This window comes from Osmia lignaria, chromosome 1, assembly GCF_051020975.1.
Source record: "Osmia lignaria lignaria isolate PbOS001 chromosome 1, iyOsmLign1, whole genome shotgun sequence".
NCBI lineage: Eukaryota > Metazoa > Arthropoda > Insecta > Hymenoptera > Megachilidae > Osmia > Osmia lignaria.
The window spans coordinates 8936912-9007930 of NC_135032.1; the positions used below are offsets into that span (position 1 = coordinate 8936912).

At 41.4% G+C, this 71019-nt stretch overlaps 1 protein-coding gene, 2 long non-coding RNA genes, 1 other non-coding gene and 2 pseudogenes across 6 annotated transcripts; 1 reads left to right on the top strand and 5 right to left on the bottom strand.

Moving 5' to 3' along the window:
- The first annotated feature begins 46818 nt into the window (after positions 1–46818).
- On the top strand, positions 46819–49493 carry LOC117611284 (uncharacterized). Its single transcript, XM_076688456.1, has 2 exons — positions 46819–49108; positions 49279–49493. Exons 1-2 carry the CDS (start codon positions 46819–46821, stop codon positions 49491–49493), a joined length of 2505 nt encoding a protein of 834 aa, XP_076544571.1.
- Positions 49366–50511, bottom strand: LOC143305260 (uncharacterized). 3 transcript variants are annotated; one of them, XR_013062130.1, is made up of 4 exons: positions 50198–50511; positions 49880–50040; positions 49668–49807; positions 49366–49557 (listed from the first exon to the last, which is right to left on the bottom strand). It is a non-coding gene; the product is annotated as an uncharacterized LOC143305260 (long non-coding RNA). The 3 variants fall into 3 exon arrangements; XR_013062129.1 differs by having other exon boundaries at positions 49366–49578; XR_013062127.1 differs by having other exon boundaries at positions 49366–49527; positions 49613–49807.
- Positions 50512–50706: 195 nt separating this feature from the next.
- LOC143305297 (uncharacterized) lies at positions 50707–51837 on the bottom strand. The gene is made up of 4 exons (XR_013062162.1): positions 51540–51837; positions 51252–51471; positions 50949–51176; positions 50707–50843 (listed from the first exon to the last, which is right to left on the bottom strand). It is a non-coding gene; the product is annotated as an uncharacterized LOC143305297 (long non-coding RNA).
- Positions 51838–52801: 964 nt separating this feature from the next.
- Positions 52802–52994, bottom strand: LOC143305378 (U2 spliceosomal RNA). Its single transcript, XR_013062255.1, has one exon. It is a non-coding gene; the product is annotated as a U2 spliceosomal RNA (small nuclear RNA).
- A 6876-nt stretch (positions 52995–59870) lies between these two features.
- On the bottom strand, positions 59871–60048 carry LOC117606377 (U2 spliceosomal RNA; annotated as a pseudogene).
- Positions 60049–66955: 6907 nt separating this feature from the next.
- LOC117606378 (U2 spliceosomal RNA) lies at positions 66956–67130 on the bottom strand (annotated as a pseudogene).
- Positions 67131–71019: the final 3889 nt, after the last annotated feature.

The window sequence follows — 71019 nt, forward strand, 5'->3', positions numbered from 1 at the left end:
GTTATTAAATGTACGTTACATGTCGAATGTAGATATGGCACCAATGATATTGTTATTAAATGTGCATTGATCTGTGGGAAGGAATCAGTTTATTACATAACATCTAATGTAGATATGGTAATAATAATATTGTTTTTAAATGTACATTACATATCCAAGGTAGATATAGTACTACTGATATTGTTATTAAATGTACATTGATCCGTGGGAATGGATCTGTATATTACACTATATCTATTGTAGATATGGTAATATTGATATTGTTTTTAAATGCACATTACATATCTACTGTAGATATAGTACTACTGATATTGTTATTAAATGTACATTGATCCGTGGGAATGGATCTGTATATTACATTATATCTAATGTAGATATAGTACCAGTGATATTGTTATTAAATGTACATTGATCTGTGGGAAGGAATCAGTATATTACACTATATCTAATGTAGATATGGTAATAACGATATTGTTATTAAATGTACATTGATCTGTGGGAATGAATCAATATATTACATTATATCGAATGTAGATATAGTAGTAATGATGTTATTATTAAATGTACATTGATCTGTGGGAGGGAATCAGAATATTACATTATATCTAATGTAGATATGGTAATAATGATATTATTATTAAATGTACATTGATCTGTGGGAATGGATCTGTATGTTACATTATATCTAATGTAGGTATAGTACCACTGATATTCTTATTAAGTGTACATTGATCTGTGGGAAGGAATCAGTATATTACATTATATCTATTGTAGATATGGTAATATTGATATTGTTATTAAATGTACATTGATCTCTGGGAAGGAGTCAGGGTATTACATTATATCTAATGTAGATATGGTAATAATGATATTGTTATTAAATGTACATTGATCTGTGGGAATAAATCCGTATATTACATGATATCGAATGTGGATATGGTAATAATGATATTGTTATTAAATGTACATTGATCTGTGGGAAGGAATCAGTGTATTACATTATATCTATTGTAGATATGGTAATATTGATATTGTTTTTTAATATACATTACATATCTAATGTAGATATAGTACTAATGATATTGTTATTAAATGTACATTGATCTGTGGGTATTAATCAGTATATTATATTATACATAATGAAGATATGGTAATAATGATATTGTTATTAAATGTACATTACATATCGAATGTAGATATAGTACCAATGATATTGTTAAATGTGCATTGATCTGTGGGAAGGAATCAGTTTATTACATTATATCTAATGGAGATATGGTAATAATGATATTGTTTTTAAATGTACATTACATATCTAATGTAGATATAGTACTAATGATATTGATATTAAATGTACATTGATCTGTGGGAAGGAATCAGTATATTACATTATATCTAATGTATACATGGTGATACTTATATTGTTATTAATTGTACATTACATATCGAATTTAGACATAGTACTCATGATATTATTATTAAATGTACATTTATCTGCGGCAAGGAATCCGTATATTACATTATATCGAATGTAGATATGGTAATAATGATATTGTTATTAAATGTACATTGATCTGTGGGAAGGCATCAGTATATTACATTATATCTATTGTAGATATGGTAATATTGATATTGTTTTTAAATGTACATTACATATCTAATGTAGATATAGTACTAATGATATTGTTATTAAATGTTCATTGATCTGTGGGAAGGAATCAGTATATTACATTATATCTAATGTAGATATGGTAATAATGATACTGTTTTTAAATGTACATTGATCTGTGGGTATTAATCACTATATTATTTATATCTAATGTAGATATGGTAATAATGATATTGTTATTAAATGTACATTACATATCGAATGTAGATATAGTACCAATGATATTGTTACTAAATGTACATTGATCTGTGGGAATGGATCTGTATATTACATTATATCTATTGTAGATATGGTAATATTGATATTGTTTTTAAATCTACATTACATATCTACTGTAGATATAGTACAAATGATATTGTTATTAAATGTACATTGATCTCTGGGAAGGAGTCAGGGTATTACATTATATCTAATGTAGATATGGTAATAATGATACTGGTTTTAAATGTACATTGATCTGTGGGTATTAATCAGTATATTATATTATATCTAGTGTAGATATGGTAATAATGATATTGTTATCAAATGTACATTACATATCGAATGTAGATATAGTACCAATGATATTGTTATTAAATGTACATTGATCTGTGGGAATGGATCTGTATATTACATTATATCTATTGTAGATATGGTAATATTGATATTGTTTTTAAATGTACATTACATATCTACTGTAGATATAGTACTAATGATATTGTTATTAAATGTGCATTGATCTGTGGGAAGGAATCAGTTTATTACTTGATATCTAATGTAACTATGGTAATAATGATATTGTTTTTAAATGTACATTACATATCCAGTGTAGATATAGTACAAATGATATTGTTATTAAATGTACATTGATCTCTGGGAAGGAGTCAGGGTATTACATTATATCTAATGTAGATATGGTAATAATGATATTGATATTAAATGTACATTGATCTGTGGGAAGGAATCAGTGTATTACATTATATCTATTGTAGATATGGTAATATTGATATTGTTTTTAAATGTACATTACATATCTAATGTAGATATAGTACTAATGATATTGTTGTTAAATGTACATTGTTCTGTGGGAAGGAATCAGTATATTACATTATATCTAATGTAGATATGGTAATAATGATATTGTTTTCAAATGTACATTACATATCTAATGTAGATGTAGTTCTCATGGTATTGTTATTAAATGTACATTGATCTGTGGGAAGGGGTCAGGGTATTACATTGTATCTACTGCAGATATGGTAATAATGATGTTGTTATTAAATGTACATTGTTCTGTGGGAATGACTCAATATAGTACATTATATCGAATGTAGATATGGTAATAATAATATTGTTCTTAATTGTACATTACATATCTAATGTAGATATAGTACTAATGATATTGGTATTCAATCTACATTGATCTGTGGGAATGGATCTGTATATTACATTATATCTATTGTAGATATGGTAATATTGATATTGTTTGTAAATGTACATTACATATCTACTATAGATATAGTACTAATGATATTGTTATTAAATGTACATTGATCTGTGGGAAGGAGTCAGGGTATTACATTATATCTAATGTAGATATGGTAATAATGATATTGTTATTAAATGTACATTGATCTGTGGGAATTAATCCGTATACTACATTATATCGAATATAGATATGGTAATAATGATATTGTTATTAAATGTAGATTGATCTGTTGGAAGGAATCAGTATATTACATTATATCTATTGTAGATATGGTAATATTGATATTGTTTTTAAATGTATATTACATATCTAATGTAGATATAGTAATAATGATATTGTTTTTAAATGTACAGTGATCTGTGGTTATTAACCAGTATATTATATTATATCTAATGTAGATATGGTAATAATGATATTGTTATTAAATGTACGTTACATGTCGAATGTAGATATGGCACCAATGATATTGTTATTAAATGTGCATTGATCTGTGGGAAGGAATCAGTTTATTACATAACATCTAATGTAGATATGGTAATAATAATATTGTTTTTAAATGTACATTACATATCCAAGGTAGATATAGTACTACTGATATTGTTATTAAATGTACATTGATCCGTGGGAATGGATCTGTATATTACACTATATCTATTGTAGATATGGTAATATTGATATTGTTTTTAAATGCACATTACATATCTACTGTAGATATAGTACTACTGATATTGTTATTAAATGTACATTGATCCGTGGGAATGGATCTGTATATTACATTATATCTAATGTAGATATAGTACCAGTGATATTGTTATTAAATGTACATTGATCTGTGGGAAGGAATCAGTATATTACACTATATCTAATGTAGATATGGTAATAACGATATTGTTATTAAATGTACATTGATCTGTGGGAATGAATCAATATATTACATTATATCGAATGTAGATATAGTAGTAATGATGTTATTATTAAATGTACATTGATCTGTGGGAGGGAATCAGAATATTACATTATATCTAATGTAGATATGGTAATAATGATATTATTATTAAATGTACATTGATCTGTGGGAATGGATCTGTATGTTACATTATATCTAATGTAGGTATAGTACCACTGATATTCTTATTAAGTGTACATTGATCTGTGGGAAGGAATCAGTATATTACATTATATCTATTGTAGATATGGTAATATTGATATTGTTATTAAATGTACATTGATCTCTGGGAAGGAGTCAGGGTATTACATTATATCTAATGTAGATATGGTAATAATGATATTGTTATTAAATGTACATTGATCTGTGGGAATAAATCCGTATATTACATGATATCGAATGTGGATATGGTAATAATGATATTGTTATTAAATGTACATTGATCTGTGGGAAGGAATCAGTGTATTACATTATATCTATTGTAGATATGGTAATATTGATATTGTTTTTTAATATACATTACATATCTAATGTAGATATAGTACTAATGATATTGTTATTAAATGTACATTGATCTGTGGGTATTAATCAGTATATTATATTATACATAATGAAGATATGGTAATAATGATATTGTTATTAAATGTACATTACATATCGAATGTAGATATAGTACCAATGATATTGTTAAATGTGCATTGATCTGTGGGAAGGAATCAGTTTATTACATTATATCTAATGGAGATATGGTAATAATGATATTGTTTTTAAATGTACATTACATATCTAATGTAGATATAGTACTAATGATATTGATATTAAATGTACATTGATCTGTGGGAAGGAATCAGTATATTACATTATATCTAATGTATACATGGTGATACTTATATTGTTATTAATTGTACATTACATATCGAATTTAGACATAGTACTCATGATATTATTATTAAATGTACATTTATCTGCGGCAAGGAATCCGTATATTACATTATATCGAATGTAGATATGGTAATAATGATATTGTTATTAAATGTACATTGATCTGTGGGAAGGCATCAGTATATTACATTATATCTATTGTAGATATGGTAATATTGATATTGTTTTTAAATGTACATTACATATCTAATGTAGATATAGTACTAATGATATTGGTATTCAATGTACATTGATCTGTGGGAATGGATCTGTATATTACATTATATCTATTGTAGATATGGTAATATTGATATTGTTTTTAAATGTACGTTACATATCTACTGTAGATATAGTACTAATGATATTGTTATTAAATGTGCATTGATCTGTGGGAAGGAATCAGTTTATTACTTGATATCTAATGTAACTATGGTAATAATGATATTGTTTTTAAATGTACATTACATATCCAGTGTAGATATAGTACTAATGATATTGTTATTAAATGTACATTGATCTGTGGGAATGGATCTGTATATTACATTATATCTTTTGTAGATATGGTAATATTGATATTGTTTTTAAATGTACATTACATATCTACTGTAGATATAGTACTAATGATATTGTTATTAAATGTACATTGATCTGTGGGAAGGAGTCAGGGTAATACATTATATCTAATGTAGATATGGTAATAATGATATTGTTATTAAATGTACATTGATCTGTGGGAATTAATCCGTATACTACATTATATCGAATATAGATATGGTAATAATGATATTGTTATTAAATGTAGATTGATCTGTTGGAAGGAATCAGTATATTACATTATATCTATTGTAGATATGGTAATATTGATATTGTTTTTAAATGTATATTACATATCTAATGTAGATATAGTAATAATGATATTGTTTTTAAATGTACAGTGAGCTGTGGGTATTAACCAGTATATTATATTATATCTAATGTAGATATGGTAATAATGATATTGTTATTAAATGTACGTTACATGTCGAATGTAGATATGGTACCAATGATATTGTTATTAAATGTGCATTGATCTGTGGGAAGGAATCAGTTTATTACATAACATCTAATGTAGATATGGTAATAATAATATTGTTTTTAAATGTACATTACATATCCAAGGTAGATATAGTACTACTGATATTGTTATTAAATGTACATTGATCCGTGGGAATGGATCTGTATATTACATTATATCTAATGTAGATATAGTACCAGTGATATTGTTATTAAATGTACATTGATCTGTGGGAAGGAATCAGTATATTACATTATATCTAATGTATATATGGTAATAACGATATTGTTATTAAATGTACATTGATCTGTGGGAATGAATCAATATATTACATTATATCGAATGTAGATATAGTAGTAATGATGTTGTTATTAAATGTACATTGATCTGTGGGAAGGAATCAGAATAATAGATTATATCTAATGTAGATATGGTAATAATGATATTGTTATTAAATGTACATTGATCTGTGGGAATGGATCTGTGTATTACATTATATCTAATGTAGATATAGTACCACTGATATTCTTATTAAGTGTACATTGATCTGTGGGAAGGAATCAGTATATTATATTATATCTAATGTAGATATGGTAATAATGATATTGTTTTTAAATGTACATTACATATCTAATGTAGATGTAGTTCTCATGGTATTGTTACTAAATGTACGTTGATCTGTGGGAAGGAGTCAGGGTATTACATTGTATCTACTGCAGATATGGTAATAATGATATTGTTATTAAATATACACTGATCTGTGGGAATGACTCAATATAGTACATTATATCGAATGTAGATATGGTAATAATAATATTGTTCTTAATTGTACATTACATATCTAATGTAGATATAGTACTAATGGTATTGGTATTCAATGTACATTGATCTGTGGGAATGGATCTGTATATTACATTATATGTAATGTAGATATAGTACCAGTGATATTGTTATTAAATGTACATTGATCTGTGGGAAGGAAACAGTATATTACATTATATCTAATGTAGATATGGTAATAATGATATTGTTTTTAAATATACATTACATATCTACTGTAGATGTAGTTCTCATGATATTGTTATGAAATGTACATTGATCTGTGGGAATGACTCAATATATTACATTATATCGAATCTAGATATAGTACTAATGATATTGTTAATAAATGTACATTGATCTGTGGGAAGGAATCAGCATATTACGTTATACCTAATGTAGATACGGTAATAATGTTATTGTTTTTAAATGTACATTACATATCTAATACAGATATAGTACCAATGATATTGTTATTAAATGTTCATTGATCTGTGGGAATGAATCAGTATATTACATTATATCGAATGTAGTTATAGTACCAATGATATTGTTATTAAATGTACATTGATCTGTGGGAAGGAATCAGTATATTACATTATATCTAATGTAGATATGGTAATAATAATATTGTTATTAATTGTTCATTACATATCGAATGTAGATATAGTACTAATGATATTATTATTAAATGTACATTGATCTGTGGGAATGAATCTGTATATCACATTATATCGAATATAGATATAGTACCAATGATATTGTTATTAAATGTACATTACATATCTAATGTAGATATAGTACCAACGATATTGTTATTAACTGTACATCGATCTGTGGGAATGTATCAGTATATTACATTATATCTAATGTAGATATAGTAATAATAATATTGTTACTAATTGTTCATTACATATCGAATGTAGATATAGTACTAATGATATTATTATTAAATGTACATTGATCTGTGGGAATGAATCTGTATATCACATTATATCGAATGTAGATATAGTACCAATGATATTGTTATTAAATGTACATTGATCTGTGGGAAGGAATCTCTATATTACATTATATCTACTGTAGATATGGTAATAATGATATTGTTATTAAATGTACATTGATCTGTGGGAAGGAATCAGAATAATAGATTATATCTAATGTAGATATGGTAATAATGATATTGTTATTAAATGTACATTGATCTGTGGGAATGGATCTGTATATTACATTATATCTAATGTAGATATAGTACCACTGATATTCTTATTAAGTGTACATTGATCTGTGGGAAGGAATCAGTATATTATATTATATCTAATGTAGGTATGGTAATAATAATATTGTTTTTAAATGTACATTACATATCCAAGGTCGATATAGTACTACTGATATTGTTATTAAATGTACATCGATCCGTGGGAATGGATCTGTATATTACATTATATCTAATGTAGATATAGTACCAGTGATATTCTTATTAAATGTACATTGATCTGTGGGAAGGAATCAGTATATTACATTATAACTAATGTAGATATGGTAATAATGATGTTGTTATTAAATGTACATTGATCTGTGGGAAGGAATCAGAATATTACATTATATCTAATGTAGATATGGTAATAATGATATTGTTATTAAATGTACATTGATCTGTGGGAATTAATCCGTATATTACATTATATCGAATGTAGATATGGTAATAATGATATTGTTATTAAATGTACATTGATCTGTTGGAAGGAATCAGTATATTACATTATATCTATTGTAGATACGGTAATATTGATATTGTTTTTAAATGTACATTACATATCTAATGTAGATATAGTACTAATGATATTGTTATTAAATGTACATTGATCTGTGGGAATGGATCTGTATATTACATTATATCTTTTGTAGATATGGTAATATTGATATTGTTTTTAAATGTACATTACATATCTACAGTAGATATAGTACTAATGATATTGTTATTAAATGTACATTGATCTGTGGGAAGGAGTCAGGGTATTACATTATATCTAATGTAGATATGGTAATAATGATATTGTTATTAAATGTACATTGATCTGTGGGAATTAATCCGTATATTACATTATATCGAATGTGGATATGGTAATAATGATATTGTTATTAAATGTAGATTGATCTGTGGGAAGGAATCAGTGTATTACATTATATCTATTGTAGATATGGTAATATTGATATTGTTTTTAAATGTACATTACATATCTACTGTAGATATAGTACTAATGATATTGTTATTAAATGTACATTGATCTCTGGGAAGGAGTCAGGGCATTACATTATATCTAATGTAGATATGGTAATAATGATATTGTTATTAAATGTACATTGATCTGTGGGAATGGATCTGTATATTACATTATATCTTTTGTAGATATGGTAATATTGATATTGTTTTTAAATGTACATTACATATCTACTGTAGATATAGTACTAATGATATTGTTATTAAATGTACATTGATCTGTGGGAAGGAGCCAGGGTATTACATCATATCTAATGTGGATATGGTAATAATGATATTGTTATTAAATGTACATTGATCTGTGGGAATTAATCCGTATATTACATTATATCGAATGTAGATATGGTAATAATGATATTGTTATTAAATGTACATTGATCTGTGGGAAGGCATCAGTATATTACATTATATCTATTGTAGATATGGTAATATTGATATTGTTTTTAAATGTACATTACATATCTAATGTAGATATAGTACTAATGATATTGTTATTAAATGTTCATTGATCTGTGAGAAGGAATCAGTATATTACATTATATCTAATGTAGATATGGTAATAATGATACTGTTTATAAATGTACATTGATCTGTGGGTATTAATCAGTATATTATTTATATCTAATGTAGATATGGTAATAATGATATTGTTATTAAATGTACATTACATATCGAATGTAGATATAGTACCAATGATATTGTTACTAAATGTACATTGATCTGTGGGAATGGATCTGTATATTACATTATATCTATTGTAGATATGGTAATATTGATATTGTTTTTAAATCTACATTACATATCTACTGTAGATATAGTACAAATGATATTGTTATTAAATGTACATTGATCTCTGGGAAGGAGTCAGGGTATTACATTATATCTAATGTAGATATGGTAATAATGATATTGATATTAAATGTACATTGATCTGTGGGAAGGAATCAGTGTATTACATTATATCTATTGTAGATATGGTAATATTGATATTGTTTTTAAATGTACATTACATATCTAATGTAGATATAGTACTAATGATATTGTTGTTAAATGTACATTGTTCTGTGGGAAGGAATCAGTATATTACATTATATCTAATGTAGATATGGTAATAATGATATTGTTTTCAAATGTACATTACATATCTAATGTAGATGTAGTTCTCATGGTATTGTTATTAAATATACATTGATCTGTGGGAAGGGGTCAGGGTATTACATTGTATCTACTGCAGATATGGTAATAATGATGTTGTTATTAAATGTACATTGTTCTGTGGGAATGACTCAATATAGTACATTATATCGAATGTAGATATGGTAATAATAATATTGTTCTTAATTGTACATTACATATCTAATGTAGATATAGTACTAATGATATTGGTATTCAATCTACATTGATCTGTGGGAATGGATCTGTATATTACATTATATCTATTGTAGATATGGTAATATTGATATTGTTTGTAAATGTACATTACATACCTACTATAGATATAGTACTAATGATATTGTTATTAAATGTACATTGATCTGTGGGAAGGAGTCAGGGTATTACATTATATCTAATGTAGATATGGTAATAATGATATTGTTATTAAATGTACATTGATCTGTGGGAATTAATCCGTATACTACATTATATCGAATATAGATATGGTAATAATGATATTGTTATTAAATGTAGATTGATCTGTTGGAAGGAATCAGTATATTACATTATATCTATTGTAGATATGGTAATATTGATATTGTTTTTAAATGTATATTACATATCTAATGTAGATATAGTAATAATGATATTGTTTTTAAATGTACAGTGATCTGTGGTTATTAACCAGTATATTATATTATATCTAATGTAGATATGGTAATAATGATATTGTTATTAAATGTACGTTACATGTCGAATGTAGATATGGTACCAATGATATTGTTATTAAATGTGCATTGATCTGTGGGAAGGAATCAGTATATTATATTATATCTAATGTAGATATGGTAATAATGATATTGTTATTAAATGTACATTACATATCGAATGTAGATATAGTACCAATGATATTGTTATTAAATGTGCATTGATCTGTGGGAAGGAATCAGTTTATTACATTATATCTAATGGAGATATGGTAATAATGATATTGTTTTTAAATGTACATTACATATCTAATGTAGACATAGTACTAATGATATTGATATTAAATGTACATTGATCTGTGGGAAGGAATCAGTATATTACATTATATCTAATGTATATATGGTGATACTTATATTGTTATTAATTGTAGATTACATATCGAATGTAGACATAGTACTCATGATATTATTATTAAATGTACATTTATCTGTGGCAAGGAATCAGTATATTACATTATATCTAATGTAGATACGGTAATAATGATACTGTTTTTAAATGTACATTGATCTGTGGGTATTAATCAGTATATTATATTATATCTAATGTAGATATGGTAATAATGATATTGTTATTAAATGTACATTACATATCGAATGTAGAAATAGTACCAATGATATTGTTATTAAATGTGCATTGATCTGTGCGAAGGAATCAGTTTATTACTTGATATCTAATGTAGATATGGTAATAATGATATTGTTTTTAAATGTACATTACATATCCAGTGTAGATATAGTACTAATGATATTGTTATTAAATGTACATTGATCTGTGGGAATGGATCTGTATATTTCATTATATCTTTTGTAGATATGGTAATATTGATATTGTTTTTAAATGTACATTCCATATCTACTGTAGATATAGTACTAATGATATTGTTATTAAATGTACATTGATCTGTGGGAAGGAGTCAGGGTATTACATTATATCTAATGTAGATATGGTAATAATGATATTGTTATTAAATGTAGATTGATCTGTTGGAAGGAATCAGTATATTACATTATATCTAATGTAGATATGGTAATAATGATACTGTTTTTAAATGTACGTTGATCTGTGGGTATTAATCAGTATATTATATTTTATCTAATGTAGATATGGTAATAATGATATTGTTATCAATTGTACATTACATATCGAATGTAGACATAGTACTAATGATGTTATTATTAAATGTACATTTATCTGTGGCAAGGAATCAGTATATTACATTATATCTAATGTAGATACGGCAATAATGATAATGTTTTTAAATGTACATTGATCTGTGGGTATTAACCAATATATTATATTATATCTAATGTAGATATGGTAATAATGATATTGTTATTAAATGTACATTACATGTCGAATGTAGATATAGTACCAATGATATTGTTATTAAATGTACATTGATCTGTGGGTATTAATCAGTATATTATATTATATCTAATGTAGATATGGTAATAATCATATTGTTATTAAATGTACTTTACATATCGAATGTAGATATAGTACCAATGATATTGTTATGAAATGTACATTGATCTATGGGAATGGATCTGTATATTACATTATATCTATTGTAGATATGGTAATATTGATACTGTTTTTAACTGTACATTACATATCTACTGTAGATATAGTACTAATGATATTGTTACTAAATGTACATTGATCTGTGGGAATGGATCTGTATATTACACTATATCTATTGTAGATATGGTAATATTGATATTGTTTTTAAATGCACATTACATATCTACTGTAGATATAGTACTACTGATACTGTTATTAAATGTACATTGATCCGTGGGAATGGATCTGTATATTACATTATATCTAATGTAGATATAGTACCAGTGATATTGTTATTAAATGTACATTGATCTGTGGGAAGGAATCAGTATATTACACTATATCTAATGTAGATATGGTAATAACGATATTGTTATTAAATGTACATTGATCTGTGGGAATGAATCAATATATTACATTATATCGAATGTAGATATAGTAGTAATGATGTTATTATTAAATGTACATTGATCTGTAGGAGGGAATCAGAATATTACATTATATCTAATGTAGATATGGTAATAATGATATTATTATTAAATGTACATTGATCTGTGGGAATGGATCTGTATGTTACATTATATCTAATGTAGGTATAGTACCACTGATATTCTTATTAAGTGTACATTGATCTGTGGGAAGGAATCAGTATATTACATTATATCTATTGTAGATATGGTAATATTGATATTGTTATTAAATGCACATTGATCTCTGGGAAGGAGTCAGGGTATTACATTATATCTAATGTAGATATGGTAATAATGATACTGTTATTAAATGTACATTGATCTGTGGGAATAAATCCGTATATTACATTATATCGAATGTGGATATGGTAATAATGATATTGTTATTAAATGTACATTGATCTGTGGGAAGGAATCAGTGTATTACATTATATCTATTGTAGATATGGTAATATTGATATTGTTTTTTAATGTACATTACATATCTAATGTAGATATAGTACTAATGATATTGTTATTAAATGTACATTGATCTGTGGGTATTAATCAGTATATTATATTATACATAATGAAGATATGGTAATAATGATATTGTTATTAAATGTACGTTACATATCGAATGTAGATATAGTACCAATGATATTGTTAAATGTGCATTGATCTGTGGGAAGGAATCAGTTTATTACATTATATCTAATGGAGATATGGTAATAATGATATTGTTTTTAAATGTACATTACATATCTAATGTAGATATAGTACTAATGATATTGATATTAAATGTACATTGATCTGTGGGAAGGAATCAGTATATTACATTATATCTAATGTATACATGGTGATACTTATATTGTTATTAATTGTACATTACATATCGAATTTAGACATAGTACTCATGATATTATTATTAAATGTACATTTATCGGCGGCAAGGAATCCGTATATTACATTATATCGAATGTAGATATGGTAATAATGATATTGTTATTAAATGTACATTGATCTGTGGGAAGGCATCAGTATATTACATTATATCTATTGTAGATATGGTAATATTGATATTGTTTGTAAATGTACATTACATATCTAATGTAGATATAGTACTAATGATATTGTTATTAAATGTTCATTGATCTGTGGGAAGGAATCAGTATATTACATTATATCTAATGTAGATATGGTAATAATGATACTGTTTTTAAATGTACATTGATCTGTGGGTATTAATCAGTATATTATTTATATCTAATGTAGATATGGTAATAATGATATTGTTATTAAATGTACATTACATATCGAATGTAGATATAGTACCAATGATATTGTTACTAAATGTACATTGATCTGTGGGAATGGATCTGTATATTACATTATATCTAATGTAGATATGGTAATATTGATATTGTTTTTAAATCTACATTACATATCTACTGTAGATATAGTACAAATGATATTGTTATTAAATGTACATTGATCTCTGGGAAGGAGTCAGGGTATTACATTATATCTAATGTAGATATGGTAATAATGATATTGTTATTAAATGTACATTGATCTGTGGGAAGGAATCAGTGTATTACATTATATCTATTGTAGATATGGTAATATTGATATTGTTTTTAAATGTACATTACATATCTAATGTAGATATAGTACTAATGATATTGTTGTTAAATGTACATTGATCTGTGGGGAGGAATCAGTATATTACATTATATCTAATGTAGATATGGTAATAATGATACTGTTTTCAAATGTACATTACATATCTAATGTAGATGTAGTTCTCATGGTATTGTTATTAAATGTACATTGATCTGTGGGAAGGGGTCAGGGTATTACATTGTATCTACTGCAGATATGGTAATAATGATGTTGTTATTAAATGTACATTGTTCTGTGGGAATGACTCAATATAGTACATTATATCGAATGTAGATATGGTAATAATAATATTGTTCTTAATTGTACATTACATATCTAATGTAGATATAGTACTAATGATATTGGTATTCAATGTACATTGATCTGTGGGAATGGATCTGTATATTACATTATATCTATTGTAGATATGGTAATATTGATATTGTTTTTAAATGTACATTACATATCTACTGTAGATATAGTACAAATGATATTGTTATTAAATGTACATTGATCTCTGGGAAGGAGTCAGGGTATTACATTATATCTAATGTAGATATGGTAATAATGATATTGTTATTAAATGTACATTGATCTGTGGGAATTAATCCGTATACTACATTATATCGAATATAGATATGGTAATAATGATATTGTTATTAAATGTAGATTGATCTGTTGGAAGGAATCAGTATATTACATTATATCTATTGTAGATATGGTAATATTGATATTGTTTTTAAATGTATATTACATATCTAATGTAGATATAGTAATAATGATATTGTTTTTAAATGTACAGTGATCTGTGGGTATTAACCAGTATATTATATTATATCTAATGTAGATATGGTAATAATGATATTGTTATTAAATGTACGTTACATGTCGAATGTAGATATGGTACCAATGATATTGTTATTAAATGTGCATTGATCTGTGGGAAGGAATCAGTTTATTACATAACATCTAATGTAGATATGGTAATAATAATATTGTTTTTAAATGTACATTACATATCTAATGTAGATGTAGTTCTCATGGTATTGTTATTAAATGTACATTGATCTGTGGGAAGGGGTCAGGGTATTACATTGTATCTACTGCAGATATGGTAATAATGATATTGTTATTAAATGTACATTGATCTGTGGGAATGACTCAATATAGTACATTATATCGAATGTAGATATGGTAATAATAATATTGTTCTTAATTGTACATTACATATCTAATGTAGATATAGTACTAATGATATTGGTATTCAATGTACATTGATCTGTGGGAATGGATCTGTATATTACATTATATCTATTGTAGATATGGTAATATTGATATTGTTTTTAAATGTACATTACATATCTACTGTAGATATAGTACTAATGATATTGTTATTAAATGTACATTGATCTGTGGGTATTAATCAGTATATTATATTATATCTAATGTAGATATGGTAATAATGATATTGTTATTAAATGTACATTACATATCGAATGTAGATATAGTACCAATGATATTGTTATTAAATGTGCATTGATCTGTGGGAAGGAATCAGTTTATTACATTATATCTAATGGAGATATGGTAATAATGATATTGTTTTTAAATGTACATTACATATCTAATGTAGATATAGTACTAATGATATTGATATTAAACGTACATTGATCTGTGGGAAGGAATCAGTATATTACATTATATCTAATGTATATATGGTGATACTTATATTGTTATTAATTGTACATTACATATCGAATGTAGACATAGTACTCATGATATTATTATTAAATGTACATTTATCTGTGGCAAGGAATCAGTATATTACATTATATCTAATGTAGATATGGTAATAATGATACTGTTTTTAAATGTACATTGATCTGTGGGTATTAATCAGTATATTATATTATATCTAATGTAGATATGGTAATAATGATATTGTTATTAAATGTACATTACATATCGAATGTAGAAATAGTACCAATGATATTGTTATTAAATGTGCATTGATCTGTGCGAAGGAATCAGTTTATTACTTGATATCTAATGTAGATATGGTAATAATGATATTGTTTTTAAATGTACATTACATATCCAGTGTAGATATAGTACTAATGATATTGTTATTAAATGTACATTGATCTGTGGGAATGGATCTGTATATTTCATTATATCTTTTGTAGATATGGTAATATTGATATTGTTTTTAAATGTACATTCCATATCTACTGTAGATATAGTACTAATGATATTGTTATTAAATGTACATTGATCTGTGGGAAGGAGTCAGGGTATTACATTATATCTAATGTAGATATGGTAATAACGATATTGTTATTAAATGTACATTGATCTGTGGGAATGAATCAATATATTACATTATATCGAATGTAGATATAGTAGTAATGATGTTGTTATTAAATGTACATTGATCTGTGGGAAGGAATCAGAATAATAGATTATATCTAATGTAGATATGGTAATAATGATATTGTTATTAAATGTACATTGATCTGTGGGAATGGATCTGTGTATTACATTATATCTAATTTAGATATAGTACCACTGATATTCTTATTAAGTGTACATTGATCTGTGGGAAGGAATCAGTATATTATATTATATCTAATGTAGATATGGTAATAATGATATTGTTTTTAAATGTACATTACATATCTAATGTAGATGTAGTTCTCATGGTATTGTTACTAAATGTACGTTGATCTGTGGGAAGGAGTCAGGGTATTACATTGTATCTACTGCAGATATGGTAATAATGATATTGTTATTAAATATACACTGATCTGTGGGAATGACTCAATATAGTACATTATATCGAATGTAGATATGGTAATAATAATATTGTTCTTAATTGTACATTACATATCTAATGTAGATATAGTACTAATGATATTGGTATTCAATGTACATTGATCTGTGGGAATGGATCTGTATATTACATTATATCTATTGTAGATATGGTAATATTGATATTGTTTTTAAATGTACATTACATATCTACTGTAGATATAGTACTAATGATATTGTTATTAAATGTACATTGATCTGTGGGTATTAATCAGTATATTATATTATATCTAATGTAGATATGGTAATAATGATATTGTTATTAAATGTACATTACATATCGAATGTAGATATAGTACCAATGATATTGTTATTAAATGTGCATTGATCTGTGGGAAGGAATCAGTTTATCACATTATATCTAATGGAGATATGGTAATAATGATATTGTTTTTAAATGTACATTACATATCTAATGTAGATATAGTACTAATGATATTGATATTAAATGTACATTGATCTGTGGGAAGGAATCAGTATATTACATTATATCTAATGTATATATGGTGATACTTATATTGTTATTAATTGTAGATTACATGTCGAATGTAGACATAGTACTCATGATATTATTATTAAATGTACATTTATCTGTGGCAAGGAATCAGTATATTACATTATATCTAATGTAGATATGGTAATAATGATACTGTTTTTAAATGTACATTGATCTGTGGGTATTAATCAGTATATTATATTATATCTAATGTAGATATGGTAATAATGATATTGTTATTAAATGTACATTACATATCGAATGTAGAAATAGTACCAATGATATTGTTATTAAATGTGCATTGATCTGTGCGAAGGAATCAGTTTATTACTTGATATCTAATGTAGATATGGTAATAATGATATTGTTTTTAAATGTACATTACATATCCAGTGTAGATATAGTACTAATGATATTGTTATTAAATGTACATTGATCTGTGGGAATGGATCTGTATATTTCATTATATCTTTTGTAGATATGGTAATATTGATATTGTTTTTAAATGTACATTCCATATCTACTGTAGATATAGTACTAATGATATTGTTATTAAATGTACATTGAACTGTGGGAAGGAGTCAGGGTATTACATTATATCTAATGTAGATATGGTAATAATGATATTGTTATTAAATGTACATTGATCTGTGGGAATTAATCCGTATATTACATTATATCGAATATAGATATGGTAATAATGATATTGTTATTAAATGTAGATTGATCTGTTGGAAGGAATCAGTATATTACATTATATCTATTGTAGATATGGTAATATTGATATTGTTTTTAAATGTATATTACATATCTAATGTAGATATAGTACTAATGATATTGTTATTAAATGTACATTGATCTGTGGGTATTAATCAGTATATTATATTATATCTAATGTACATATGGTAATAATGATATTGTTATTAAATGTACATTACATATCGAATGTAGATATAGTACCAATGATATTGTTACTAATGTGCATTGATCTGTGGGAAGGAATCAGTTTATTACATTATATCTAATGGAGATATGGTAATAATGATATTGTTTTTAAATGTACATTACATATCTAATGTAGATATAGTACTAATGATATTGATATTAAATGTACATTGATCTGTGGGAAGGAATCAGTATATTACATTATATCTAATGTATATATGGTGATACTTATATTGTTATTAATTGTACATTACATATCGAATGTAGACATAGTACTCATGATATTATTATTAAATGTACATTTATCTGTGGCAAGGAATCAGTATATTACATTATATCTAATGTAGATATGGTAATAATGATACTGTTTTTAAATGTACGTTGATCTGTGGGTATTAATCAGTATATTATATTTTATCTAATGTAGATATGGTAATAATGATATTGTTATTAAATGTACATTACATATCGAATGTAGAAATAGTACCAATGATATTGTTATTAAATGTGCATTGATCTGTGCGAAGGAATCAGTTTATTACTTGATATCTAATGTAGATATGGTAATAATGATATTGTTTTTAAATGTACATTACATATCCAGTGTAGATATAGTACTAACGATATTGTTATTAAATGTACATTGATCTGTGGGAATGGATCTGTATATTACATTATATCTTTTGTAGATATGGTAATATTGATATTGTTTTTAAATGTACATTACATATCTACTGTAGATATAGTACTAATGATATTGTTATTAAATGTACATTGATCTGTGGGAAGGAGTCAGGGTATTACATTATATCTAATGTGGATATGGTAATAATGATATTGTTATTAAATGTACATTGATCTGTGGGAATTAATCCGTATATTACATTATATCGAATGTAGATATGGTAATAATGATATTGTTATTAAATGTAGATTGATCTGTTGGAAGGGATCAGTATATTACATTATATCTATTGTAGATATGGTAATATTGATATTGTTTTTAAATGTATATTACATATCTAATGTAGATATAGTACTAATGATATTGTTATTAAATGTACATTGATCTGTGGGTATTAATCAGTATATTATATTATATCTAATGTAGATATGGTAATAATGATATTGTTATTAAATGTACATTACATATCGAATGTAGATATAGTACCAATGATATTGTTATTAAATGTGCATTGATCTGTGGGAAGGAATCAGTTTATTACATTATATCTAATGGAGATATGGTAATAATGATATTGTTTTTAAATGTACATTACATATCTAATGTAGATATAGTACTAATGATATTGATATTAAATGTACATTGATCTGTGGGAAGGAAACAGTATATTACATTATATCTAATGTAGATATGGTAATAATGATATTGTTTTTAAATGTACATTGATCTGTGGGAAGGAATCAGTATATTACATTATATCTAATGTAGATATGGTAATAATGATATTGTTATTAAATGTACATTACATATCTAATGTAGATATAGTACCAATGAGATTGTTATTAAATGTACATTGATCTGTGGGAAGGAATCAGTATATTACATTATATCGAATGTAGTGTAAAGTCGCGGAGTTCTCTCTCTCACTGAGCCCTCGGCGTACTTTATGTAATTTGATCTACGTTGTCAGGTAGATAGAGGTTCTCACTTACCTTTCGCTGGATGAGTAGAACCTATCTATGGACGGAACCTGTGCTGGTGTGTCGTCCAGGTGTTGGAGCGGTAGGGTACACGTTCGAGTGAAGATCACGCACTTTCGATCACAATGAATGTTTATTCGTTACTGGTACAGTTCTTGATTCGCGCGCGTTTACAATCGAGTCTTACAGAATCTTGCTCTGTCGAAGCCCTGAGCTTCGTAGCAGAGTCATAAACGCTAGACTTAGTTAATTTATTGATATTACCGGAATCTTGCTCTGTCGAAGTACTGAGCTTCGTAGCAGAGTCGTGTAGATTCTAGAGTATCGAACTCTGAGCGGTACTTCGCGGATTATCTTCGCGGATTTAATGATTTACAGATGGTCTGAGTGATTTAGTCTGATCGCGATACTTTCGGTTTCGTACTATGTTGATAAGTCGATGAACCGTTTAGATTGTACTGATAAGAACGGCGCCTATGAGAACTTCTTACGAGAACTATTGGTAAAATGGACTGCGTGCGGGCGGGCCCGGTCGCGTTATTTTATATTGATAAATGAGGTCGACATTTGATTTGGCAATTCGGGTGAACCACCTCGTTCGGATCGTCAGCGTTCTCGCCATACGACGACCCGGCTGAGTTGTTCACTCAGAATTTGCGGAACGATGAATTTGGATGGTGCAATAGAAGTTTAAAGAATTTGGGTGATGAAATAGAAGTTTCAAGAATGCGTCGCAGGACGTGACAACACATATATTGTACTGATTTTAATTGTGAAATCAATCACAAAATTAAGGAAACTTATGTTTATTTACGTGCATATAGAATGCGTCACAGGGCGTGACAAAGCGCATCGCCCGGGACCTTACCGGTCCCTGAACACAAACCTAAGGTCCCGCCGGCAACCACGAACGTCGAACGTTCATATCATTCATACATCAATCATATCACACGCGACACACTCACACACATAACTAATTCTTCAAGGGTTTTTTACGCCTCCGGGCTTTTTCCCTTTTTACTCAAACGTTTCAAGGGTTTTTTACGCCTTCGGGCTTTTTCCCTTGCATTCATGAATAAACTCTTATTTTACCATTTATTAATGCCAAATAATTATTTGTCAAACCAGCATCGACGAATCCTAAGCATCCTTTCGAAACGTTCGGTAACCACGGTCCTTTCCTAGAACCTCGCCTTTATCGCTCTCAAGTCTTTAGCGCGCTGAAGATGTAAAATCAAAGGGGGGAAACGGATGGACGAGAGCTGACTTTGAGAGGACGGGCACTCTTGTTCGAACCTCAGACGAAGCAAGATCCAATTCTTAATTTTCTAAAGATTTCATTTCAAAGAATAGTATTGAAACTGTTCATGTGGAAGAATTTCGATCGTACAGTAATAATGACATTGATATAAAATGTATATTACATTATATCTCATGTAGATATAGTAACAATTATATTGTTATTAAATGTATATTACATTATATCTCATGTAGATATACTAATTATGACATTGTTATTAAATGTATATTACATTGTATGTCATGTAGATATAGTAACAATTATATTGTTATTAATTGTATATTACATATCTGATGTAGGATACAGTAATAATGACATCATAATTAAATGTATATTACATTATATCTCATGTAGATATAATAAGAATGCCATTGTTAATAAATGTATATTACATTATATCTCATGTTGTGATACTAATAATGACATTGTTATTAAATGTATATTAAATTATATCTCATGTAGATATACTAATAATGACATTGTTATTAAATGTGTATTACATGTATGATGTAGATACAGTAATGATGACATTGTTGTGTGTTGTGGTAATGCTTTATTCCCCATATTCTTCGTTTCCGGTTTGACGTTTTTCCGTTATAATCTTCTTATATGTCAGACACAAGTATGGTGGTTTCACATCCGAGTGCGTTACAAGTTAATTTCTTTTGTTAAAATTGAATTCAAGATGTTCATTTACTATTATTATATGTATATGTTATATTTAGATTTCTGCTATTAAAATATATGTTCAATACTTAATAAATATCGGTATGAGTAAGTTCAATTAGATGTGTTATGCTTTTCCACGTGGCAAATAATATTATGAAATGTATATTACATTATATCTCATGTAGATATAGTAACAATTATATTGTTATTAATTGTATATTACATATCTGATGTAGGATACAGTAATAATGACATTGTAATTAAATGTATATTACGTATATGATGTAGATATAGTAACAATTACATTGTTATTAAATGTATATTATATTATATCTCATGTAGATATAATAATAATGGCATTGTTATGAAATGTATAATACATTATATCTCATGCAGATACAATAAGAATGTCATTGTTATTAAATGTATATTTCATTATATCTCATGTAGATATAGTAATAATAGCATTGTTATTAAATGAATATTGCATACCTAAAGTAGACATGCCAATGATGATATTGTAGGAAGCAGGCGGTAAAAGAGGCCACGAATTCGTTAAACCCAACGATTCCAAACAGCTGATCGGTGTCCGTGACCTCTTTCCCGCCTGTGCGGATGGTTGTGTGCGTGCGTGAGTGAGCGACAATGTTATGATCGCGGAAGGATACACGCGTACCGATGCGAAATAAGTAACCGTCGGCGCTCGCAAAAACGCGCAGCGGGCGTTAGAATCCGTTTGCGCTAACGAATAAAATTTAAAGCGAAAAACATCGAGAATATTCGACCGCCGCGGGGATATAAGGACGCGTCCGCGGCGCGGGCAGCAGATCTTACGAGTCCACGACGGGATAACGACCCGGCACGAGACAATCACGATTACGACAACGGCTAACGAACACGGATCACGGTTACGAATAAGATACGATACGGTACGACCACGATTACGACGAACGGCTCACGAAGCAGAATTACGATTACGGATTACGATACCCTTTTATGTACTGCGGTGTGTGTGTGTGAACTGTCTGAACCTTGTATCGTTTACCTCGTCTTGTTGTTTCTTAATAAAGGAGTAAATACACGAAACATTTTATCTCCTACAATTGCGGACTCGTCCGGGATTTAGACAACGACCAGAGGACACGCGGCGGGTATAAACGGTACGTGAGACAGTGACTTGTGGTGTGGATATCTTTACGGTTCTCGATACGATGGAAAAAAAACTACAAGACTTCACCACGTCGCGTTTGAAGGAGATCTTGCGAGAAAGAACTCTTTCCACCAGCGGGACGAAGAACGAACTAATTGCAAGACTACTCGAACACGGCACCGAGGTGGACGACATTTCCGACGGAGACGAGGCGGCGTTCGAGGACGACACCAAAACCGTGCCGGCGTCCCACGCCCCAGCCCAGGTCACCGAAATGGAGCTAATGAGGCTTCGACTCGAACTTTTGGAGAAAGAAAAGGAGATGGCCATTCGAGAAGCAGAGCTGGCGAGACGCGAGCTGGAGTTGCTGCGCCCAGCACCCGCCAACGATGGGCGGCAGCCAACGAGAGCCGAGGTTGCAGGTACGACGCCCGCAACGAGAGCAGAGGTCGCAGGTGCGACACCCGAACCACTCCGCATGAGTATCACGGCTATTGCGGATCTGTTGAGCCACTTCGATGGTGCCAGCGATGCTTTCGAGACGTGGACAAGTCAGTTTCGACTCCTACACGACGTTTACGGGTTGCGAGACGATGCGTGTCGCGTCCTCATCATGTCAAGACTCCGGGGAAAAGCGCTGGACTGGTTCCATTCTCGATCCGAGTACATGGCAATGCCGATCGAGACCCTGCTGGAGCACTTGGGCTCCATGTTCCACCAACGTCCCAACCGACTGATGGCAAGGCGGCCGTTCGAGAAGAGGACGTGGCGCCGCGGGGAGACATTCGCCGATTACCTCCACCAGAAGGTTCTGGCGAATCGGATAGACGAAGAGGAACTCATCGACTGTGTCATCGACGGGGTACCCGACCCCGTTCTCCAGGACCAGGCGCGCCTCCAGAGGTTCAAGACGAACGCTGATATGCTGGAGGCGTTCGGAAAAATCACGCTCAGGCCGAAGACAACCGGTGCGATGAGCAAGGGAGGAGAACCGGTGTCTAAACCCAAGGGTGACAGCACGGCGAGCGCAACGACGGCAACGAAAAGGTGCACCAACTGCGGTGATCGAGGACATCCTACATCGAAATGCCCCACGCAGGATGGAGGTCGTAAGTGCTTTCACTGTAACGAGTATGGTCACATCTCACGCGATTGTCCGACAAAGAAACAGGCCGCGAAAACCGTCCTCGCTGTCGCGGAGTCCGCTAAGACGAAATGCCGAAAAGATGTGCGCGTGAACGGACGTGCCGCGGTAGCCGTCCTCAATACGGGTAGCGACGTGTCCCTGATCCGCGAGAACATATACCTCGACATCGGGGCTCAGCTGTTAACGAGCGAAAAAATACGTCTCCGGAGAATAGGCTCTCAAGAATACCGAACTCTCGGGAGGTTCAACGCGGAGATTGTAATCGACGACAAGATACGCGAGGCCACACTACACGTCGTGGAAAACGCGGTCTTAGAGTACGGAGTGTTGCTAGGCTACGATTTCATAAACGCCGCGGAGTGGACGGTAAAAGATGGCACGATGACATTAACGAAACGATCGAGCGCGCAGAATACCACGCCCGAAATTTTGTATGTTGACCCCGAGCGCGAGCGCGACGCGATCGACCTCTCTCACGTGAAAGACGGGAAAATGCGAGAGGAAATCGAGACGGCCGTTCGCGAGTACAAACCCGACAAGGGCCGCGATGTCGGGGTCACGATGAAAATCATCGTCAAGGACGACGAACCGATGTATCAACGACCGAGGCGGCTATCCCCCTCCGAGAGGGAAGGGGTCAACCGCCAAATAAACGAATGGATACGCGACGGCATTGTGCAGCCCTCTCTCTCGGAATACGCGAGTCCGGTAGTGCTCGTTAAAAAAAAGGACGGTACCACCCGTCTGTGCGTCAACTACCGGCAGTTAAATAAGAAAATCGTCCGAGACCGATACCCCCTTTCACTGATCGAGGATCAATTAGATTTTTTACGGGACGCTGTCGTTTACACCACGTTAGACTTGAGGAACGCATTCTTTCACGTTACGGTCGAACCAGAGAGTAGGAAATATACGTCTTTCATAGTACTGGATGGGCAGTACGAATTTTTGAAGGTACCATTCGGTCTATACAACTCGCCCGCTGTTTTTCAAAGATTCGTGAATATCGCGTTTAAAGATCTCATCGCGGCAAAGATTGTATCGACGTACATCGACGATTTAGTGGTGCCCGCGACGGATCACGAAAGCGCCCTGCGACAATTGAAAGACGTCCTTAAACGAGTGGCGGAGTGTGGACTAGTCATAAACTGGTCCAAATGCGAATTGTTGAAAACACGGGTGGAGTACCTTGGACACGTGGTGGAAGGAGGCACGGTAAGCCCTTCGGAAAATAAAACAAAGGCGGTGGCCCACTTCCCAACCCCGACGACGATCAAACAGCTGCAGAGCTTCCTTGGGCTATCCGGATACTTCCGAAAATTTATTCAGGGATTCTCCGCAATGGCGCATCCATTAACGCGATTACTGAAAGCCGACGTGCCCTTCCGATTCGGATCGGAAGAGCAAAGCGCATTCCAATCACTCAAGGAAGCTCTGCTCAGAAAACCAGTCTTACGAATTTACCGGCCCGAGCGGAAACGGAGCTGCACACCGATGCATCTATGCACGGCTACGGGGTGATATTGTTACAGCGCGATAGCGAGGACGCCGCGTTCCATCCCGTGTACTACGCGAGCGGAATGACGACGACGGCGGAACAACGATATCCGAGCTATGAACTAGAAGTTTTAGCAATAGTAAGGGCTCTAAGAAAGTTTAGGGTTTATTTACTCGGTATCCCTTTTAAGATCGTAACAGATTGTCGGGCATTCGCGTTGACCATGCGAAAGACAGATCTCTGCGTTCGGGTACCCCGCTGGGCGTTGCTACTCGAAGAATTCGAATACACTATCGAACACCGACCCGGAAATTCGATGAAGCACGTTGACGCTTTATATTGTTATTGTTATTAAATGTATATATATATATAATTAATAAAAATAAATTTATATAGATTAATTAATATTATTCTGGAATAAATAATAAGATAATTTTTATATAAATATTTAATATATAATAAATATATTAATCTATGGGAAGGAATTTATATAGATTAATTAATCTTATTCTAGAATAAATAATAAGATAATTTTTATATAAATATTTAATATATAATAAATATATTAGTCTATGGGATGGAATTTATATAGATTAATTAATATTATTCTGGAATAAATAATAAGATAATTTTTATATAAATATTTAATATATAATAAATATATTAATCTATGGGAAGGAATTTATATAGATTAATTAATATTATTTTGGAATAAATAATAAGATAATTTTTATATAAATATTTAATATATAATAAATATATTAATTTATAGGAAGGAATTTATATAGATTAATTAATATCATTCTGGGATAAATAATAAGCTAATTTTTATATAAATATTTAATATAGATAGATAGCTTTATGTCTTGCCTTTCGGCTTTGGAAAGGGGTTTGGCACGTGAGTGCGCCTACAATATTTTATAAGATATGTACATTAAGTTTAATACAATAACGCCCGTGATCTTTAGGTCTTCCTTCCCTGGCCTATCTCCTTCCTTCTTTGAATTATTTCCCTCATCCATTTTCTCCCCTTCTCTTGACCCTGCAAAATATTCCACCTTGTTAGATCATTATCCCTTTCTACTTCCCTACATTCTTTTAACAAGTGTTCTAATGTCTCCTCTCCTAGTCCACACATTCTACAGACGTTATCCTCTTTCTTTTTCCAGTATCTGTTGCCTCTTTCTTCATTCCCACATCTGAACCTTGCAATCATTGATTGGTCCCTTCCCTTGTATTCTTCTTTCAGATAGTAAGCTCGATTTTCCTCCCTTATCCCTCTGTATTTTCCGTTGTACCTTCCTATTACTATTCTGTCATAAAATGTTTGGCACTGCTCTGCTCTGTCTAATTGTGATAGATTTTCTGCTAGCGTCAGGTCTCCCGTGCATTTAGCTTTGACATTCTTTATTTCTATCCCTTTCTCTTCGTAGTATTGTCTTCTCTGTTCTTCCCATTTCGATCTTTTCCTCTCGCATTTTGTATCTACCTCTTTCCAGCATTCTAGTATTATTTTGTTAATTCCTTTCGTTCTTGTTTTTTCTTCGTATCTCACCGCTCTTCTGCCTGCTTCTATTCTTATTTTGTCCTCCTTTGTTTCATCCATTACTATATATGTTGGTGTATTAAAGTCCAATCCTAATACCCATTTTATGTACTTTGTATGTAGTTTCTCAAGTCTCTCCGATTCGCTCCATCCCCATATCTCTGCTGCATACATCATAACGCTTTTCACCAGACTTCTGTAGATCTTCATCCTTCTTTCAAAGTTGTTTTTGAATCTCCTTTCTCCTATTCCCCATGTTTGCTTTATCACTATCATCGCCTTTTTCGCTGTTTCTCTCCAGTGCATCTCCGTTCCTCCATTTTTCTGGAAGTGATACCCTAGGTATTTGAAGTCTTTTACTTCTAATTCTTCTTCTCCCCATTTCCAGATCTCCTTTTTCTTCTGACTTCTTCCTTTCTTGAAAATTATTATCTTCGACTTTCCAGCGTTTAGCATTAACTGTCTTCTTTCAAAGTATCTTTTCATTCTGTTTATCATTTCCTTTAAGTCCTGCGGATGTGTTGCTAATAGTACGATGTCATCTGCGTACGACAGTGACCAAAACTTCTCTTTTCCTATCACCATTCCTCCTGCTTGTCCTTCTCTCAGTTTCTCTTCAAGGTCCGCCGTGTATAACGAGAATAAGGTAGGGCTTAGTGGACATCCTTGCCTTAATCCTTTCGTTGTCCAAAACTTTTCAGATACTTCTCCATTAACTCTTATACTATTCTCTGTTTCTTTGTAAATTTCGTTGATTCTCGTTCTTAGAGTGTTACTTATTCCTTTTTCCTCCATAACCTTGCTCAGTTTTTCTCTGTTTACTTTATCGAAAGCCGCTGTTAGATCTGCGAAGAAAGCATATAGCTTTCCTCCTTTTTCTTTGATTTCTCTGTTTACCACGTAGTTTAGAATAAAAATGTTGTCCATCGTGCTTCTTCCTTTTCTGAAGCCTGCTTGCGTCTCTGGTATGATTTTCTTTTCCTCTAGCTCTGCACTTAATCTGTTCTCTAGAATCATCGCGTATATCTTGTATGCCGTATTTAGTAGCGTTATCCCTCTGTAATTCTTTACATCATCCCTATCTCCTTTCTTAAATATAGGGCTAATTATACCTACTTTCCATCTCCTTGGCATTCCTTCTCCCTTCCATACTTTGTTTATCAGTGTTGTGATTCTAGTGAGTACCTTTTTTCCTCCATGTATCCAGACCTCGTTTTCTAGGCCGTCTTCCCCTGCTGCTTTCCTTTTTTTCAATTTCTTAATTTGTCTCATCACTTCTTGCTCCGTTATAATTTCATTTGTTACCTGTTGTTCCTCTGTATCCTCTAAACTCGCTTCTTCTTCTTGGTCCTTTTGTTCTTTCCCTTCCAATAATTCCATGAAATATCTTCTCCAGCCCTGTATGCTTACTTTGTTTGTTGTTCCTATTCTTTTTTTCCTTTCCCGACTTATATATTTCCATATTTCATTTGTGTTTTTAATTTGTTCTATTTCTTCTTCTTCTTTCTTCTGTTGTTGGTCCTTCTTCTTCTCGCAGAGTTTCTTGAATTCTCTCCTTTTCTGAATGTATGTCACCTTTTCCCCTTTCCCTTTTCTCCATTTTCTCAGCTCTTTTCTCGTTTACCTTTTTCTCCCTGAGCATTCTTTATCCCACCATTTCTTGTACCCTGGTTTCGATTTCATTACCTTTACCGCTTTCTTGAGTACCGTCCCGTTGATCTTATGTACCATTTCTTCCATCATTTCGTTTGCATCCTCCTTCTCGAATTCAATTTGTTCCACTTCCTCCTGGTAGTGTCTCTTTCCTTCCTCCGTCCAAAGCCGTCTTTCCTTCCATATCTCTTCTTCTTGCTTCTCTACGCTGGTTTCTCCATAAATTTCTAATTTCAGTGGTAAATGATCTGACTCTATCCTCTCTTCTATCCTAAAACTTCTAATATCATCTTTAATTGCTGGGTCTATTTATTAATACCTTTACTATGTAAGTTTTCTATGTATTCATAATCGATTACTGTGTTTCCTTTGCCCCCCAATGAAAGTATATTCACCTTCTTCGTCTCCTTCAAAATTACCGTTCATGATCTCCCATCCGTTGTCTTCTACCATTTCTATTAGCCTGTTTCCTTCTATGTTTTTTATTTTGTCTCTCGATTTTCTCGTTTCTTTGTCCTTCCTATCCTCATTGCTAAATGATCCTTCCAAACCTATTCTTGCATTGAAATCCCCGCCGATTATAAGTCTTTCTTCTTTCATACCTCCGATTGCCTCTTCTATATTCTCTCTCGTCTTTTTCATATCTCTGCTGTATACCGTGATTATTCTCCATATGTTACCTTGTATCTCCATCTTCCTTTCTTGTATGTCCGCATTTTCCTCCTGTGTATCTCTTTCTGTTATCCTTTTCTTCACTCCCGTTATGATGCCTCCTCTCGCTCTACCTTTGTTCTTCTCTTTTTTTGCCAGTTGACATTTCCAGTTGAAACTGTTCGGTAACCTGTTCTGTAACCCATTCCATTGTTTCTCGTCTACCCAAGTTTCAGTTAGTCCTACGAAATCATATGTCTCCACGTATTCCCAAAACTGCTTATCTTTATTGTACAGACCTGCGACGTTCCAGAAACCTATCGCTAATGTCTTATTCTTTCCCTGCTGCTTGGCATGTACCTTCTGTTTTCTTTTCTCGTTCTTTTCATTGTTGTTATTTCCCTCTCCTCCCCTGTTCGTTTTTTCAGACGCGGGAGGAGTGGTACTTAGAGCCTTATCTTCTGTCGCGGTCCCTTTTCGCTCGGTGTCTCTCTTTGAAATTAGAGAGTCACCGAACTTTGTCGGCTCCAAAATTTTGCCTCTTCAAGTCCTACTCCCTCTTTCCATTTGAAAATCCTGTCGTTTATCCTTACCTTTCTGTATCCTATTTTCACGTGTGCTCCCTGCTCTCTCTCCGCTTTCGCAATACCTAAGATTGCCTTCTGGGTATCTCTTTCGTTTTTTGTTAAATCATTATCAATGTATATTTTCTTACCTTTCAGTTTGCCCTTCTTCATCATTATCTCTTTTTTCTGTTGCCAGTTTCGTAACTTTGCTATCAAAATACTCCCTCTCTCTCCCTTTCTCGTCCAGAAAGCATCCTCTATTTCCACCTTCACCTGCAAATTTTCTGATATTACCTTTTCTGCTGTATCTTTCGGTGTTTCGCCTCTTGGTAGTTCTTCTCCTTTCAGTGTGATATTGTTTCGTTTCTCCCTTTTTTCTCTTGCCTCCTCTTTTCGCTCTATACGGTTTATTCTTTCAATTAATTCGTCCGCCTTATCCCTTTTAATTTCCAGATTTTTAATTCTATTCTGTATTTCTTCTTTTTCTCGCTCCCACGCTTCTTGCTTTCTTTTCCATTCTTCTTTTAGTTCTCTTATTTCCTTATTTATGGATTCGTTTTCTTTCTTAATATCAGTACCAGCTCAGTCAATCTGTCTAACTTGTCCATTTCTATATCTTTAGGTTCGCCTTCTGTTCCTTCGCTTTCTGTTCCTTCTTCTTCCGTAGCTTCTTGCGGTGGTAATCTTCCTACTCTTCTTGCTTTTTGGAAATTTTCTATCAGTTCTTTCTCCGCTCTTCTTCTTTCTTCTTCTGCTTCTTCTTCTTCTCTTTTTCTTTTAAAAGAGTCCAGCAGTGATCCTTGACTGCCCGACCTATACTTCCCAAGCTGTTCAGCTAAAGTCGGCCTTCCTCTTTTTCCGGAATCCTTTGGGCTCTCCGTCTCTCCTGTCTTACTCATCTATGTTTTTCTCTCTCTGTGTTTGCTTCTGTGCCTATACTTCTCCACGTGGCTACGCCAGACTTGACGCGGCCGCTCTGGTCTGCCTCTAGATGTCGCTACCTTCGTTTTTCTTTATCTTATCAGTTTCTCATTCAATCGATCTACATTTATCGGCGTATTATTCCACGTCGTTTATTAATCCACAATAACGACTTTTTCCACGTAGCTCATTAGTCAATCTAACCTCTTACCTCTTTCGCCAGTTTCATTTCTTTTAAGCAACTTGTTTCTGTGTACCTTTTTGATGCCTTTATTCACCTGTGTTCTTTGGTTTTTTCTCTTTCCAGCGGTATTTATTGCACCTCTATCCGTTCAGATTTTCCTTCGGAATTGATTGATTTTGTTTCACTTCTCTCCGACACGTACTGTCTCTATAGCTATCGTCACGTGACGCCGTCGAATACACTATCGAACACCGACCCGGAAATTCGATGAAGCACGTTGACGCTTTATATTGTTATTGTTATTAAATGTATATATATATATATATAATTAATAAAAATAAATTTATATAGATTAATTAATATTATTCTGGAATAAATAATAAGATAATTTTTATATAAATATTTAATATATAATAAATATATTAATCTATGGGAAGGAATTTATATAGATTAATTAATATTATTCTGGAATAAATAATAAGATAATTTTTATATAAATATTTAATATATAATAAATATATTAATCCATGGGAAGGAATTTATATAGATTAATTAATATTATTCTGGAATAAATAATAAGATAATTTTTATATAAATATTTAATATATAATATTGGTTTTTGGAATGAAATTTATGTATAATTTATATAAAATTTAATTTTGTATAAATTTAAAATAAATCGAATTTTATTCAAATATTGTAAAATATTTTTCACAATTTATATAAAATACCCAAATTTTGTATGAATTTAAAATCAAATTTAATTTAAATATTATAGTATATTTTTCAAGATTTATATAAAATTCCCAAATTTTGTATGAATCTAAAATTAAATCTTTTTGATTCGTATAAAATACTTGAATTTTGTATAAATTTAAAATAAATTAAATTTTATTCTAATATTATAATATATTTTTCATGATTTATATATAATTCCTAAATTTTATATGAATTTAAAATAAATTAAATTTAATTTTGATATATATATATATATATATATAGTTTATGATTTATATAAAATTCCCAAATTATATATGAATTTTGGGGAAGAGGGGATAACGAAGGAGGAGTTTGGCAGGGTGATACGAAAGTTGAAGAGAAACAAGGCAGCAGGGGAGGATGGAGTCCCAAACGAAATCTGGATGTTAGGTGGGGAGGAAGCAAGAGACTGGGCATGGAAAATATGCAATAGAGTATGGAGAGGAGGAGGCTGGCCAGAAAAATGGAAAGGGGGGATTATAGCTCCGATAAAAAAGAAGGGGTCGGGAGAAAAAGCGGAGGGCTACAGGGGAGTAACGCTAATGCCGACTTTGTACAAAATTTACGCATCGGTGTTAGCAGAAAGATTGAAGGAGGATATGGAAGAGAAAGAGGTGCTACCACAATGTCAGACAGGATTCAGGAAGGGAATGGGAACAACGGAAAATATCTACGTGCTCAACTACCTAATAAATAGGCAGATAGGGAAGAAAGGAGGAGGGATGGTGGCGTTGTTTGTAGACCTAAAGGCGGCATTTGACTCGATAGATAGGGAAACTCTGTTCAGGGCGATGAGGGAGAGAGGGATAAGAGAGGGAATAAGAAGAAGAGTGGAAGAAATTTATAGGGAGACGTGGAGTAAGGTTAGGATAGGAGAAGATACAGGAAGAGCTTTCTGGACGGCAAAAGGGGTGGGGCAGGGGTGCCCGCTAAGTCCGTACCTATTCAATGTGCTGTTGGCGGACATAGAGGACAGATTTAAAGAGGAAGGGTGGGGAGGGATAAGAGTGGGAGGAGAGAAAGTGTTCGTACTAACATACGCAGATGATATAGTAATTCTGGCAGAAGAGGAAGTAGGAATGGGAATGATGCTGAAAACGCTGGAAAAGTATCTAGAAGAAAAAAGACTGGTTTTGAACACCGGAAAAATAAAGATGATAAGGTTTAAAGAAGGAGGTGGCAGGAAAAAAGAATGGAGATGGATATGGAACGGAAAGCCAATAGAGGAGGTGAAGGAGTACAAGTACCTGGGATATGTAGTGGGGAGGAACGGGACACAAGGAAAACAAATAAGAGACAGAATTAGAAGGACAGCAGCAGTGATGAGACAGGTCTGGGGGATAGGGAAAAGGAGATTTAAAGCGGACTGGGAAAGAAGGATGTGGCTGTATGATAGGTTGGTCTGGGCGGTAATGAGCTATGGGGCGGAGGTATGGGGTTGGAGGGAGAGAGAAGAGATGGAGGCTGTACAAGATAGGTACCTGAGGTGGACGCTGGGGGTGCATTGGGGGACACCGGGTTACCTAGTTCGGGTAGAGACGGGGAGAGGAAAGATGAGGAGCTGGGCAGGAAAAAGAGCATGGCACTATGAAAGAAAAATAGAGGAGGGGGGTGGTAATGGGTGGGCAAGGAAGTGTCTGCAGGAAATGAGAGAAAGGGCGAAAAGGGGAGAAAGATTGTCAACTTGGGAGGAGGAGAGGATAGATTTTTTAAGAGAAAGAGGGGTGGAAGCAGAAGAAATGGAAAGGAGGGGAGGTTTAGGAGGTTGGGAATGGGAAGAGATAGAAAGAAGAGACAGGGATGAACAGGAGAAGGAAAATAGTGAGAGAATAATAAACTCGAACTATAATAAATGGTATAAGCAGGTAAAAAGCAGGGGTACGGCGGAGTACCTGAGGAAAGGATGGGGGGAGAGCAGGTGGCAGAGGATGGCAAGGTACAGGCTAGGGAATGAGGTGAGAGAAGGGAGATACTGGGAACCGGAGGAGAAGAGAAGATGTAGGTTATGCGAAGGGGAGGAGGAGACATGGGAGCATGTATGGGAAAGATGTGGAAGAGGAGGAGGGGGGCGGGTAGCTGGCAGGAAAGAGTGAAGCAATTGCTGGGAGAGGAGGGGGAAGGAGAAGGATGGATGAGGGAGCTGGAGAAGGCAAGGGAAACAGGGAAAGAAAAAACAGCATAGGGAGGCGATAGGAGAGAAAGAAAAAAAAATAAAGGAGCGAGAAAAGGGCGAATGAATGAAGGGAAGGTGTACGAGAAGAGTGAATGGGAGGAACCGGAAACCTAGGGAGGAGATCAGGGGGTGAAATTGCTACCGGTATGCTAAACCGCGGTTAGATATAAGGATAGAAATAAGGATAGGTGTAAGGGTAAAACTAAGAATAGAAATAAGGTAGTATTAAGATAGAATTAAGATAGAATTAAGTTATAGTTAGAAAAGCGGAGAGAGAGAGGTCGAGTAGAGAAGCGAGCGATGGCGGCGAATAAGATTTTTAGCATATAAGTAGTAATACGTAAGAATGAGTTTGTAAAAATAAGTGTGAAGGAATGGTAACCCCAAGGGGAATCCAATAAAAACCATACCATATATGAATTTAAAATAGATTAAATTTAATTTTGATATTATATATATATATATATATTTCATGATTTATATAAAATATTCAAATTTTAAATAAATTTAAAATTAAATTTAATTTGGATATTGTAATATATTTTTATGATTAATATGAAATCTAAAAATTTAAATATATAATAAATACATTGATCTATGGAAAGGAATTAATATAAAATATAATCGATGTATTTTTTATTATAAAAATTTGAATATATAATAAATATTGTGACCCGCTTGGGGGTTCACTCCGCGGTACAAAATCTACACTTGCGTTGGGCGCCAGCCACTTTTCGTGGCAATCAAAATCGAAAGTGGGAAAGGGGGTAGAATGGGGGTCGCTACAGGGGATGGGACTCGTGGCACTTACGTCCTTCAATAATTCGCGGGGGAGTGCGCAGGGAGGATTGTCTAGGGCTGGGAGAGATCTCAGGGTAGGAGGAAGGGTTCTCAGGAAAGCTCGTGTACGTTACGCGTAGGAGGATTCGTAGACGGGACTGATAGGGGTTGGACGAAGGGAATTCGCAAAACACAGAAATTTTTGGAGAATCACGATACGCGAACGCGCATGTACGCGGGCGAAGATTTCCGTTGCCAGAACTCACGCTTTACAATTAGTATCGAAAGGGACTCACCCAAAACACCTCGCACACAAATCTCACTCCTATAAACTTTTTCTGCCAAAATCTCTTTAATCGCTTTTACAATACTCTATACTTTGCTATGCTAGCCTAAGGCTCAATGACGGTTCGCCGTCGCTGCTGCGACGACGAGACCGTCGCGGGATGGTTTTGGGGAAGGGATCGTTTTGGGGAAGGGATGGGACTAGGAAGGGGGGCCTCTTCTGGCAATGGGATAGATCGATTATCGATTGTCGATCTGCCGGTGATCGGGGTCGATGGGGCTGACGGATTTCCCGCGGCGGCGGGTGGGCCGAGGTCTTCGGCCTCGGCGACAAATGGCTCCGGGTGGGCGTTTGCAATCTTCTGGGCAGCTTCGTCCAATTTTCCGAAGTCCCGCGTTGCTCCTTTGTTTTGGAAGGGTTGAAGGACTGTCGCCGGCCTCGTAGCTCCTTCTAGAGTTGTCCGCTTCTTGGGGTTCTTTCCGACGCCTCCATCGGCCCGATACCGGCGGGCAGGGGGAAAGGGGTATGGTGAGGGAAGGGTTAAGGGTTATCTTTAGGTGGGAATGTGAGGTGGGAGAAGCGCAGCGATTGTAACGGGGGGCACAGGTGTCACCACGTTACAATATATTGATCTATGGGAAGGAATTAATATATTTGAATAAAATATAATCGATGTGTTTTTATTATAAAAATTTAAATATATAATAAATATATTGATCTGTGAGGAGGGATTAATATAAAATATAATCGATGTATTTTTTACTATAAAAATTTAAATATTGTAACGTGGTGACACCCGTGCCCCCCCGTTACAATCGCTGCGCTTTCCCCCACGTTACACCTCCACCTCAAAACCACCCGTAACCCTTCCCTCACCTAACCCTTTCCCCCTGATCACCGGTGTCGGGCCGATGGAGGCAAAAGAAGACGGATAAGGAACACCCACAGCAGGAGCTACGAGGCCGGCGACAGACTCCTAACCGTCCTCCAAGGAAACGGAGCAACGTGGGACTCCGAGGAAAGAGACAAAGCTGCCCAGACCATGCAAACGTCCACCCGGAGCCAACTGTCGCCAGCCCGAAGACCTCAACCCACCCGTCATCGCGGGATATCCGCCAGCCCCATCGACCCCGAGCACCGGTGTATCGAAGATCGATAATCGATCTATCCCGTTGCCGGAAGAGGCCCCCTTCCTAGTCCCATCCCCTCCCCAAACCATCCCGCGACGGTTTCGTCGTCGCAGCAGCGACGGCGAACCGTCATTGAGCCCTAGGCTAAGCGAGAGTGCAGAGAGTGAGAAAAGCGATTTTGGAAATTTAGAAAGCGATTAAGCGAGAGAGTGAGAGAAGTTTGGGTGAGTCTCTTAACGTACCTATTGTAATTGCGAGATCGAGGCAACGGCTATTTTCTCCGCCCGCGCATTGTTCGAAGTAGAGACGACTCCCCCTTTTCCGCTTTTCCCCCCTTCGATTTCCCAGCCACAGCTATTTCCTCATCCGCGTAACGTAGACGAACTTTCCTGCGAACCCCTCTTCCGACCCTAGAGACTTCCCTGCCCACAATAATCCTCTTTGCGTACTCCCCCGCGAAGCATTGTACGGACGTAAGTGCCCCGAGACCCATCCCCTGTAAGACACCCACAATCACCCCCCCTTTTTCCTTTTTTTGATCTTGATCGCCACAGCGAGTGGCTGGCGCCCAACGTTGAGAGAGAATATTGTAAAGGAAAGTGCGAGTAGAACAGTATAGAGTGAACCCCCGAAGAGGGTCACAATATATATACATAATAAATATATTGATCTGTCTGAAGGAATCGAAATATTTTAATAAAAATATAATCAATGTATTTTTATTATAAAATTTAAATATATAATAAATATATTAGTTTGTGAAAAATTAATTTAAAATATAATCGATAAATTTTTTATTATAAAATTAATATATAATAAATATATTGATCTGTGGAAAGGAATCAATATAAAATATATTATTATTATTATTATTATTATTATTATTATTATTATTAATCTTATTGAGGCTAGCCGGGAACTCAGTCCTTGGGGACCATTGTACCCGAGCCGCTAGGCAGCCTCTTTACTGGCTGTGCCTTGGCAGCTGGGCTTCTGTGGCAAAATTTAGAAGCACCGGCACCAGGCCACCCGAGATGCTTAATGAAGAGGGTTCCAAGGTCCCCAGGATTGATCCTCTTAGGGCCCTTAGTTCCCTGCATCTTAGAAGTACGTGGAAAGGTGTTTCGTCCTCTTCCTCACACCTCGGACATACTGTCTCTTCTGTGAGTCTCATGCGCGCAATGTGTTTCTTCGTGTACCAGTGTCCTGTCACTAGGCCCACGAGCATGCGCAGTCGCGCCCTGTCCAGGTGAATTATGGTGTCACCCAGCTTCTGTGACGGTCCCTCAAATAGGGCCTTCGCGTGTCTCATGCCATTAGCGTTATGCCAGAGCCTGGTGAATTCCTGGTGTAACCAGTCCTTAGCCAGGCCTTTCAACGCATAGGTTGAGACACCAATCTCATTCCAGAGGGGTACTCATGGCATGGCTGGGAGCTTGTCGCCCCCAGTCGTGCCAATTCGTTAGCCCTCTCGTTACCTGGGATACCAGCGTGACCTGGTATCCATAGCAGCTTAACTCTGTTGTTCAGAGATAGCTGTCTCAAAGTCAGTGTACAGTCCTTGACTAGCTTAGACCCTACCTCCACTCTATGGAGGGCTCTAAGCGCAGCAATACTGTCACTGCAGATGTAGATGTGTTTGCCCGAATGGTCTTTCTCCAAGTTATATTTGGCGTAGGCCCATATGGCAAACACTTCTGCTTGGAAGACCGTAACGTGGTGGCCCAGTTTATAGGTCATTTCAACCTTTGGGCTCTCCCCAGCTATCCCGGCTCCGGTGCCAGACCCGGTCTTGGAGCCGTCTGTGAACCAGACCAGCCCCCCCGGAGTCAGGATGCCGCTAGGGTCCTCCAGCCATTCCTCCCTATCTGGGATAATTAAGTCATATTCCCGTCTGAAGAGGTACTCCGTCTTGCAGCGGTCACCACCGTGGGTCAGAATTAGCTCCGATCCCTGATCCCTTAGGATCTCGGTGTGCCCGCCGCTCGCCGGGCACCATTCTTCAGCTTGGTGCAGGCGGATGGCCGCTCTCCAAGCCGTTGCCATCACTGTTAAATGGGGTGGCTTGATGTCGAGCAGCGCACCCATAGCCATAGTGGGCGTGGTGGGAAGCGCATCTGTTATCCCCAGCAACGCTATTCGGTATATTCATTCTATTGTCCTTCTGTGTCCTTCCCTCTTCATAGAAATCCACCACACAATTGAGGCGTATGTTATAATGGATTCAAGGACCTGGTATATCCACCTGATCATCCTTGGTTTGAGTCCCCGTGTGGGGCTAAACATCCTGCGGCAGGCCCAGTAGGTGCTGATTGCTTTCTGGGTCTGTCTGTTCACGTGGTTCTTCCAGGTGAGTTTTTTATCTAGTGTGACACCAAGATATTTTACCTCATCTGTGAGTTGTAGTTGCGTCCCAAAGAGATGAGTAGCCTTAAAATAGAAGCGTCTTCTCCTTGTGAATAGGACCAACTCCGTTTTGCTCGGGTTTACCGAGAGCGAGTGTGATCGACACCATGATTCCACAAGTGTGATAGCCTTTTGCAATCTTCTCGCTAATTCCAGCGGGTGTCTGCCTCTGACCGTGATCGTAAGGTCGTCGGCGTAACCCTGAACCGCAAAGCCTTCTGTGGTGAGTATACGTATGAGTTCATCAACCACGAGGGTCCACAGCAGGGGGGACAGGACTCCTCCCTGCGGGCAGCCCCTCGCGACGTCGGCCCTCACCGTCTCCTCTCCCAGGCTTGCTGTGACTGTTCTATTCGTCAGCTTATTGTGGATCCATCTTACGACGGAGTCCTTAATATTGTATCTCATCGCGGCTTCCTGTATAGCATCGTGGGGGGTGTTGTCAGCCCCCCCCCCTCCCCCTCAATGTCGAGGAAGATACAGAGAGCAGATTCACCGTTCGACAGTGCACCTTCGATGGAACCTACCAGGTTGTGAAGTGCCGTCTCGGTGGATTTGCCGTTTTGGTAGGTGTGTTGTGAGGGGTGCAGCGGTTTGCTGGCCAAAACCTCATCTCTAATGTACCTGTCAACCAGCCTCTCCAGCGTTTTGAGCAAGAAAGAGGTGAGGCTGATGGGTCTGTACGACTTGGCAAGGTCATAGTTGTCCTTCCCTGGCTTCGGGATGAACACTACCTTGGAGTATCTCCAGGCTTTGGGTACGTAGCTCTTCGCTAGGCAGGATTTGAAGATTTGGCCCAGGCGCCTGTACAGGTCCTCTCCGCCCTCTTGTAGGAGTACTGGGAAGATCCCGTCAGTGCCTGGGCTCTTGAATCTTTACAAGGAGCCGATGGTCCACCTCACCCTGTCCATGTTTATCACCTTCTCAGCTGTTCCCCAGTCCGCTGAAGCAGAGTCGGTGCATGAGTTATGTGACGACACATAACCCCAGTCTTATCACCTCAGGCAGGACGTGGCACTGCAACAGACATAACAAAGTTCCGACTCGAGGATGAGAATAAGACAAAGAGAAAAAGAGAGCTTACCATCGCCTCGACGACAATTCATTCATTCAGTGTTGAACCATCGACCTAAGCTGTCGACCTGTACGGACAAAGTAAACGTGTATAATTAAAAGAATATTGTATATTCACTTACCTCCTGTCACTTAACTGGCGCTGCGGACAGGATACTGCGAGGCTGTTGAATCTGGATTTTTCTCCAATTGTGTGACGAAAATCACTGACGAGGAAGCAGCTGGTGTTTCTACCCCATTGTCGCAGTGTCAACACGATCAGGCCACCTTTCGGCACTGACACGGAGAAGTAAGTCTTTGAAATTTCCTATCTATACGTATATATATATATATACTATATTCCTACTTTGCCCCTATCCAATACGATTGATCACGTACATTAATTCTGACCCGTTATAAATAAGTGTAAGCGAAATAATGGCTCAACTTACATTTGACCAATTTAAAATGAGATTATTTGTATGGCGCGACGCGATCCCAATGTACGAGGGAGGGACAAGACTGTTGTTTCATTTTATTCAGACATGTGACAAATTCTGGCGAAAATCTTACAACGAACGACAATGCGATCAACGAGTCGCTGTATGCTCTTATCAAATCGAAGCTACGCGGAGAGGCACTTGATTTGGTAGTTGTTAATAAACCCATAGACTGGCCCCATTGTAGGACACTCTTAATTAATAGATATAGCGATCCTCGTTCGGAAGAATTACTATTTAGCAGACTCAGTACTTGTTACCAGCAATCTAATCAAACGTACGAAGAATACGCCGACGAAATCAAAAATCGTTTGAATAAGCTAAAAGACCATATACAACTAAATAATCAGGATAACAATATAATTGCTATGAAAAATAACTTTTATGATAACATTGCGAAAAATGTATTTACTAACGGAATTAAACAGCCGTATCATTCGCATCTGACGCATTTTGAATTGACTGACATCGAGGACTGTCTAACAAAATGCCGAAAGTACGATAACCACGAGCAACAAGCAGCTTTTCTTACCTTCATGAGACAACGCGAGAACAGACCTAAAACGAGCACGTTCAATACAGCAGGAATTTCGAGGAATACCAATTTATTTACACATGGAACTTCCGGAAACATAAACCCGTTTCAACAACGTGCAGCTATTGCACAGAAACCATTTGCACCAATAAATTTTGGAAACAGTAATAATTATAGACCAAATAGTAATCAACCTAGGAATCAAAATCCTCAGCCTACACCTATGTCGATTAGTACGAGAAACACTAACAGACCGAATAATAACCTTAATAGGCCTAATAACAATTTTATACAACCAAGTAATAATTTTATGGCGAGACCAAATAACTTCTTCAGAAGCACAGGACCTCCGAACTTCGTAGCGGAAGAACTTCATCATCAGGAAGAACAGCAACAAAATTTAGAAAATCAGGAAGAAGTTAATCACGAAAATTTTCCACAGGACCCCGACACGAATCAAGAGATATAGTAAACCTAAATTCGATTGGAAGTTCGCCTGAACTTCCACATATTATCACGGCTGACCCGCCACTTAAAATTCTTATTGATTCAGGAGCGTCTTCATCAATTATTAATCCCGAAATAGCCTATCGCCTATTTTCCGAATATATTTTTCCATATAATTTCGAAATCAAATCAGTACATAAAGTAACAAAGGGTACACGTGCACTCACTTTTCCGATTTTACGTGAATTAGGAGACGAAACACCTATTACTTTCCTCATAGCGCAATGGCATTCTACTTACGATTGCTTAATTGGAAACAAAGACCTGCAAAAATTAGAAGCAAGTATAAACTATAAAACTCGAATATTTAGTACGACGAAGTTCGAAATAAACTATCTAAACAATATACCGGGAAAATGCGAGGCCGCTGGAACGAACCGTCATCGAGAAATAATAACACGGATAAGGACCAGCCACATGAACAGCGAGGAAAGGGATAAAATTACAAACCTATGCCATCCATATAAAGACTGCTTTTATAATGAGGATAAGAAATTATCAGCCACTAGTGCAGTTGGCCACAATATCCGAACAAAAGACGAATATCCAATTTACGTCAAAAGTTTTCGCTACCCATACCACTTAAAACAGGAAATACAAGAACAAATAAGAAAACTACTGAAAGACGAAATAATTCGTCCTAGTAATTCGCCTTATTCTTCGCCCGTCTGGATTGTACCGAAAAAGAGTGACGCAAGTGGGAAGAAGAAATGGAGAATGGTAATTGACTATCGCAAGTTAAATGACAAAACTATTGAAGATAAATACCCACTCCCGAGGATGGATGACATTTTAGAGAATTTAGGTAAATGTACCTATTTTAGTACATTGGACTTAGCCCAGGGCTTTCATCAGATCCCTGTACACGAGGGTTCCATAGAAAAAACAGCTTTTACAGTGGAAAATGGTCGTTACGAGTATTCTCGAATGCCCTTTGGGCTGAAAAATGCCCCTGCCACTTTCCAGAGGATGATGGATAAAGTTTTAAGAAAGTATCTGCACAAATTTTGTTTCGTCTACATGAATGACATTATAATATTTTCAAAATCATTGCAAGAACATTTGCAACACCTAAAACTCATATTTGATGAATTAAGAACGTATGACTTGAAAATACAACTGGATATGAGCGAATTCTTACGAAAAGAAGTACCGTTTTTGGGACATATTATCACACCTCATGGAATTAAACCAAACCCAGACAAAATTGATGCTATAATAAAGTATCCCCTTCCAACTACGCAAAAAGGGATTAAAGCATTTCTAGGACTCACCGGCTACTACCGGAAGTTTATTAGAGATTATGCAAAAATAACCAAACCCCTCACGAAAGGGCTCAAGAAAGAAGAAAAAATCGATTGCGAAGATGGGGATCTCATCGAATCATTTAATAAATGTAAAGAGTTAATCACCAATGCGCCCATATTAAAATACCGTGACTTTGAGAAACAGTTTCACATCACTTCAGACGCATCGAACGTCGCGATCGGAGCTGTCTTATCTCAAGAAGGACACCCTATATCATATTATTCAAGGACGCTGAATACAGCCAAACAAAAATACTCTACAATAGAAAAAGAGTTGCTAGCCATAGTGGAAGCATGTAGACATTTTCGACCGTACATTTATGGAAAAAAGTTCATTATCGAAACTGATCATAAGCCGCTTACTTGGCTCTGGTCTTTAAAAACGCCTAACTCCCGACTAATCCGCTGGAGGATCAAGTTAGAAGAGTACGATTACGAGGTGAAATACAAAAAGGGTTGCGAAAATAATGTAGCCGACGCTTTAAGTCGAATAGAAATAAACATCGAAGAATCAGAAGAAGATGACTCACTATCGATGTTACCTCAAGTGCCGGATGACACTCCTCTCACTATCGAAGAAGTGGATGAAATGCTAGATGATGCAACAGTCCATACCGCTGAAGAGGACCCGGTTTTCTCATTACCTATAACAGATAAAAATATTCATGCATTCAACTACAGTATAATAATTAAAGGAGGCAACGATTATCAAGTAAAAACGAATAAGGACAAACTTAAAATACAATATATAGTAAAAATTAATAAGCAAAATGCAGAAACGCAATTGCTTAAGTTTCTTAATGAAAACGTAAAACCAGATAAGCAATATGGCATTTATTTTGCAAATGAAGAATTAGGAGTTGCCACTTACAGGACATTAAAGGAACATTTCAACGAGAAATTAAAATTGATCAAAACAAATACCTGCACACCTTCGGTCAACCGAAATAGCTTTATGAAAGAACTTGAAAAATACCATAACCAAACTCATAATGGAATACAAGAAACAATAGCACATTTTAAGAGGAAACTGTACACACTTAATATGGATAGAATTATTCAAAATTATATAAATCAGTGCGAAACATGCCTTGAGCATAAATATGAAAGAAGGCCCTACGAGACAGAAACTTACGGACCCATAATTGCTAATAGACCGCTTCAACATATACACATGGACATTTTTCATTTCAATAAGGAAAAATTTCTTACCATTATAGATATTTTCTCTAAATACGCTCAAGCTTATCATTTGCCTGACGGAAATGCCACCACTATATTAAATAAACTACGACATTTCTCTTCGCATCATAATTTTCCAGATAAGATTACTACAGATAGCGGTAGCGAATTTAATTCGACCGTATTTAAAGAATTTTGCAGGGTTCATAAAATTGATTATCATCAAACCACCATTAACAGACATACGTCGAATGGACCCATAGAAAGATTACACTCTACCTTAAAGGAAAAATTAAGTATATTAATAGATCAAAACCCAAGGGAAACAACCAAAAATCACATGACTACAGCTATTCTAATATATAACCAAAGTATTCACTCCTCAACAAATTATGCCCCATTCACTCTCTTATACGGTCCCTATAAAGAATTACATAAACACATTATAGATCCCGATAGTGATACCATTGAAAAATATAACGAAATTAGAAAAAAGGAAATTTTACCGTTCTATGAAAAATTATACCAAAAACAACTACAGAAGCAACATCTACCTAATAATTCGGATGAAACGTTGGAAAGTAGGGAAATGTTCGTTAAAACGCATCAGCAACAACGCGATAAAACTGCTCCCCGTTATCAAAGGTTACTTGTAGAGAAACAACAAGGCCCCTCATTAGACTGCCATATACACGGACAGCAACGCCGCTATAACTTAAGAGATGCCAAAAGATTAAGAAAAGTCTCTTCATTTTTACAGGATGAAAATAATATTGACCCTGACGATCTCAATTATACTCGTGAAGAGTATCCAAATTAATCCAAACGCAACGCATTACAACTATCAACAAGGAATCGGAAGGATTATGGAAAATTATCACTATCTACATTTTTACATAAACATAACGTCCCTTAGACATACTTACAACAAAATCCTCATTAGTTATACCATATTATCTGGACGGGAGGAACTCAGAAATTCAAGTTTATTCAGGCAAACCGAATCCCTATGTAACGAAATTTACCAAAATCTACAACAAATTGCACCCCTAACCGAAAGGGTTAAAAGAGGATTAATAAATGGATTGGGTACAGTAATCAAGTACATTTTCGGAAACCCGGATGCTGATGATCTTGACAAAATAAACAATTATTTGACTTCGCTCGAACGCCAACAACACGAAGACATATTAACTCTTGGTAAAACAGTAAGCATTATAAATACGATAAGTAATACCATAAATGGAAACACAGAAATGATTAACAAAAATTTACAAAATCTTGCAAACGCTCTTAGTGAACAAAGTACGCGACTTGACCTCTTCGAAGCCATTATTACCCTTGTTCGAGCGTCGAACGAGTCATCTAGAAATTTCTAGATCGCTTCCTTCGTCTCTGCTGTTCGTTCCGCCGGCCTCCAGCCATCTCACTCGCTCCGTTGGCCGACGTAGCGAGCCGACTGGGCTGCTAGACCGGCGGGCGACGACGGGGACGAAGGAACCATAATATAAATATGCCGCCGCATACTTGCTTTTTCTTTATACTCGGCTTAGCGTACAAGTTTAGCAGAAATTCGAACAATCTGCTTCGGTTAGCAAGAACTGTTAAACTTTTCTTTGGATTTCTCTTTATTCAAATACAATTCTCAGAATCAAAGATCCTCCGTGATCACTTCGCACCTTTTCTATACGCGGTTGCTCCATCGGAAGGTATCGCTTCGGCACGGTCGCGCACCGGCAAAAACTTTCTTCCGAATCCGTTCCCTAACCCCTTTCCCGGTTAAGGGGCGAAACGATCAAACATTGGTCCTTCGAGCCGGATTTTTGCGGTCAACGAACGTTCTTCCACGTCGCGAGTGAGTGGTGCCAGTGACGATTTCTGGGAAATTGCGGCTGGACTCCAACGCGGGAGGATTGACTCGCCGCCTCAAGACCGGACTCCACGAACAAATCAACCAGGCCTCGGAAAAGGGAGTCAAAGGGAGAAAGATAAGTCCCATTCTTTATTTAAATCATTTCTCTTACCGTAACGGTCCTGCCGTGACGTCACCCGCTTGGGCGTTGTCTCCTGAGGTCGAGCCTGTGTTTGTAAATGCTTCGGAACGTCTTGAACTTCGAGTCAACAGTCGGTGCTTCTAACGGTTTTCGGAAACGCCCTGATCTGAAAAGGGAAGAATTACGATGCCTTCGACTGAATACGTGGATATTTTACGGGAACAGGAGGAACTCGGACGTTGGATCCAACGGTTTTGGACTAACCTTTGTAAATTGGGTAGGGAAAAAATTACGCGGGCAGTTTTGGAACAGCGTACAGGTCTCCTTGAGCGATATTGGGATGCGTTTTTAAATGGTCACCGTCAACTGTTGCGATTCAAAGAAGCCGAGGACAGTGCTTACGTAGACCAAGACCGCTTTTCTACCATCGAAGAAGCTTATCTTCAGGTCGCGGCTCAGATGGCGCAGTACCAAGAGGACCTCGCGAATGCGGGTCCCTCGTGTGGAGTACAAGCGCCTCCAGACCCGCCGGCAAAGCCGCAATTGCCAAAGATACAATTACCTACCTTCTCGGGAGACCCCCTGCAGTGGGAGAGTTTCCGAGATCTTTTCCGGAGCCTCGTTCACAGCGTTCCCAATCTTCCAGATGTACAGAAATTGCTGTACCTGAAGACGGCCTTGACCGGGGAAGCGGCGGAGGTCATCCAAAATACGCCAATCACCGATGCTGGATACCAAGGAGCCTGGGAGGATCTGGAGCAGCGGTACGGGAATTTGCGTCTTCTGTCTTTCTCGCACCACCGGGCTCTTCTCTCCTGCCCTCCCGCGCAACAGCAGTCTGCCGCGGAATTGAAAAGGCTGTTAGATACATTCAGACAATCGATCAGGGCGTACACGGCGCTAAACAAACCGGTACCTCAATGGGATGAGTGGTTTGTTTATTTCTTAAGCCAAAAATTGGACAAAACCACCCACCTGGCCTGGGAAACCTCTCTTGCTGATAGTCGTGACATCCCGTCGTTCCGACAGCTTTCTCTTTTCCTAGAAAATCGCATCCAAGCGCTGGATGCTGCTCAGGCGGCCGACCCCGTGTTGCATCCCGCAACAACCAAAGGTGCCCTGGCTAAAACAAAAAAGGAGGCGTCTGTAAAACGGTCTAATGTCGCAGTCTTAGCTGCATCGGCTAAGAGTCCCGCCCCCCGTAAGTGCCCCTCGTGTGCAGGAAATCATAACTTTGCTTATTGTTCTAAGCTAAAGGCGCTCCCACCACGGCGCCGGAAGGAGCGAGCGCAACAACTACAGGCGTGTTTTAACTGCTTGACTGTTGGCCACGACTCGAACAAGTGCCCATCCAGCCAAGTCTGCTTAGCGTGCGGCAACAAGCACCACACGCTCCTCCATGATGCGATGGCGAGTCCCGCTAAGAGTGCACCCACGGCCAAAGGAGACGCTCCAACATCTCCACCGCCAGCGGTTTTTTCCGACATCGAAGAAAAAAACGTAGCTGCCTCCTTCGCCTGTTCAGCTACCACTCGACCCGCCGCGCTCTTAGCAACGGCCAAGGTGAGGGTGGAGGCACCATCAGGGGAACACCTAGAGGTCAGAGCCCTGCTAGACACCGGTTCGGACACGTCGCTGGTATCGGGTTGGGTAGCTCAAGCGCTCCGTTTGCCACGGCGGGCGGTTAGCGTCGCCATCTCAGGAGTACAGGAGAATGAGAGTGGACTGGCGAAAAGCGAAGTTTCCTTTTCTTTGCGCTCTCGTCTGGACCCCAGCTTTCACTTGTCGGTTCGTGCGTTGGTGCTGCGGAAACTGACGGCGTTGCTCCCAGCTCGAGCAGTGCAACCACAGTCTTGGCCGCACCTTCAAGGAGTGGTTCTCGCCGATCCTGAATATGGAGTACCCTCTCGTGTTGACTTGATCCTAGGAGCTGATATTTGTGGAGTTTTGTTACAGGACGAGTCGAGGGTTGGACCGATGGGTACCCCAACGGCGCGGCGTACGCCTCTTGGGTGGGTACTGATGGGCCCTGTCTCTGATGCCAAAGGACCTAGCAGCAAGGCAGTCGTCCACAGCCTTCATTGCCAAACGGACGACTCAACGAATAGGCTGCTTCGGCGCTTTTGGGAGCTCGAGGAGCTACACGAACAGCCCCCGTTATCACCCGAGGACCGAGAATGTGAGCGGCACTTTCGAGAGACGCACTATCGGGACGAAACAGGCCGCTACTCGGTGCACCTACCTTTCAAATTGGATCCAAGCCTCGCCCTGAAGCCCAGCAGATCGACGGCGCTAAAGCTGCTGCTCAGCTGTGAGCGCAAGTTGGCGTCCAACGAAGCCTGGCGAGACAAGTACTCGCAGTTCATGGACGAGTACGCGGCCTTGAGTCACATGGAGGCGGTACCGGAATCTGCGGTTCAGGATCCAGCCTACTATCTACCGCACCATGCTGTGGCGAAGCGATACGACCCTACTGGCAAAATCAGGGTCGTCTTCAATGCCTCCTTTCGCACCGCCACGGGATCCTCTCTCAACGACTGCCTGCTGTCTGGACCGAAACTACAGTCAGACCTCTGGATGATTTTAACACGATGGCGCCTTTTTCGAGTAGTATTTACCTCGGATATTGTTAAAATGTTTCGGCAGATTCGAGTAGACCCGGCGGACGCAGACTGGACCAGGATACTTTGGCGCTCCAGACCCGATCAACCTGTACAAGACTTCAGGCTCAAGACCGTCACCTATGGCACAGCCTGCGCGCCCTTCCTTGCGCTGCGGGTGTTGGTCCAACTAGCGGCAGACGAAGAGGAGCGTTTTCCGCTGGGAGCGGTCGCAATTCGTCGGCATTCGTATGTGGATGATATCCTTGCCGGAGCCGACGACGAGGAAGCAGCTCTGGAATTACGACGACAGGTCATCTCCATCCTGCAATCGGGAGGCTTCGATCTGAGTAAATGGGCATCGAATAAGCCGAGCTTACAGGAAGCGGAAGAAAGTCAAGCCTGCGTGTTCCAGGACCACACTGGAGTCAGTACCTTGGGAGTCGTCTGGAGGCCAACCACGGACACCTTCTCCTTGCGTGTCCTTCCACCCCTCAAAGAGCCCTCCCGATACACAAAAAGGCGTATCCTCTCGGAAGTAGCCAGTCTCTTCGACCCCTTGGGATGGGCGGCCCCTGTTTTAATTTTCGCAAAGATTCTCATGCAGGACCTCTGGATAATTGGCGCAGAGTGGGATGAGGACTTACCTGACCAACTGCTTTCCGCATGGAAAACCTTCCGGACGACGCTGAGCCAACTCGATGCTTTGGCCATTCCTCGCTGGACGAACTACTCAGCAGACTCGGCGCAACTGGATCTGCACGGGTTCTGCGATGCCTCCCAGCGAGCTTATGCAGCCGTCGTCTACCTGCGAGTGTCCAAGGGAGAAGTCAGCGTGACCACACTGCTTGTGGCAAAAACCAAGGTCGCTCCGGTCAAAGCCGTTAGCATACCACGCCTGGAATTATGCGGCGCCGTGCTTCTTTCCAAATTAATTGCGGAAGTACAAAGGGGATTGAACGTACCAGCAACCATCACGGCTTGGACGGACTCTAGCGTTACCCTCCACTGGATCCGAGGGCATGCCTCGACCTGGAAGCCGTTTGTTGCTCACAGAGTAGCCACTGTGCAGTCCAATGTTCCGCCTCAAAATTGGAGACACGTGGCTACCAAACACAACCCTGCGGACTTGGCAACAAGAGGGATAACGCCGTCGGAGCTCCTATCGTCGCAGCTTTGGTGGAGGGGACCCTCCTGGCTCATCAACCCCCCCGATCAGTGGCCTGCATCACCACTAGGAAAGGTTGAGGAGGCCGACTTGGAGCAGGGCCGAGTACAAATCTACCTAGCAAAGGAAAACGAGGAGGACGATCTCTTAACAAGGTTTTCAAGCTTGACACGCCTAACTGCCGTTATTGCTCTCTGCTTTAGATTTCATCGACTTACAAGGAAGCTGACCACCGAAACCGGGTTCATCCGGGCTTCGGAGCGAGACGCTGCTCTGCGGATCGCTATCGGCCTAGCACAGAAGTCCAACTTCCACGCAGAGGTCGACCAGCTCCGGCAGCACAAAGAGGTACGGCGATCGTCGACCCTCATCGCCTTGAGGCCCTTCCTGGATGACCAAGGGCTGCTACGCGTCGGAGGCCGCCTGGACCAAGCCTCCCTTCCCTATAATGAGAGGCACCCTTACATCATCGGGAAGAAAAATCCGTTGGCTACTCTTTTGGTGCGAGATGCCCATCTCCGTACTTTACACGGAGGACCACAACTCACCAGGAGCCTGCTGGCGCGACGCTACTGGATCATCCATGGCCGCTCTCTAGTGCGAGACGTCATTAAGGGGTGCGTAAAATGTGCTCGCTACAGTGGAAGGCCGACCACGCAGTTGATGGGCCCCTTACCGATCGAGCGCATCACTCCCCGCCGACCCTTCCTTTCTACGGGAGTGGACTACGCAGGACCGGTGAAGCTGCGAACATCACCAGGAAGAGGACACAAATCCTACAAGGGATATATAGCGCTGTTCATTTGCCTTAGTACTCGCGCGATTCATCTGGAAGCTGTCTCAGATCTTACCTCTGCCTCATTCCTAGCCGCTTTTCGCAGGTTCATCAGTCGCCGAGGCCGCTGCGCCACGATGTTGAGCGATAATGGGACCGTCTTCCACGGAGCGGACCGGGAGTTGCGCAACATGTTCCGCGGCGCTTCCGCCTTCTACCTAAACGCCGCAGCTTCGCTGGCAGCCGAAGGCACGGATTGGAGCTTCATCCCTCCGTATGCTCCGCACTTCGGGGGCCTATGGGAGGCAGGAGTTAGAACGGTTAAACATCATTTGCGAAGAATCGTCGAAAACGCCACGCTTACCTTCGAGGAGATGACGACGCTTCTGTGCCAGGTGGAAGCTTGCGTAAATTCACGGCCGCTACATCCACTTTCCGACGACCCCTCGGACCTGTCGGCATTAACACCCGGACACTTTTTAATCGGTGAACCCACTTGTATCGTTCCGGATCCAGAATCCGACTCGCATGATATTTCTCTTATTTCGCGCTGGCGACAAATATCTGCATTACGTTCTCACTTTTGGCACAGGTGGAGGCGGGAATATCTGCAGCATTTGCAGCAACTTCCCAAGTGGCGTCAGCAGAAGGAGAACCTGAAGCTGGGGACGCTAGTGTTACTACGCGACGAGTTGCAACCACCGGCAAAATGGCCGATGGGCCGGGTTGAAGCCCTTCATCCAGGGCCAGATGGACGAGTAAGAGTAGCCACCTTGAAAACTACTAGCGGTTCCGTCACCAGACCAATCGTCAAGTTGTGCCCCCTCCCGGTGCCCTCTGCTGACGTCACTTCACCTACTTCCACGTAAATTTTCCGTTTCGCGCGTGGAGAAAAAATTTATATCGTCATGGCGGGCGGTTTGACGCCGGAATCGATTTAATCACTTATATATGTTCTTTAGTATAATTACTTACCTTTGTATTACGTTAGTTGTAAGTCTTTAATTTTTATGCACCTAGCACTGTGTTCAACGGTTTGATGCACGTAACTTTACGGTTCACATTAAGGTTAGCTTTATGAATGGATTTGTTTGATGCATGAGTGCTTCTTGCTTTCTGCTTCTTTGCCGTCCAAAGAAGGCGGGCGGTATGTTCGAGCGTCGAACGAGTCATCTAGAAATTTCTAGATCGCTTCCTTCGTCTCTGCTGTTCGTTCCGCCGGCCTCCAGCCATCTCTCTCGCTCCGTTGGCCGACGTAGCGAGCCGACTGGGCTGCCAGACCGGCGGGCGACGACGGGGACGAGGGAACCATAATATAAATATGCCGCCGCATACTTGCTTTTCTTATATACTCGGCTTAGCGTACAAGTTTAGCAGAAATTCGAACAATCTGCTTCGGTTGGCAAGAACTGTTAAACTTTTCTTTGGATTTCGCTTTATTCAAATACAATTCTCAGAATCAAAGATCCTGCGTGATCACTTCGCACCCTTTTCTATACGCGGTTGCTCCATCGGAAGATATCGCTTCGGCAAGGTCGCGCACCGGCAAAAACTTTCTGCCAAATCCGTTCTCTAACCCCTTTCCCGGTTAAGGGGCGAAACGATCAAACAGTATGTTTATAGTAGTATGTGTGGGCCGCGTCCTGCGGTAATGCAATACAGGTGCGACCCGTGTCGGAGTCGGAGCAAGCTCCGAAATCCGACCGTTTTCAAAAATGAGATTAATATTCTGACTCCCCAATGGGGAGTGTATCAGATATTAAGCTGATAAGAACAGATAGCGCTTTATTTTAACAATTAATGTTTCCCCAGAGGCGAACCTCTGGGGGGTATATATACATCAGTCTAGGGCGTAGCCCTTCAGAAACAATAGGCAGAAAAAAATAATCTAGTGCAGCGGGTACATTTTCCCGTTGCATGCGTCGCGTTTATCGTATCGAGCGAGGTTCGCCATTTAAATATTAAAAAGAAGGAGCTATTGGCCCGCTTATGTCTTCTTTTAAAGTAGTTATTAGTTGTGTGCAAGTGCATGAGAATAAATATAAATAGTAATAAATGTAAATATAGGTATTGATGCACACGTATAGCATAAATATAGTATAGATATACGCGTAGATTACGAGTATAGTTATTAAATAGATATAGATATGACTAGAAAATTATTAGATCCAGCCATGAGCATAAGTAAAAGAAGACAGTAAAAACAGAAATAGCGCAAGTAGAGTAAGGAGAAGTAGCATATAGAACACCGAGTAGAGCCTGGGCTAGGTGGGTTGGCAAAACAGAAGAAGAAGAATGAAATAATGAAGAAAAAAAAAAAAAGAAAGGAGAACGAAAAGAAGAGAAAAAGAGAAACAAGCATATTACGTGTACTTTACTCTCGGTGTTCATGCCTGAGGAGGAGATGAGGGTACGCGGGCCTCGCCTTCCATTTCGTCGACGTTGCCCCTGTTATTGTCATTATGGTACTCAGTACTGGACACCGTGTACTGTCTAATTCCCGAGACATGCTCAACGTACATGTCTCGGGACCACGCGATTGTCTCAGCTATCATTAGTTTACGCATTAAAGAAGCGTATCGCGGCGATATTCTTAGTAATTCAAGGAGGAACTCGTTCCCCGGATCCCAGGCGCCCAGGGCGCCAACGATAAATGCATCTAAATAAACTTTGTAACCGCGCCCTTTCAGAGAATCTGCGAGATCTTTGTATTTATTAATTTTCTCTGTGCGTGCGTCTGCGATGGCCTGCATCGTGTTTTCGAAGGGCACGGTTACATCGACCAGTACTATAGTCCTCGACGCTTCGTGCGTGACGACGATGTCCGGGCGAAGCGCCGTGGACTCTCCAGTCGCCCCGGGAATACGCCTGTTGACCCGGATCTCACCAGGGAGCCGGATCGCCCTACTCAACCTCGAGACGAGGTTGTCGTGCCGTCTCTGCCTGGCGGCAGAATGAGGGCCGCAGTGGCAGAGCACATGAGGAAGGCTTTCCAGCGTGTATCCGCATCGCCTGCAGCGCTTATCATCGCTCCCCCATCGACGGGCTCCGTTTAACGGGAGCACGTCGAGGCGGGCGCGATGAATAAACCTCCAATCAGCGAAGCGGATAAACGCACCACCCCTCATGAAGCGATTGCTCGCCGCATGTTGGGTGGTTGCCTGGAAAGCCTTTCCTTGGTCCGGCTTCCGAAGAAGCGAGGACAGGTAGTGCTCCGTCACTGCGGCCCTCATCCTGGTGATGACGTGTGCCTTGGCTTGAGGCGGCACGACCACCCGACGTCCATTTCGGGACTCCATCACAACCGCGAGCTCAGCTCGATCATCGCACCACTCCCAGCGAAAACCGAGACGCGCTCCAGACCTCAGCGCAGCGGATCGCACCCTCGACCAAAACGACGAACGACCCGTCGTTGGTCTTGACCAGTCCCCGGCCAAAGAGCCCGACAGGTACTGGGCAAGATCCCGACCAGTCGGAGCCCGGCAAAGCTTCTCGCTCGCGGCAGCTTCCAGCGAGTACCTCGCGATGTTAGCCACGACCGTGTCACCCGCATTCAGCATCCTGAATGCGTGAGCCACGGCCGTAACCTCCGCGAGGTCGGCTATCGGAGGGAGTCCACACCCTCCCAGTGACGGGGGAATGTGGACCACCTCCGGGCTAGCCCGCTGGGGCAGGTTAAGCCATAGCTTGACCGTCCGCTTGATAGCCTTGTCGAGCTCCGACAGGGCCATTCGTCGCATGTTGGCTCCCCTAAGCAGGAAATCGAGACGGGGGACAATGAATGTCGCCACCGTCTCGATCTTCTGCCAGGGGGCGAGCAGTGACTGGTCCACCGCGCCCAGGTCCTCTAACACGCCACGGATCGTGGTGTAGGGCGTCTGATCGAGCTGAACCCCGGTTGGGACCCCTAGATGCTGGTAGGGCTCACCTTTTCCCAGAGCCGGAACGGGTTCCTCCTGGATACAGTACACGGTGTCCAGTACGTCGTCCCGGCCTCGTAAATGTAGAGTAGCACATTTCTTCGCGTTGAAGGCGAGACCCAAGTTGCTGGCAGTAACTTCAACGTTGTGCAGCATATCCCTCATCTCCTCCTCGTATGTCGCCAGCAGTGTGAGGTCATCCGCGTAGGCGAGCTCCTCGACCGTTTCACCCGCGATCTCATAGCCACCGGTCGATTCCTCGGCCACGCGGAGTAGGGGCTCAATTGCAAGATTGAACAGGATGGGGCTGAGGGGGCATCCCTGTTTTACCCCTGATTGGATGGGGATTTTTTCCGTGTATCCCTCAGAGGTGCGGACCCTCGTCGCACAGTCTGTGTACAGACTGGCGACGATATTTGTGATCGCCCGCGGTGCTCCGGCGTTGGAGAGCGACTCCAAGATAGTGGCGTGCGGGATCGATCCAAAGGCATTGGAAAGATCCAGCCACGCCACCACCAGTTCCCCCTTCTTCCTCCGAGCGTCGGCGATGCATTCCTGCAGCACGAAGTTGTGCTCAAGGCACCCCTCGTACGGCAGGAAGCCCTTTTGGCCTCGTGAGAGCCGTCGGTTAAGTACGGCGCAGTGAGTGAGGCGGTCGGCCATTACAGCGGCGAAGAGTTTGGGCAGGGTATCGCCCATCGCGAGAGGTCTCCAGTTCGACAAGTCATCCCGGTCACCCTTCTTATGAATAAGAACGGTGTTGGACTCCTTCCAGACGCGCGGAATATGCTCCATCTTGAGACAGGCGTTAAACAACGCCGTTAAGAGCGTGGCGCCTGGGTCGACATCGCGCAAATCACCGTAGGTTACGCCGTCGGGACCCGGAGAAGATTTCTTCATCCGGTCCAGGCGGCGACTCACCTCGGCGGCCGTACATGCCGACACCAGAGCGTCACATTCCTGTGCTGTCTCGTAATGGATAGTCGGGAGGGGCCCCGCACGATTCCGAGGAGCGTACATTTCTGTGAAGTGTCGCTGGACTACGTCCTTCGACACTTCACAGTGTGGGGAGGACCCTTTCAGGACCTCCCGCACCGCACGCTTCCGGTTCGCACGGAACAAGCGCTGGATGCGCGTCGCCACCCGAACATATTCCTCGCGGTTGGTAGGAGTACCGGTCGTCGTCGAGCTGTCCCTCGGACGGCGAGACTCACCCTCCCTCCTCGCAACCGCTTGTGGCCGGCCACCCCTCCCACTGGTGGCTGAATTTGCGGCCCGCTCGGTATCCACGGCCCGATGCTTAACGAAGAACTCCGCCACTTTCGCAGCGAAGTCCTCCAGCGCCTGAAGCGTCGCCACCGTTTCAGCTTCCTCAACGAGACCTGCCCTTTCGATGCCTATCGCTGCCCTCGTGCTCCTACGGAGCACTTCGGGTCGGTCGGCACCGCGGGTTGGTTCGTCGGGTCGGCCGGCGTGTGGGACGGCATCAGGGAGCCGTGTGTCCCGATGCGGGTCGCGCCCTCTCCGGGATCCCCGGCGCTCAGGTGAAGGCGGGGGGGTCACTGTCCCTCGCCGGTGCGTCGCGGGCGTCCGTGGGGCCCGACCTCTGGGGGGTACTCCTCCTGTAATCTGTTCGCGGGTTCTCGTGTTACTGGTTCCCCCTCGGCCCCTCCTGCTCTGCCCATTCGTGCTGAAAACAGAGCCCCGGTTTGACCCGGGGCAATTAGTCACACTGCTGGCGACGTTACTTATTCTAGGACGATCACAATCACATTGACTAGAATTATTGTTAAAATCGATAGGACTAGTAGCCCTATCGATAGTCAGTGGCCTGCTTGGAGGCCCCTGTTTTGCCCCCGTAGGGGTCCTTACCACGAGTGGCTCCCGGACCACTTCCTCTTCTTGTACATGTTGCCGTGGCTGCCGCGTCGGCGTCTTCGGTGGCGGGGTCGTCATAACTCCCTCCTCTTCCTGCCGTCCAGCCCTTCTCCTCGTTTTCCACGGCACGACGTCCCGCCAGCCCCCTACATCCTCTTCCTCCCCTAGTCTTCTTTCCTTCTCCTTTTCCTTTTCTTTATCCTTTTCCTTATCCGGCGCCGCAGTGACCGCTGGCGACGCCTCGGCTATAGCTGGGAGGATCAACCTCCTCCCGGGGCGCCCTGTAGTGGGGGACGGTAGGGTGGTAGGTCCGTCCCCCCTCGTCGTCTTCTCTTGTGTCGACCCGGGCGATAGAGTTTTCGCCCGGGTGCTTCTCCTTGTTACAGGGCGCTCTTCTGGTGTCCTTGAGGTGGCCACGTCGTTCACCGTCGCAGAGCCCATGGATGTTGGTGGGCTCTTCCTCATCTTGGTCGCCTGTCTTGTCCTGGGGGGGGTCCGAGGGGGCTCTGTGGTTGCCCTGGCAGCCCGCGCTCTGGTCGTCGGCGCGGACTCCAGGAGCACCGTGTCCTCTTGAATCCTTTTCTTGATCCCCCTCGGTGAGGCTCCCCCCCCGCTCCTTCTTGTGGCGACGGTGACGACGGCCACCGGTTTGCTATAAACCGAGGTCGTCGTTAAGGTCAGTGTCCCCGCCGTCGCGAAAGTGCACGTCGCCGTCACTGGCCTGGTGGGGGGCGCTTGGGTGGTGGATGCGCCCCCGGCTTCCTCTTGTTTCGATACGGGCGGGAGGGAGGTTGCCCGTGCCATCCTCCGGGTGGTCATCGTTGTAGTGACGGTCGACGTGCCCCTAGTCACTTCTGCATACGTGACGGCGGGGGTCACCTTCCTTGCAGCGGTGATGGTTCGTTGGGGCGGGCCAGGTTGAGGAGGCTCCGTTGTGGCCCGGGTGCTCCTTATCTTCGTCCCCGGGCTCTTTTCCTTCACTTTTAGTGGAGGGGTTAGGGTGGAGGTTACCCCCCCACTTGGCCTCCTCATTGACGCTGGCCCGCCGCTGGTCCTCTTAGCGGCGCCGGTCCCCGCTGGCGGTGTAGTCAGGTCAATGGTCGGCGGGGTGGCGGGACTCCCCGTAGACGGAGGTCGTCCATCGGCGGGGCTAGACGGCGTCCCGCTCTTTCTGATGGTCGTCGTTGTCGCTGTCGCAGTTTTCTTGATTGCCCAGCCCGTCAAAAGATTTCTCCCCGTCACCGAAGCAGTGATCGTGGGCTTCTTTTTCGGCGCAGTCCTTGTTTTGGCAGCCACGGTGGTCCGGAAGTTGGTTAGGGCAGCTTTAGCGGCGCGCGTTAGCGCGCCTCCACTCGTGGCAGTCCCTGCCGCTTTCATCGGGGGCGGAGAGGGCCTCTGCGTCAGCTCGGCTATAGCCGCGTCGGTGGGTCGCTCCTCGGCTGAATCCCCCCCAGTCGAGAGTGCACCGCCGCTGGTTCTCCCCGCTGGGGCAGATGACCGCGTCCCAGCGGCACGAGGCACCGCACTATTCGCATGGGAGTCTGCGTGGTGCTTCCTCACCTTCTTCAGCGCATAAGCACTGTCGTCGGTGAAGAAGCATACCCCGCAGACCCACCTTCTGCTAGCGCCATGATGGTGGAGACGCAGATGCTTGCCAAGGTCCTCGTGCCGCTGGTACACGGCCACCCTCATTCGGGACGGGGGTGCCCCTTCATTACAGAAGGGGCACGGAAAGGTTTCTGGTGGGGGGAAGGTTATAATGACTTCGTTGCCCCGGGCGGTGCAACTCGGCTGGGGGTTCGTTGTCGAAGTCATGTTAATATATATATATAATAGAATAAATAAATAAATAAATCAATAAAATAGAATAGTCAATTAAGTAAAATAGAACGATAAATACTAATATAAAATGCAGGGACTCCCGAGTCAGTGGTTAAAACCTAGTGCTAGAGAATAAATAGGTAAAATAAAGTAAAGAAGTAAAATAAGATAAAAGAAAGAGAACTAAAATCGAGGAATAAAACGGGAATATATACCTAAATGATAGGTATATACGTCGCGAAGATAAAAATAAAATAAAAGAAAATAAATAAAACAAAAGTAAAATCAAAATAAATAAAAAAGAAATAAAAGATAAAAACCTTAATCTAGTGACTAGATTAGATCGAAAAATAAAAGAAGCAAAAACGAACGAAACGAAAGGACGACCGTGCGAGTCGCTCTCCGCGATAATTTGCAAATTAAATCTGCAGATTACCGCACACAGGGGACTAAACTGTGGATATCGAGTTACACAAGTTGTAAAGGGACCCGTGTACCTCGATAATTGATCGGAAAAAAGCTAATTACTCTACTGCAAATAGAAAAATTTCTAGCTAAATAGCTAGAATAATGGAATAAAGTCTACCCGTAACGGTCTAAATGTCTATATTTAGCCTATACGGGAGCACAAAAACTACAGCAAAAAGTGGATTTCGGCAAGTCGGTTAGTGGGACAAACAGCTGTTATCGGTTTAAACGACCAGCGTTCTCACGGATAACAGCTAAACATAGAATCAAAACAGAGCAAACGCGAGCAAAGCCGCACCGGAATCGGATACGGCGCGAAAGGGTTTCGATATATCGAAACAGTCCGCCTGGAGTCGACAGCGCTTTGCCTGCTCCAGGTGGCACCACTCTACAGTACGCAACACTACAAAAAACCACCACCAGACTCCCAAGCTCCACTTACCGCGCAGTCAGTCGCCGCTGTGCTGAGCGAGTCGCACCGCCGTTGGAAAAGCCAACGCGATCGCGGATAAAAGAAAATAAAAATACAAAAAAAGACTAGGGAAAAGAGAAGAGGAGTCAGAATATTTTAAAAGAAAGAAATAGAAAAGAAAATATGTTTATAGTAGTATGTGTGGGCCGCGTCCTGCGGTAATGCAATACAGGTGCGACCCGTGTCGGAGTCGGAGCAAGCTCCGAAATCCGACCGTTTTCAAAAATGAGATTAATATTCTGACTCCCCAATGGGGAGTGTATCAGATATTAAGCTGATAAGAACAGATAAAGCGCTTTATTTTAACATTTGATGTTTCCCCAGGGACTTGTCCCTGAGGGATGTTCTTACAGCAGTCTTGGGCGTAGCCCTTCAGGTGGTATGATATAGTGGGATATTCTAATGCAGCGGGAACATTCTCCCATTGCATACGTCGCGTTCATAATATATTATAAAAGTCACCATTCGAGTATTATAAAGAAGGGACTAATAGCCCGAGGAGATCTTCTTTTTAATGTAGTTCTTAAGTACTATGCGCTAGATGTAATGATAGATCTATTTTCGAGCATAGATAGACCTATATGAAAATATGAAAATAAACATAGATATAGATATAGATATAAGAATAAATGCATATATAAGGTGTAAATATAAGCTTGCATATAAATATAGAGCAGGTATAGGCATGACTAGAGATTAAGCATAGCCATGCATATGCATACGAAGAATGGGTGCAGAGGGAGAAGACAACACATAGACACCGAGTAAAGATTTAGCTATGGAGAGGATAGAATACAGTATTATAGATTAAAGAATCAGCAAGCGAAGAAAGAAAAGAAAGAAAAAGAAAGAGTAGCTAGAAAAGAAGCCAGATATGTTGTAAACATTTTACTCGGTGTTCAGCTGCGAGGAGGAGATGCGGAATCACGGGCCTCGCCTTCCAATTCATCGGAATTGACTCTATTGTTATCAGTACTGGACACCGTGTACTGTCTAATTCCCGAGACATGCTCAACGTACATGTCTCGGGACCACGCGATTGTCTCAGCTATCATTAGTTTACGCATTAAAGAAGCGTATCGCGGCGATATTCTTAGTAATTCAAGGAGGAACTCGTTCCCCGGATCCCAGGCGCCCAGGGCGCCCACAATGAAAGCGTCCAAGTATACCCTGTAACCGCGCCCTTTCAGAGAATCTGCGAGATCTTTGTATTTATTAATTTTCTCTGTGCGTGCGTCTGCGATGGCCTGCATCGTGTTTTCGAAGGGCACGGTTACATCGACCAGTACTATAGTCCTCGACGCTTCGTGCGTGACGACGATGTCCGGGCGAAGCGCCGCGGACTCTCCTGTCGCCCCGGGAATACGCCTGTTGACCCGGATCTCACCAGGGAGCCGGATCGCCCTACTCAACCTCGAGACGAGGTTGTCGTGCCGTCTCTGCCTGGCGGCAGAATGAGGGCCGCAGTGGCAGAGCACATGAGGAAGGCTTTCCAGCGTGTATCCGCATCGCCTGCAGCGCTTATCATCGCTCCCCCATCGACGGGCTCCGTTTAACGGGAGCACGTCGAGGCGGGCGCGATGAATAAACCTCCAATCAGCGAAGCGGATAAACGCACCACCCCTCATGAAGCGATTGCTCGCCGCATGTTGGGTGGTTGCCTGGAAAGCCTTTCCTTGGTCCGGCTTCCGAAGAAGCGAGGACAGGTAGTGCTCCGTCACCGCGGCCCTCATCCTGGTGATGACGTGTGCCTTGGCTTGAGGCGGCACGACCACCCGACGTCCATTTCGGGACTCCATCACAACCGCGAGCTCAGCCCGATCATCGCACCACTCCCAGCGAAAACCGAGACGCGCTCCAGACCTCAGCGCAGCGGATCGCACCCTCGACCAAAACGACGAACGACCCGTCGTTGGTCTTGACCAGTCCCCGGCCAAAGAGCCCGACAGGTACTGGGCAAGATCCCGACCAGTCGGAGCCCGGCAAAGCTTCTCGCTCGCGGCAGCTTCCAGCGAGTACCTCGCGATGTTAGCCACGACCGTGTCACCCGCATTCAGCATCCTGAATGCGTGAGCCACGGCCGTAACCTCCGCGAGGTCGGCTATCGGAGGGAGTCCACACCCTCCCAGTGACGGGGGAATGTGGACCACCTCCGGGCTAGCCCGCTGGGGCAGGTTAAGCCATAGCTTGACCGTCCGCTTGATAGCCTTGTCGAGCTCCGACAGGGCCATTCGTCGCATGTTGGCTCCCCTAAGCAGGAAATCGAGACGGGGGACAATAAATGTCGCCACCGTCTCGATCTTCTGCCAGGGGGCGAGCAGTGACTGGTCCACCGCGCCCAGGTCCTCTAACACGCCACGGATCGTGGTGTAGGGCGGCTGATCGAGCTGAACCCCGGTTGGGACCCCTAGATGCTGGTAGGGCTCACCTTTTCCCAGAGCCGGAACGGGTTCCTCCTGGATACAGTACACGGTGTCCAGTACGTCGTCCCGGCCTCGTAAATGTAGAGTAGCACATTTCTTCGCGTTGAAGGCGAGACCCAAGTTGCTGGCAGTAACTTCAACGTTGTGCAGCATATCCCTCATCTCCTCCTCGTATGTCGCCAGCAGTGTGAGGTCATCCGCGTAGGCGAGCTCCTCGACCGTTTCACCCGCGATCTCATAGCCACCGGTCGATTCCTCGGCCACGCGGAGTAGGGGCTCAATTGCAAGATTGAACAGGATGGGGCTGAGGGGGCATCCCTGTTTTACCCCTGATTGGATGGGGATTTTTTCCGTGTATCCCTCAGAGGTGCGGACCCTCGTCGCACAGTCTGTGTACAGACTGACGACGATATTTGTGATCGCCCGCGGTGCCCCGGCGTTGGAGAGCGACTCCAGGATAGTGGCGTGCGGGATCGATCCAAAAGCATTGGAAAGATCCAGCCACGCCACCACCAGTTCCCCTTTCTTCCTCCGAGCGTCGGCGATGCATTCCTGCAGCACGAAGTTATGCTCAAGGCACCCCTCGTACGGCAGGAAGCCCTTTTGGCCTCGTGAGAGCCGTCGGTTAAGTACGGCCCAGTGAGTGAGGCGGTCGGCCATTACAGCGGCGAAGAGTTTGGGCAGGGTATCGCCCATCGCGAGAGGTCTCCAGTTCGACAAGTCATCCCGGTCACCCTTCTTATGAACAAGAACGGTGTTGGACTCCTTCCAGACGCGCGGAATATGCTCCATCTTGAGACAGGCGTTAAACAACGCCGTTAAGAGCGTGGCGCCTGGGTCGACATCGCGCAAATCACCGTAGGTTACGCCGTCGGGACCCGGAGAAGATTTCTTCATCCGGTCCAGGCGGCGACTCACCTCGGCGGCCGTACATGCCGACACCAGAGCGTCACATTCCTGTGCTGTCTCGTAATGGATAGTCGGGAGGGGCCCCGCACGATCCCGAGGAGCGTACATTTCTGTGAAGTGTCGCTGGACTACGTCCTTCGACACTTCACAGTGTGGGGAGGACCCTTTCAGGACCTCCCGCACCGCACGCTTCCGGTTCGCACGGAACAAGCGCTGAATGCGCGTCGCCTCTCGAACATATTCCTCGCGGTTGGTAGGAGTACCGGTCGTCGTCGAGCTGTCCCTCGGACGGCGAGACCCACCCTCTCTCCCCGCAGCCGCTTGTGGCCGGCCACCCCTCCCACTGGTGGCTGAATTTGCGGCCCGCTCGGTATCCACAGCCCGATGCTTAACGAAGAACTCCGCCACTTTCGCAGCGAAGTCCTCCAGCGCCTGAAGCGTCGCCACCGTTTCGGCTTCCTCAACGAGACTCACCCTTTCGATGCCTATCGCTGCCCTCGTGCTCCTACGGAGCACTTCGGGTCGATCGGCACCGCGGGTTGGTTCGTCAGGTCGGCCGGCGTGTGGGACGGCATCAGGGAGCCGTGTGTCCCGATGCGGGTCGCGCCCTCTCCGGGATCCCCGGCGCTCAGGTGAAGGCGGGGGGGTCACTCTCCCTCGCCGGTGCGTCGCGGGCGTCTGTGGGGCCCGACCTCTGGGGGGTACTCCTCTTGTATTCGGTTCGCGGGTTCTCATGTTACTGGTGCCCCCTCGGCCCCTCCTGCTCTGCCCATTCATGCTGAAAACAGAGCCCCGGTTTGACCCGGGGCAATTAGTCACACTGCTGGCGACATTATTTATTCTAGGACGATCACAATTACATTGACTAGAGTTATTGTTAAAATCGATAGGACTAGTAGCCCTATCGATAGTCAGTGGCCTGCTACGAGGCCCCTGCTCCACCCCCGTAGGGGTCCTTACCACGGGTGGCTCCCGGACCACTTCCTCTTCCCGTTCAAGTTGTTGCCGTGGCTGCCGCGCCGGCGTCTTCGGTGACGGGGTCGTCAAGACTCTCTCCTCTTCCTGCCGCCCAGCCCTTCTCCTCGTGTTCCGCGGCGTGACGTCCCGCCAGTCCCTCACATCCTCTTCATCTCCTAATCTTCTTTCCTTCACCTTTTCCTTTTCCATTTCCTTTTCCGTTTCCGTTTCCGGCGCCGCAGTGACCGCTGGCGACGCCTCGGCAATAGCTGGGAGGATCAACCTCCCCCCGAAGCGCCCTGTAGTGGGGGACGGTAGGGTGGTAGGTCCGTCCCCCCTCCTCTTCTCTTTCGTCGACCCGGGCGATAGAGTTTTCGCCCGGGTGCTCCTCCTTATTTCAGGGCGCTCCTCCGGTGTCCTTGAGGTGGCCACGTCGTTCACCGTCGCGGAGCCCGTCGAAGGTGGTGGGCTCCTCCTCAGCTTCGCTTGTTGTCTTGTCCTGGGGAGGGTCCGAGGGGGCTCCGTGGTCGCCCTGGCAGCCCGCGCCCTGGTCGTCGGCGCGGACTCCAGGAGCACCGTGTCTTGCTGAATCCTTTTCTTGAGCCCCCTCGGTGAGGATCCCCCCCCACTCCTCCTTGTAGCGACGGTGACGACGGCCACCGGTTTGCTGTAAACCGAGGTCGTCGTCAGGGTCAGGGTCCCCGCCGTCGCAAAGGTGCACGTCGTCGCCACTGTCCTAGTGGGGGGCGCTTGGGTGGTGGATGCACCCCCGACTTCCCCTTGCTTCGGCACGGGCGGGAGGGAGGTTGCCCGTGCCATCCTCCTTGTGGTCATCGTTGTAGTGGCGGTCGACGTGCCCCTGGTCACTTCAGCATACGTGACGGCGGGGGTCACCTTCCTTGTAGCGGTGATGATTCGTTGGGGCGGGCCAGGTTGAGGAGGCTCCGTTGTGGCCCGGGTGCTCCTTCTATTCATACCCGGGCTCTTCTCTTTCTCTTTTAGTGGGGGGGTTAGGGTGGAAGTTCCTCCCCCACTTGGCCTCCTCATTGACGCTGGCCCGCCGCTGGTCCTTTTAGCGGCGCCGGTCCCCGCTGGTGGTGTAGTAAGGTCAATGGTCGGCGGGGTGGCGGGACTCCCCGCGGGTGGAGGTCGTCCATCAACGGGGCTGGACGGCGTCCCGCTCCTTCTCGTGGTCGTTATCGTCGTCGCTGTCGCAGTTTTCTTTATGGCCCAGCCCGTCAGAAGATTTCTCCCCGTCACCGAAGCAGTGATCGTAGGCTTCTTTTTCGGCGCCGTCTTAGTTTTGCCAGCCACGGTGGTCCGGGAGTTGGTTCGGGTAGTTTTAGCGGCGCGCGTTAGCGCGCCTCCACCCGTGGTGGTCCCTGCCGCTTCCATCGGGGACGGAGAGGGCCTCTGCGTCATTTCGGCTATCGCCGCGTCGGTGGGTCGCTCCTCGGCTGAATCTCCCCCAGCCGATGGTGCACCGCCGCTAACCCTTCCCGCGGGGGCAGATGTCCGCGCCCCAGCGGCACGAGGCATCGCATTATTTGCATGGGAGTCTGCGTGGTGCTTCCTCACCTTCTTCAGCGCATAAGCGCTGTCGTCGGTGAAGAAGCAGACCCCGCAGACCCACCTTCTGCTGGCGCCATGGTGGTGGAGGCGCAGGTGTTTGCCTAAGTCCTCGTGCCGCTGGTACACGGCCACCTTCATTCGGGATGGAGGTGCCCCTTCATTGCAGAAGGGGCATGGGAAGGTTTCAGGAGGGGGGAAGGTGATGATAACTTCGTTACCCCGGGCGGTGCAGCTCGGCTGGGGGTTCGTCGTCGAAGTCATATTAAGATATATGATAAAATAAATAAATAAATCAATAAATAGAATGGTCAATAGGATAAAATAGAACAGTAAATACTAATACAAAATGCAAAATGCAGGGACTCCCCAGTCAATAATTAAAACCTAGTGCTAAAGAATAAGTAAATAAAATAAACTGAAGAAAGTAAAATGAGAAATAAAATCACAAAAAAAAATAGGACGGAGATATATACCTAGCTAATAGGTATATATGTCACAAAAATAAATAAAAGAAAGTAAAGTCAGAATAAGTTAAAAATAGAATAGATAGAATAAAAATAAAAAAATAAAAAATAGATAAAAAAATAAAAAAACAAAAAAGCCTTAATCTAGTGACTAGATTCGATCAGATCATAAAATAGAAGAAACAAAAACGAACGAAACGAAAAGACGACCGTGCGAGTCGCTCTCCGCGATAATTTGCAAATTAAATCTGCAAATTACCGCACACAGGGGACTAAACTGTGGATATCGAGTTACACAAGTTGTAAAGGGACCCGTGTACCTCGATAATTGATCGGAGAAAAGCTAATTACTCTACTGCAAATAGAAAAATTTCTAGCTAAATAGCTAGAATAATGGAATAAAGTCTACCCGTAACGGTCTAAATATCTATATTTAGCCTATACGGGAGCACAAAAACTACAGCAAAAAGTGGATTTCGGAAAGTCGGTTAGTGGAACAACAGCTGTTATCGGTTTAAACGACCAGCGTTCTCACGGATAACAGCTAAACATAGAATCAAAACAAAACAAACGCGAGCAAAGCCGCACCGGAATCGGATACGGCGCGAAAGGGTTTCGATGTATCGAAACAGTCCGCCTGGAGTCGACAGCGCTTTGCCTGCTCCAGGTGGCACCACTCTACAGTAACGCTACACTACGAAAAACCACCACCAGATTCCCAAGCTCCACTTACCGCGCAGTCAGTCGCCGCTGTGCTGAGCGAGTCGCACCGCCGTTGGAAAAGCCAACGCGAGCGCGATCGCGGATAAAAGAAAATAAAAAAAAGCACTAGACTAGAATAGAAAAGAGGAGTCAGAATATTAGAAAGAAAGAAGAATGCAATGTGTTTAGAGTAGTATATGTGGGCCGCGTCCTGCGGCACTGCAAGGCAGGTACGACCCGTGTCGGAGTCGGAGCAAGCCCCGGAGTCCGACCAATTCCAAAAATAAGGTTAATATTCTGACTCCCCGATGGGGAGTGTATCAGATATTAAGCTGATAAGAACAGATAAAGCGTTTATTAACAATTCATGTTTCCCCAGGAGCATGCCCCTGGGGGGATACATTTTTTTTTTTTTTTTTTTGCCAAAGTTTAGGGCTTAGCCCTTTATAAGATGTCTAAAAAATATATTATGATGCAGTGGGAGGGATTCCCATTGCATATGTCCCGCATTCGAAAAGTTCTACTAATCACTTAATTTCTAAGAAAGAAGGGGGCTAATGGCCCTGGCAATCAGACTTCTTTAAACGCACTAAATTTAGCTCAACAGCGGCGGAGTAGCTGTATGAGTAGTGGAAGAAGGAGAAAAAAAAGAGAGGTTTAGATTTGCCTATAGGTCGCAGGAACGCCGTAATACAATTTCACTACATAAAGATAAAATTACCGAAAAAGAGAAAAAGAAAGGAAACAAAGAGAAAAACAATAAATAAGCGAATGATCATGAGCATTAACTATGTGAGGCCACGGAGAAGAACAGGTCAATAAAAGAAGCTGGATGTTATATATAAAATCCGTGGCTATGTCGGCGATCCTGCCAGTCGAGGAGATGAGGACTCCTGGGCCTCGCCTTCCAGGTCATCCACTGCCGCGATATCATTATTATTTTCAGTACTGGGCACCGTGTACTGTCTTATTCCCGAGACATGCTCGACGTAGATGTCTCGGGACCACGCGATGGTTTCCGCTACCATTAGCTTTCGCATTAATGACGCGTAGCGCGGTGAAATACGTAGTAATTCCAGGAGAAACCCGTTCCCCGGGTCCCAGGCGCCCAGGGCGCCCACGATGAACGCATCTAAATAAACTTTGTAACCGCGCCCTCGTAGAGAATCCGCTAAATCTTTGTACTTATTAATTTTCTCTAGGCGCGCGTCTGCGATGGCCTGCATCGTGTTTTCGAAGGGCACGGTTACATCGACCAGTACTATAGTCCTCGACGCTTCGTGCGTGACGACGATGTCCGGGCGAAGCGCCGTGGACTCTCCTGTCGCCCCGGGAATACGCCTGTTGACCCGGATCTCACCAGGGAGCCGGATCGCCCTACTCAACCTCGAGACGAGGTTGTCGTGCCGTCTCTGCCTGGCGGCAGAATGAGGGCCGCAGTGGCAGAGCACATGAGGAAGGCTCTCCAGCGTGTATCCGCATCGCCTGCAGCGCTTATCATCACTCCCCCATCGACGGGCTCCGTTTAACGGGAGCACGTCGAGGCGGGCGCGATGAATAAACCTCCAATCAGCGAAGCGGATAAACGCACCACCCCTCATGAAGCGGTTGCTCGCCGCATGTTGGGTGGTTGCCTGGAAAACCTTTCCTTGGTCCGGCTTCCGAAGAAGCGAGGACAGGTAGCGCTCCGTCACTGCGGCCCTCATCCTGGTGATGACGTGTGCCTTGGCTTGAGGCGGCACGACCACCCGACGTCCATTTCGGGACTCCATCACAACCGCGAGTTCATCTCGATCATCGCACCACTCCCAGCGGAAACCGAGACGCGCTCCAGACCTCAGCGCAGCGGATCGCACCCTCGACCAAAACGACGAACGACCCGTCGTTGGTCTTGACCAGTCCCCGGCCAAAGAGCCCGACAGGTACTGGGCAAGATCCCGACCAGTCGGAGCCCGGCAAAGCTTCTCGCTCGCGGCAGCTTCCAGCGAGTACCTCGCGATGTTAGCCACGACCGTGTCACCCGCATTCAGCATCCTGAATGCGTGAGCCACGGCCGTAACCTCCGCGAGGTCGGCTATCGGAGGGAGTCCACACCCTCCCAGTGACGGGGGGATGTGGACCACCTCCGGGCTAGCCCGCTGGGGCAGGTTAAGCCATAGCTTGACCGTCCGCTTGATAGCCTTGTCGAGCTCCGACAGGGCCATTCGTCGCATGTTGGCTCCCCTCAGCAAGAAATCGAGACGAGGGACAATAAATGTCGCTACCGTCTCGATCTTCTGCCAGGGGGCGAGGAGTGACTGGTCCACCGCGCTCAGGTCCTCTAACACGCCACGGATCGCGGTGTAGGGCGTCTGATCGAGCTGAACCCCGGTTGGGACCCCTAGATGCTGGTAGGGCTCACCTTTTCCCAGAGCCGGAACGGGCTCCTCCTGGATGCAGTACACGGTATCCAGTACATCGTCCCGGCCTCGTAAGTGTAACGTGGCACACTTCTTCGCGTTGAAGGCAAGACCCAGGTTGTTGGCTGTTTTTTCCACATTGAGCAGCGTAATCCTCATCTCCTCTTCGCTTGTCGCCAGCAGCGTGACGTCGTCCGCGTAGGCGAGCTCGTCGACCGTTTCTCCCGCGATTTCGTAGCCACCGGTCGACTCCTCGGCCACGCGGAGTATGGGCTCGATTGCAAGGTTGAACAGGATGGGGCTGAGGGGGCATCCTTGTTTTACCCCTGACTGTATGGGGATTCTTTCTGTATATCCCTCAGAGGTGCGGACCCTCGTCGCACAGTCTGTGTACAGACTGGCGACGATATTTGTGATCGCCCGCGGTGCCCCGGCGTTGGAGAGCGACTCCAAGATAGTGGCGTGCGGGATCGATCCAAAAGCATTGGAAAGATCCAGCCACGCCACCACCAGTTCCCTTTTCTTCCTCCGAGCGTCGGCGATGCATTCCTGCAGCACGAAGTTGTGCTCGAGGCACCCCTCGTACGGCAGGAAGCCCTTTTGGCCTCGTGAGAGCCGTCGGTTTAGTACGGCCCAGTGGGTGAGGCGGTCGGCCATTACAGCGGCGAAGAGTTTGGGTAGGGTATCGCCCATCGCGAGAGGTCTCCAGTTCGACAAGTCATCCCGGTCACCTTTCTTATGAATAAGAACGGTGTTAGACTCCTTCCAAACGCGCGGAATATGCTCCATCTTGAGACAGGCGTTGAACAACGCCGTTAAGAGCGTGGCGCCTGGGTCGACATCGCGCAAATCACCGTAGGTTACACCGTCAGGACCCGGAGAAGATTTCTTCATCCGGTCCAGGCGGCGGCTCACCTCGGCGGCCGTACATGCCGACACCAGAGCGTCACATTCCTGTGCTGTCTCGTAATGGATGGTCGGGAGGGGCCCCGCGCGATCCCGAGGAGCGTACATTTCTGTAAAGTGTCGCTGGACTATGTCCTTCGACACTTCACAGTGCGGGGAGGACCCTTTCAGGACCTCCCGCACCGCACGCTTCCGGTTCGCACGGAACAGGCGCTGAATGCGCGTCGCCTCCCGAACATATTCCTCGCGGTTGGTAGGAGTACCGGTCGTCGTCGAGCTGTCCCTCGGACGGCGAGACTCACCCTCCCTCCTCGCAGCCGCTTGTGGCCGGCCACCCCTCCCACTGGTGGCTGAATTTGCGGCCCGCTCAGTATCCACAGCCCGATGCTTAACGAAGAACTCCGCCACTTTCGCAGCGAAGTCCTCCAGCGCCTGAGGCGTCGTCACCGTTTCGGCTTCCTCAACGAGACCTGCCCTTTCGATGCCTATCGCTGCCCTCGTGCTCCTACGGAGCACTTCGGGTCGGTCAGCATCGGGGGTTGGTTCGTCGGATCGGCCGGCGTGTGGGACGGCATCAGGGAGCCGTGTGTCCCGACGCGGGTCGCGCCCTCTCCGGGATCCCCGGCGCTCAGGTGAAGGCGGGGAGGCCACACTCCCTCGCCGGTGCGTCGCGGGCGACTGTGGGGCCCGACCTCTGGGGGGTACTCTTCTTGCGCTAATTTCGCGGGTATCTCTTCTGTTGTTCGTGTTGCTAAAGGTGCCCCCTCGACCCCTCCTGCTCTGCCCATTGTGGCTGAAAACAGAGCCCCGGTTTGACCCGGGGCAATTAGTCACGCTGCTGGCTACATTACTTATTGTAGGACAATCACAAGAACATTGACTAGAATTATTATTAAAGTCGATAGGACTAGTAGCCCTATCGACAGTCAGTGGCCTACTTGGAGGACCCTGCT

Coding starts and splice junctions, on each gene's coding strand:
- LOC117611284 (XM_076688456.1), top strand. CDS start 46,819: ATGCCTTCGACTGAATACGTGGATATTTTACGGGAACAGGAGGAACTC. Junction 49,109..49,278: donor GAAGCGATACGACCCTACTG/GCAAAATCAGGG, acceptor ATGTTTCGGCAG/ATTCGAGTAGACCCGGCGGA.